We start from the raw sequence: 71,930 nt of genomic DNA on the forward strand, positions 1-71,930 counted from the left end.
AATATTTGCCAGCTACACATCAGACAAAGGACTGATAGCCAGAATATATAGGGAACTTAAAAAACTAAATTCTCCCAAAACTAATAAACCAATAAAGAAATGGGCCAGTGAACTAAACGGAACTTTCTCCAAAGAAGAAATTCAGATGGCCAAAAAACACATGAAAAAATGCTCACCATCTCTAGCAATAAAGGAAATGCAAATTAAAACCACACTAAGATTCCACCTCACCCCTGTTAGAATAGCCATCATCAGCAACACCATGAACAACAGGTGTTGGCGAAGATGCGGGGGAAAAAGGAACCCTCTTACACTGTTTTTGGGAATGTAAACTAGTACAACCACTCTGGAAAAAAATTTGGAGGTACTTAAAAAGCTAAACATTGATCTACCATTTGATCCAGCAATACCACTCTTGGGGATATACCCAAAAGACTGTGACACAGGTTACTCCAGAGGCACCTGCACATCCATGTTTATTGTGGCACTATTCACAATAGCCAAGTTATGGAAACAGCCAACATGCCCACTACCGACGAATGGATTAAGAAAATGTGGTATCTATACACAATGGAATTTTATGCAGCCATGAAGAAGAACGAAATGTTATCATTCGCTGGTAAATGGATGGAATTGGAGAACATCATTCTGAGTGAGGTTAGCCTGGCTCAAAAAACCAAAAATCGTATGTTCTCCCTCATATGTGGACATTAGATCAAGGGCAAACACAACAAGGGGATTGGACTATGAGCACAGGATAAAAGCGAGAGCACACAAGGGAGGGGTGAGGATAGGTAAGACACCTAAAAAACTAGCTAGCATTTGTTGCCCTTAATGCAGAGAAACTAAAGCAGATACCTTAAAGCAACTGAGGCCAATAGGAAAAGGGGACCAGGAACTAGAGAAAAGGTTAGATTAAAAAGAATTAACCTAGAAGGTAACACACACTCACAGGAAATTAATGTGAGTCAACTCCCTGTATAGCTATCCTTATCTCAACTAGCAAAAACCCTTGGTCCTTCCTATTATTGCTTATACTCTCTCTACAACAAAATTAGAAATAAGGGCAAAATAGTTTCTGCTGGGTATTGAGGGGGTGGGGGCGAGAGGGAGGGGGCAGAGCGGGTGGTAAGGAGGGGGTGGGGGCAGGGGGGAGAAATGACCGAAGCCTTGTATGCACATATGAATAAAAAAAAAAAAAGGTGTGCAGACCATGTAGCCAACCATGTAGCTGTTACAGTGGGGCCAAAGGAAAGAAAAGTGAAGTGATTATTGAACAGAGCTGGGGAAGTCCCAGAGTAACAAAAGATGGTGTGACTGCTGCAAAGTCAATTGATTTAAAAGATGCATGTAAAAATTTTGGAACTAAACTTGTTCAAGACACAAGTGAAGAGGCTGGGATGGTGCCACCACTGCTACTGTACTGGCTCACTCCACTGCCAAGGAAGGCTTCCAGAAAATTAGCAAAAGTGCTAATCCAGTGGGGGTTAGGAGCGGTGTGACGTTAGCTTGTTGGCACTGTAATTGCTGATTTTAAGAAGCCGTCTATCCAAACTTGTGACAACTCCTGAAGAAATGGCGCAGGTTGCTACATCACTTCTGATGCAATGAGAAAGGTTGGAAAAAAGGGTGTCATCACTGAGATGAGGGGAAAAACACTGGATGATGAATTGGGACGAAGGCATGAAGTTTGATCAAGGATATATTTCCCCATCCTTTACTATTATTATTTGCAGGACGGAGTCTTGAGCTCTTAGGCAGGTGCCCTACCAATTGAGCTGCACCCGCATCTCCTTATTTATTATATTTTGAATCTATATATTTTGGCTTCACCACAAGCCCAGGCTGCCTATGTTCTGCTGTGTGTAAAGAAAATTTCCAGGGTTGGCAAAGTGCTCAAGTGGGACCTTGAGTATCCTAGTACCATCAAAAAAAAAAAAATTGCTAGCATCCTGTCCGTTGTACCTGCTCTTGAAATTGCCCATGCTCTCTGTAAGCCTTGACCATGATCACTGAAGACACTGACGGAGAAGCTCTTAGTATACTCATTTGAATAGGCTTAAAAGTTGGTCTTCAGGTTGTAACAGTGAAAGCTCCAGGTTTTGTTAACAATATTACCAGCTTAAAAATGTGGCTATCAGGCTGGTGGAGTGGCTCAGGCGGTAGAGCCTCTGACTAGCAAGTGTGAGGCCCTGAGTTCAAACCCCAGTACCACCATAAAAAAAATGTGGCTATTGCTACTGGTGAGGCAATGTTTGGAGAAAAGGAGTTGACCCTAAATCTTGAAGATGTTCAGCCTCATGAGTTAAGAAAAAAAATGGAGCTGTCTTGTACTCGAGAATGGACACCATACTCAGATTGAAAAACCAGTTCAAGAAACCACTGGGCTGTTAGATACCACAACTAGTGAATGTGGAAAGGAAAACTGAATGAACAACTGGCAGAACTTTCAGATGGAGTAGCTGTGCTGAAGGTTGATGGGACAAGTGATGTCAAAGTGAATGAAAAAACAGTTACAGCCAAGCACCAGTGGTTCACGCCTGTAATCCTAGCTATTCAGGAGGCAGAGATCAGGAGAATCACAGTTCAAAGCCAGCCCACACCAATAGTTCATGAGACCCTATCTCACCCAGTATAAAAGGGCTGGTGGAGTGGCTCAAGTGGTAGAGCACCTGCCTAGCAAGGGTGAGGGCCTGAGTTCAAATCCCAGTGCTGCCATAGTTACAGATTCCTTCAGTGCTACCAGAGCAACTGTTGAAGAAAGCATTGCTTCAGCACATTCCTGGACCATTAATCCCTTAATGAAGATTGAAAAATTGGTGTAGAGATAGTTAGAACATTCAAAATTGCTGCCACGACCATTGCTGAGAGTTCAAGTACTGAAGGATCTGTTAGAGTTGAGTAAATTCTGTCAAGTCCCTCAGACATTGGTTATGATGCTGTGCTGGGAGATTTTGTGACTATGGTAGGAAAAGGAACCACTAGGCCAACACAGGTTGTAAGAACTGCTTTATCAATGCTGCTGGGGTGGCCTCTCCGTGAACCAAAGCAGAAGTTGTAGTCACAGAAATTCCTAGGAAAAGGGGTTGTGGTTCAAGTGGTAGAGCACTTGACTAGCAACCAGGAGGCTCTGAGTTCAAGCCCCAGCACTGCAGGAATAATTGTGTACGAAATAGAGAAATATCCATTTATGTGACAACCTTTGGGTAGTAAAAATTTGTTTAAAGTTTAGAAAAAAAATGAACTAGGGTTGTGTTCTCCTCTCCGCCTCCCACTGCCCCTTCCCTCTCTTTCGAAGCCAGCTTCCTCTTCCTCACCTGACCTGGCACGGCCTTCAGAGCTCTAATGTCCCACAACATTGCCTTTCAATTTTCACTTGACCTCCAAACTTCCAAGACAAAGATCCTAGTTGCCTCAGCAGCCTAAGAACCAGTATCCCTGGATCTATTGCCTACTCTCCATCCAGTCAGCCACAGCCTAGGCAGTGGGGTCATGTGGCACGACATGGAGCCCATGCAGTGGACTGAGACTTTTCAGAACTGAGTGTGGTGGGATAGGAATGGTGACACACCCCTATAATCCCAGCACTTTGAAGGTGGAGGCAGGAGAATTGTGAATTTGAGGCCAACCTGTGCTACACAGCAAGACCCTGTCTTAAAACACCTTTTATTGGTATTTTGAAAAAACACTGGAACAACCTCATTGCTCTCTCAGGAAGCACGAACACCAGGTAAATAGAAGACAGAGGAGGTCAGTGCTTTATTCAGCCTCTAGCCATCACAGCCTGGGGAGCAGTTTCTGGCCTCCAGTGCCTCTCTGTCTATCCTGGTAGTAAACCTGTAGGATGCTCACTGCCAGCTGGGCAGACAGGGTTCTGCCTGTCAACCTGAGAAAGCCTGGCTCATACATTCCCCTCTCCAACCAGGGATGCAGGATTCGCTGGAACCTTTTCCTCTCACTCACAGAAGCAGCAGGAGAGAGCACTTGTCACAGAGGCCGCCTAGAGTCCCAGCCTGCTGTGGCCCCTTAGTGGTTCTCATTGAGGGAGATAGAGGAAAATGAGACCAAAAGGAAGTGTAGGCTTGTGTAGTCTGATCAGAAGATTCCCAAATTCTTTGCATCCCACATGGAAGCAGTCAGGCAGGACACATGGTGTAAGTGAGGGAAATAAGGGAGTTTTATTATAGGAAAACGGGGAGAGGGTTACAGGTGTGGTCTCTGTCAGGTGGAATGGTGGCACCGTGTGCAGGAAAAAAGGGAGAGTTCTAGCTTAGGTCATTTTTATATCATTCTTATCTTGGAGGTGGGGAGAAAATCTGAGTCACTCACCATATCCAATGCTTTAGGGCCATGGACTCCTGCATATACCTGTCAATGTGGGAGGAAATTTCCACTGTAATTTAAAAGGACTTGCAGTCATTTCAACTGGGCTCTCCGGGCTCTGAGGGGATGGGTCAGGGAGAGGGAGCAGCATGCTTTAAGTCAGGCCGCATAGTTTTTGAAGTCTCAAACTTTCCCTACCTTCTAGCCTGACTCAAAAGGACTCTTTGAAACCCTCTGAATCATGGGGGAAATGAGGGTCCTTTTATTTTATTTATAGAAAGTATTATACTTTCTTATATACATATGACAACCAGTTTCTTCTGTGTCCTTCCAGAGATATTTTATATACAAGAAGCATCATATATATATGTACATCATCAGATATATTATACATATATTTCTTTTTTCCACTTTTTACATGCTATTCTGCACCTTACTTTTTCAGTTAATGTAGTTTAGAGATTGTTGTCTATGAGTTTATAGAAAGCTTTCTTATTCTTTCCCATTCTTTTTAACTGCTGCATAGTATTTCACTGAAATAATGGTATTTGACTGAATAAATAAATTATTTAGCTGGGCCTTTATTGATGGATATTTGAGTTGTTTCAGATCTTTTACTACTACAAACAATGGTGCAGTGAGTATCTTTGTAAATACGAATTTCACACATATAAGGATTTATCTGTCAGATATGTTCCTTGAAGTATCTTCAAGACTTACAGAATTATATAAATCATGCTCTATATCTCAGTCAGGATTCTGTGCAAGAAACAAAAGTTACTTTAGGTATTTCCAACAGAAAGAGATGTAAAGAGAACAGAGGGAGTTAGGTGATCATGATATTGTTGGAAGATCTAAAGGACAGGGCTTTATTCTGGGCACTCAGAACAATACAAAGCCATTCTTCTGAGGTTACCACTGAGCCTGCAGCCAGAAGTTAGGATCCAAATGTCACTGTTGACACATCTGGCTCTTGACACCCAGGAAGCAGGAGAATGGACCCATTGAACTTGCTGCAGAAAAATCTCAGTTCTCCACAACCAGCAGAAACAGTCAAAAGAGCTGGAGAGACGGCTTTTACCTTTCTACCTCATCTCTCATTAATTCACCTAACCGACAAGACTTAACTTGTATCTGGAACCCTAGCTGCAAGGGAGTCTGGGAAGTGTCAAGTTTAGCTTTCCAAAGGAAAAGTTTAGCATTTCTTCTTTCAATCAGAAGAGGGCGAATGAGCCAGACTGAGAGAGTCCACTCTCAGTACCCACTACTCCACAGAGGTGGTGCCAAGTTACACTCTCACTCACCTAGGATTGTATCAACTCTGAACGTTGACAGTCCAACACATGGACAGTAGTACCTTATTGATCTAATTGGCATTTCTCTTATAATGAGAGGTTGAGCTACCAGTCTTAACAAGCCATCAAAATGTACATCTCTGTAGCTAGAATACAATGTGAATACTGCCCCCTAGAGTTGTACAGAATAGTGACCCTGTAATATGGGTAAGTGCCAGTCACCAGTTCCTTCTGTGAATTCTTTATGTCCTTTGCCCATACTTTGGCCTTTCTTTCTTTTTAATGATGGTAGTACGAGGGTTTGAACTCAGGGCCTCACCTTGCTAGGCAGACACTCTACCACTTAAGCCACTGTGCCAACCCTAATGACATGTGTAACTGAAAACATACATGGGACTGTATAACATCGTTCGTGTCACGGTTTTCCAAACCTAGACCTCTAGTGGCCAACAACTTTTTTTGGTTGTTTCCTTCAGGTGATGATCTTAGTGAGGGGTAAGAAGGGACAGCTCTAACTGGAATGTCACAAGCATGTCAAGCTCTGGAGCTCTAGAATTATGAAATTAAGCTGCATTTATGATACTTCCCCAATGTCAGCTTACACAAAATTGTAGTTTGCCTCCTGTCTGCTGCAGATTTAATTATGGACCATGCTGGAGGGAAGGATGAGGACACAGCATGCCTAGTGAGCTGGGTGGTCATTCCTGCCTGCTAGGCTTGCATTCTTGTGGTTTATAATGTCTTCTTGAGTGAATAATAACCTCCCATTCATGCCAGGTCTCTTGGTTTGTGTTTATGACCTATGGGGACTGGAAGCCTGAGATCTCAAATTCAAGAACAGGCCTTTTAAGCCTGGTCAATCAATCAGGCCGCATAGAAAGAGCCACAGAAAGTACAAGCTGCTGATGCAGAAAGACCCAAGCACTCAGAGGAACTCACCACTTGCCCGGAAGTATGGGGGTGAGGGTTTTTTTTTTGGGGGGGAGGGAGATTCCACATATGATCCCATATGACAAGTTATCAAAATGCAGGGGCACTAAAAATATTGTACAAAGTTATCTTTAGGCTATGAATATAAGGAATATATGAAACAAGTAAATTTGTGTTTAGACTTGGGTCCTATCTCCAGAATATCTTGTTACATATATTACAAAATCTGAAAAAAAATCCCAAATCCAAAATACTTCTGGTGTCAAGCATTTCCGATAAGGAATACTCAGCCTATACCTACTTTATAAAGGTGTTGTGGACATTCAATTAAAATGTTCAGCACACAGTGAGCATCAAATAGACTTGGGTTTGTTGTTGTTTTGTGGAGCTGGGAATTAAACACAGGGCCTCACAGGCTAGGTAGGTGCTCTACCACTGAGCTACATCCCCAGCCTTAAATGCATGTTTGGTAAGTCTTCTTTCCTCTGTACCGGGGTTTTTCCCTCCCAATACCCTTTCACCCTCTTCTATAAAGGGCTGTATCATTAGCTATTACTGTATAATCAACTACTGCCAAAGCCCAATGGCTTAACACAGTTGCCTGTGAGCCTGTGGGCCAGCTGGAAGGTTCTGCAGATCTGAGCAGGTCTGGCTAATATTGCCTGGGCTCACTCACATATCAGCAGGTCTAGGACGGTCACACATCTGGCAGTTGGCAGGGGTGAACAGGCCTTGAGCAGTCAGTCCTGGGTTTGTTTTCAAGGCAGAGACAGTGTCCCAAGAGATAGAGCAGAAGCATGCCAGGTACAACATCCCTTCTGCTGCAGTCTACTGGCCAAAGCAAGGTGAGCCCAGATCCAAGGACTGAGGAAAGAGATTCTACCTTTTAGGCAAGAGGAGCAACAAGGTTGTATTATGAACTCATATTATGAAGGAAAGGGTGAACGTGGCCAGTTTTTTATATCAAACTTCCCTGATTATAGAGTAAGTGCTTAATTATAGTTCTTTAGGGAAAGGTGTGAGGAATGCAATCTGAGGAGCAGTGGGGAGGGGGCAGGGTGGAGAAAGAAGGGGAGGGAAAGGGAAGAGACAGAGGAAGGCCCAAGAGGCAAGAGCTAAGCCATTGGAAAGGAGTCTCTTCTCATCCCCTCAAAGGCTAATGACATTTTAATGTTTTGTGTCTGTGTTCACTTTATGGAGTTTGACAAATACATAGGACTTTTTCCCCGCAATCTCACCAGCCAGATACAATGGCTGATATTCACACGAGCCTCAGCGTGCTCAATATTGCCACAAATGTTTTACGCTGTGGTGTCCCTGTGAAGAGTGGTCTGGAGTAGATGTTGCTATTCTCAATGCTATCCTCACTGAGGTGAGAAAATGGGCACAGAGAGCATAAAGTACAGTTGTCACTGGACATGGTGGTAAATACCTGTAATCCCAGCACTCTGGAGGCTGAGGTAGGAAGATCACAAGTTCTAGGCAAGCCCAGACTACATAGTGAGACTCCATCTCAAAATAAACAAACAAACAAACAAATAAATAATTTAAAAAAGTAACTTGTCCAGTGTGTCACATCTATGCAGTTTTGGGGTTTTTTTGTGGTGCTGAGGTTTGAACTCAGGGCCTCTTGCTTGCTATGCAGGTGCTCTACCACTTGAGCCACTCCTCGAATCCCAGTGTGTCACATCTAAACAAGAATAGAGTTCATATTTACATCCAAATTCTGTATTGCCAGAGGCCTTGCAGTATGCCAGTAGGTCACAGAGCCAAGGGTACAGTTGACATTTGGTTTATTTCACTGCATATCTTTTTTCTCTTTCAGGAATGTATACCACTATTTTATTACTTTTTTTGTTGTTGTTGTTCTGTTTTGTTGGTGCTAGGAATTTTACTGAGAGCCTCATACATACACTACCACAAAGCTACACCCCCAGCCCTTAGTGCTTTTTAAAAGGCTGTTTGGAAATTAATACTTAACTTTCTCCAATTTTGCATTTTAGTACTAGTCCTAAAAGAGTAAGAGTTTGTGTCTGCCTTCTCTTCCCCCTCCCCTTTTTTTGTTATTTGCAATTTTGACATAAATTCAAACTTATAGAGAAGTTGCAAGAATAGGACACAAATTTGAAATTCTGGAATTTTGTGTGTGTGTGACTGAGGTTTGAACTCAGGACTTCACACTTGCAAAGTAGGCACTGCACCACTTGAGCCATACCACCCGCACATTTTGCTTTGCTTATTTTGGAGATGGGGTCAGGAGAATTTTTTGCCCAGGCTGGCCTCAAACCACGACCCCCACCCCTCATCTCAGACTCCCAAGTAGCTAGGATTGCATTCATGAGCCATAGCCCCCAGCCAAATTCGGTAATTTCTAATTCCCAGAAACTTTTGCCCATATGAACCAGTTCAGTTCACTATTTGCTTTATAATTTTCTCTCTCCATAAATATGTTTATATATGTGTATGTGTATTTTTCTGAATTATTTGATATTATATTGGAGATCTCATGCCCCTTAACTCCTAAATACAACAGTGTGACAATTAGGAAACTCAGAACATTTAACATTATCTAATCTATAGTCTGAATTTAAATCAATCACTTTGCTGTGCTTATGTATTTTTCCTGGTCCAGGACCCTACATTGCATTTAGTTGTCATATCTCTTTAGGCTTTTTTTTAAAAGAGACAGAGTCTCAGAAAAAGGAAGGGTTTCAGGCTGGCCTCAAACTTGTGATTCTTCTGCTCCAGCCTCCTAAATGCTGGGATTATAGGCACCTAGTCAGGCCCTCGTGTTCTTTGACTTTCTTGATCTTGACATTTTTAATAATATAGGTCAGTTATTCAGTTATTTGTAAAATATCCCTCAAGGTAAGTTCCTTCCATTCTTTTCTTTTTTTGGGGGGGGGGTTTGAACTCAGAACCTCACATTTGCTAGGCATGTACTCTATCACTTTAGCCACTCTGCCAGCCCCCTTCTATTCTTTTCTTCTATGCAAATCCATACATACACATTTTAAAATTAAGATAATGGTATTAATACCTATATATTTATTTTTGATTCAGTGTCTCACTATGTAGCCCAGGCTGGCCTTGAACTCCCTGTTCTTCTGCCTCAGCCTCCCGGGTGCTGGCATTACAGGCCTCTCCTCTACCATCACGCTTGGCTATTTTTAAGTTTTTCATGAAAGTATAACACAAACACAGAAAAGCAGATCGTTCATGTTCAGTGACATGATACTGAATGTGTGTTACTAAGACCCAGAATGATGGACAACACATTTGCCTCTCTGCCTCCTTGCTCCCTCCACCAGTCATAAAACCCCCACTCAAGCATGGCAACTTCCTGCCTTTTAAAAGAAAGATTAGTTTTTACCTGATTTTGTGCTTTATAAAGGGACTAGAAAAGTAAGTAGTACTATTTTATTTATTTATTTATTTATTTATTTATTTATTTTTGGTGGGCCTGGGGTTTGAACTCAGGGCCTCGTGCAGTAGTACTATTTTTTGAACCTGGCCTTTTCACCTAAAGTGTTATGACTGCATTTCCATGTCATTGATGGTTCTTGACTAGAAAATTTCATGCTTTCAGAATTTTTTGCACAAAAACTAAACCATAACTTATCTAACCCATGACCTGTTTTGGGGCATGTGGCTTTCTTTCCATTTTTCCATATCATAAACCACACTTCAGCAGACATTATCCAGATTGTGAGGCACCATTGTGTAGTGGCTTAGGCACAGGCTTCAAGGCCACTCTGCCAGACCTGAATTCTGGATCTAACACTTGGTAGCTACATGACCTAAGGAAACCCACGTAAAGGTTCCGTTGCCCGTCTGTAAACTGGTGGTGATGATATCATCAACTGCTGTAAGGATTTAAATGTGTTAATAAAATATCGGCACCAGGCATGATGGTGCACATCTATAATCCCAGCGCTTGGGAGGTTCAGGCAGGAGGATCAAGAGTTCAAGGCCAGCCTAAGCTACAAAGTGAGACCCTGTCTCAAAAAACAAAAACAAATGAAACTTAAAACAATGCTTAGCACAAAGAAAATGCTTAATAAATATTAACCACTGTCATCTGTCATTGAGAAAAGTTTTTCGAATTAAAAAGGGACCACATTAAATTGACCCTAATACTCTGGTTTCTCTTCAGATCGTATAAATCTTTCGCCTTTTAAATTGACCCTAAAGGGCCATCAATGTTTTGGGAGTTTTGGGGGGGGGGGCGGAACTGCTGATAAAGTCACTGAGTGGGACTTGTGTCACAGCATAATGATACAAGAAAGACCCTGACCAGAAGGACAAAAACCTGCATCCCAGCTTTGGCTTGGTCTAGAAGCTTCTGTGTGATCTTTGAAATGTTCCTTGATGCCTCTGTGTCTCTATTTTCTTATATAAAGGCTGGGATAAGTCCTGGACATTGTATAGACTAAGACTGGACTGGAGGTGCAGTCTGGAGGCACCTGCTTTTCTAGAGCCTGCTTTGCAAATGTGAAGCCCTGAGTTCAAACCCCAGTTCCACCACAAAAAAAACAAAACAAAACAAAACAAAAATTAACTAGGCTGCTGTTGGGATCACACAAAACTGAGTTTCAATTCTGACCCTGCCACTTACTTTCCCAAATGCCTTGGGTAAATTGTTCAACTTCTCCAAGGCAAAGTAGGACAACCAAACCCACTCAAAGTTTCTGTGAGGATCAGACAGAAAGGAGATGGTGCCTGGGAAACCCCTACCGAGGACCTAGCACTTGTAGGCTCATTATTGCTATTATTAATGTCTCAAGCCTTGCCCTGAACTAAAGTATGAAGAAATGATAAACTCTCAAGGGCTGTGTGTTTTTACTGAAGCTGCGAGTTTGACTTCTTAAATAAAGGGATCTTTGGCAAAGGATGGTAAGTCAGCACGAAACAGCAAACATAAAGAGGTTTGTGGAGATGGGTATAAATGAGAAGCAAAATGACTACTAGTTGTATCAGCTCTTCCTCAAATTTGCCTGATTACAGGACTCACCTAGAGAGGTTTGTTTTGTTTTGTTTAGGGCTTGAATCGGGGTCTTGTGCTTGCTGGGTAGATGCTCTACCATTTGAGCCACACCCCCAACCCTTTTTGCTTTAGTGATTTGTCAGGTAGGCTGTCATGTTTTTTGCCCAAGCTGACCTGGACTGTGATCCTTTTACTTAGACTTCCTTGTGTAGTGGGATGACAGGTACAGACCACCATGCCAAGCTTATTTGTTGAGATGGGATCTCGCTAACTTTTTGTCCAGGTTGCCTTTGAACCTCAATTTTCTCCATCTCTGCCTTCTAAGTAGCTGGGATTATAGCCATGAGTCATGGCACCCTGGCTTGAGAGTTATTTTTAAATATAGATTCTGATCAGTTGATCTGATCGGTGGCCTTGGAATCTGTATTGTAATAAGTGTTCTACTTAATTCTTATGACCAGGCACATTTGGGAATCAGATTCCACAGAGGGTGAAAGAGCATGGACTTGATCTCTGATGTGGTTGGGAAGGGTCAAATGACCCCATGTGGAAATAACAATCATCATTTACTAAGTGCCTGTTATGTGTCAAATACCAAGCTTGGCATATTGATACAGTATTCACTTAAATTATCACAATAATCCTCAGAGACAGGACTATTGTCTCAATTCTACAAAATTTTAAACTGAGCTCAGAGAGTTTAGTGATTTGCCCAAGGTCACAGATAGCAAGAGATCTAGGTGTCTCCGATATCCACAGCCTCAGGAATGATCCTAAACTGACAGGTCAGAACACTTAGCAGCATGGGTTACAGTTATGACCATACATTAAGTTCTTTTGACTTTTTATTTTTTTGTCTTTTATTCTTTCTTCATTTCTCTTTGAAGATCACACATTATGTCTATGAATATCACTGTGCTCATCACTTTACAATTTTCAGAGCACTTTTAAAAACACCTTTAATGAGGTATAATTTACATACATAAAATTCATCTACTTAAGCATGCAACTCAATGGTTTTTAATATATTCACATTTGTATAACCATTACCACAATCAATTTCAGAATATTTACATCACCCCAAAAGAAAGTTGGTCCTCATTTACAGTCACTCCCCCGACAGCCCTAGGCAACAAGTAATCTATTTTCTGTCCTTAGGATTTTTTTACTCTAGGTATTTCAAATAAAGAGAATCATACAACAGTGGCCTTAAAAAAGTAAGTCTTTTGTTTATTTTTTATGACCAAATAGTATTCCATTACATACACACACACATTTGACTTCTCCATTTGTCAGTCGTTGTTTCTGTTTTGGGGCTATTATGAAAAGTGCTGCCATGTGTGGGTATGTTTTCCTTCCTCCTGGGTATAAACCTAGGAGTGGAATTGCTGGATCATATGGTCTGTCTAGGTTTAACTATTTGGGAGAATTGTAGGTGGTTTTCCAAAGCTGCGATTACATTCCCAAAAGCTGTGATACGAGAGTTCCTTTTAGAACAGTTTTGTAAACATAAACTCACAACAGTAACTTAACAACAAGCCCAGAGATAGGCATCATTACTCATGTTTTCAGATGAGGACCACGAGGACAGAGATGAGAAGTGACTTCTCAGAGAACACCAGCTATGAGGGCTGGGCTCCAACCCTGAGACTGACTTCTTTCCTGTAGGAAGTCTGAATTTGAGCCAAACAGTAGGATTTATGCCAAGGGAGGTGATGGAGCAATGGGAAGGGAAGAAGAATCTGGTGTGAAGATGGAAGCTTCTAGTTTTAGGGACAGAGACATCAGAACTACTTCTGTTTTTGTTTTATTGGGTGACCGCTGACCCAGGTTCTTACTATTTAATGATGGTCAAAGTGCTCTGACAAAACAGAGTGCTCTACAAACCCCAGTCATGAATTATTCACAGCTTCCTGGGAAGCTGCCCAGGAAGACAGGGAAGCTAAACCCTCACTCACAAACCACCTTTCAGTTTACGTGAACCTAAGCAGACCTCACAAGACTCGGTTTCTCAGTCCAGAAAATGGGGCTAGACATGAGCTCTCATTCCTTTATGCTGCTAGGCAAGGACCTGGCAGAGAGGGGAGGTAACTTGTGTCCTGTCAGTATCCATCCTGGGGGCAGGACATACACAAGCTGCCCTCACCAGCTGGCGAACAAAAACCAATAATGATAGCATCAGCACCTGGTTTCTGGGATTAGTAAAGCTTTTTATAGAAGTCCAGAATATAAATATTTTAGGTTTTTCAGGCCATATGGTCTCTGCCACACAACTCAGTGCTGTCATTGTAGTGCAGAAGTATCCATCGACAATATATAAACAAATGAAGGAAATTCTGTGTACACTGAAATTGAACGCTATGCAATTTTCACGTGTTACAATACATGTTTCCTCTTTCTGTTTTTAAATGGTAGAAACCATTTTTAGCTCCTGGAATTTATAAAAGCATGTATTGCCTCAAAATGTTACGCATAATTACTGTTTGATCCAACTCCACTCCTAAGCATATACCTAAGGAAATGAAAATATGTTTACACAAAAACTTGTACATGAAAGTTTGTAGCAGCACTATGCATAACAGCCAAAAGTAGAAGAAAAACACAGATGTCCATTATCCTCTGAATGGATAAACAAATGTGGTATATCTAAATAATCGAATATTACTTCACTGTAAGGAAGAGTAAAGTTTTTTGTTGTTGTTGTTGGAGCTGGGCTTTGAACTCGGGGCTTCACACTTGCAAAGCAGGTGCTCTACTACTTGAGCCACCCCTCCAGTCTATTTTTCTCTGGTTATTTTGGAGATGGTGCCTTGCGAACTATTTGCCCAGTTTGGTCTCGAACCACTATCCTCCAGATCTCAGCCTCCCCAGTAGCTAGGATTACAAGTGTGAGCCATTGGTTCCTGGCAAGAAGTAATAAAATTTTTATACATGCTGCAGAATGGATGGACCTTAAAAACATTATATACTATGTGAAAGAAGACAGTCAAAAGAGAACATTATAAGTTTTCATTTGTATGAAATGTCCAAAATAAGAAAGCCTATAGAGACAGAACGTGGATGGATGGTGGCTTGGGGTTGAAGGAGCTGAGGGGACAGGGGTGGGGTGGACGGTGGGAGAGTGGGGGCAGGAAGGAGTGATAGCTACTGAATATGGGGTTTCCTTTGGAAATGGTGAAAATGTTCTGAAATTGCTTGTGATGATAGTTGCGCCACTCTGAATATACTAAAATCTGCTGAATTGCACACTTTAGGTGGATGAATCATGCAGTATGAGGATTATATCTTAATAAAGCTACTAAAAATAAATAAGCTGGGGCATGGTGGTGCGTGACTGCACTTGAGAATCTGAGGCAGGAGAATCATGAGTCCAAGGCTAGGCTGGGTTGCATGGTAAGACCCTGTCTCAAAACAACAACAACAAAAACAAAAGTAAAAAAAAGAGTGTGCTATAATTTGTTAATCCCTGGTCATCTGTGTGACCTTGGGCATATTGTTTCATCTCTCTGACTTTAGTTTCTTCACCTGCAAAACAGTCATACAGTACCTGCTCATGTGTGAAAACTGAACAAGTGTGTAAAGCACTAAAAACAGTGCATGGGAACCAAGCACATAAAAGATGACCAAACTCATTGGTTATCAGGGAACTGCAAAGCAAAACAAAAAGGAGACATCAAGTCACAGATTGACAAAGGTTAGGAAGTTGGGTAACACCGAGTGTTGGTAGGGTGTGGGGGAAATAGGCGCTCTCAGGCCCTGTTACTGAGTGTAGGTTAATATGAGACTCAGCAATTTCTACTCCTGGGCAAATATCCCAGGAACCTTCCACGAAGCTGACAACGTGCATTGAAGCTGTTGTTTGTGTAGCTGAGAACGAGAAATTAAACTGGATGCTCTGAGCTGGGGAACTGATATGTAAAATATAGTGAAATCACTTTATGGAATAATTATGCAGCTGCTCAAATCAGTAGATTTATCAACCACCTAAGGGATCTGGGCCAAATACGATCCATCTTCTGTTTTTGTATAACTTGGCTCATGATGAAAGAGTAACTTTTACATTTTTAAATTGTTGAGGAAAGTTATAATATGTGACACATTAAAATTATATGAAATTCAAGTTTGAGAATTTACAAATGAATCTTATTAAAATACAGCCTTGGCCTGGGCACCAGTGGCTAGCTACTCTGGAGGCAGACATCAGGAGGATTGTGGTTCAAGACCAGCCAGTCACAAAGTTAGCCAGACCCCAACCTCAACTAATAGTTGGGGATGATAGCACATGCCTTCATCCCAGCTACATGGGAGTGTAAATAGGAGTTTCACAGTCCAGGCTGGCCCAGTCATAAACTCAAGGCCCCATCCTCAAAATAACTAAAGCAATGGCCAGTGGTGTAACTCAAGTGGTAATGTGCCTGCATAGCAAGCATGAGGCCCTGAGTTCAATCCCCAGTACCACCACACACACACATAAAAAAAGGCACAAAAAACATAGCCTTAAATCTGGGTGTGATGATGCACACCTGTAATCTCAGCACTTGGGAGGCTGAAGTACAAGATTGCAAGTTTGATGCCAGCCTGGACTGCATAGTAAGACCCTGTCTCAAAACAAAGACACCCCCCAGTCTATTCTTTTATGTATGTATTGTCTGTGGCTGCGTTTGTGTTTCAGAGCAGAGCTGAGTAGCTGCAACAGAGACCATATGGCCTGCAAAGACTGAAATATTTATTACTGAGCCCTTTCCAGCTGAACTTTGTTGATTCCTGAACTAGACAAACACACAAACTTGGATAGATCTACAAGTTATACAGCTGAATGAAAACAGCAAATGCATCTGTTATCTGATGCTGTGTAACAAATTATCCCCAAGCTTAGTGACTTAAAATAACATTTATTATCTCACAAACTTTCTATGGGTCTGGAATTCAGGAGCAGCAGGACTGAGTGGTTCTGGCCTAGCATCCCTCATGAGGTTGCAGTTAAGAGCGCTCTAGTGCTGCAGAACTCACTCACATGACTGGCAAATTGGTGATATTGGCAGGAGGCCTCACTTCCTCTTAGACCTTTCCACAGGGCTGCTTGAGTGTCCTCAAGACATGGCAGGGGCTTGGGTGATCCAAGGCCCAACAGCAGTAACATATGGGTGGAGCATCCCAACATTCCAGGCTCAAGAGCTATGACATTGGCTGCTGTTGGGAACCATGAGTCCAGACACACAGGCTTGGGAGCTATGATGCTAGCTGCTGCAGCTAAGAGCCAAGGATTACACCAGTTACTGAGGGCTAGGCTACTGGCAAAGTGCAGAGAGGCAAGTCTCCAACCTGTGTGCCTGGAACCGGAAGTCTTCTATCCTCTAGAGCCTGCAGCTATGAGCCTCTGGTTCTCAGAACTATAAACCTCTGAGTTTGTCAGCCCATCTCAGAAGTGTTTGGCACTCAAGGGCAGCAACACTAGAAAAACTATTCCTTGCCAACTCATGATTTCTATCTGCGTAGAGTGAAAGGACTCCAGCCAGCTGACTGGTAAAAGCAAGATCCTTCTTTAATTAAAAAATTAAAACCACATTCAAATGAAACTCCACCACACATATTACAAAGCTACATACAAACTCAAAGATAGTCATTAAACAGAGCGGAGGAGGTGGGTAACAGGAGGGAGAGAGAGGGATACAAAGAAATGAATGAATGAGTGAATTAACGAAGGGAGGGCTTGCATAACCAATGAAAAGAGTGGGCTGTGAACTGAGACAAGTAATTCAACCCTCTGCATCAAGTCTTCCCAGACAGAGATTGAGAAAACAGGTTCCTTGTCCAAGATCACAGCCTCCTTAATCAAGCTGGGCTCTCTCTGCCTGACATACCCTAATTAAAGTATAGTTGACCTTCAGGGTCTTCAGAGAGCTGCAGTTCCTGGCTAAGTAAAGAGGATTTTGCCTGTGGGAAGGGATGTGGGGACCAGCAGAACTAGCCTGGAAAGATATGGTCAGTTACCACCCAAATAGAGGTGCTTGAGAATTGCTCGGGCCTCCTGCCAGCCTTCTTCCCTCTCTGGATACAATGGGCTCTCAGAGGCAGAGCCCTGTGAATGCCCCCAGGTTCAGCCTGTTGGTAGTGGGAGAATAGAAACTTTCACTTCTTTAAAGACGTATCCTATGACTCTAGGCCTTGTCACTTTTATCTCTTTTAATTCTGTAAGTTCTGCCAGGTAAGGACTGTTATTTCAAGATGTCTAGAGGAGAAGCAAGTTGAATGGCTTGTTTTAACTGTTTCACCTTTCTGTTGTCATTCATTTACCCAGCAAATATTTATTGAGCACCTACTGGGTGCCGATTCTGGGGATACAGCAGTAAACAAAGCAGGCAAAGTCCCTGTCCTCATAAGGGATGGCAGTAGAGGAAGACAGATATCAGACACTAAATAAACAGCAAGATAAATTAAAATGGCACGAACACAGGAAGTCATTATGTTTATAAGTGGTGGTCATGGAAGAACTGAGGTCTGAGGATGAGAAGGAGATAGCTCAGTGAAGAGCAGTTTCGGACAGGAAACAGCAAGCATAAAGGCATTGGAGAGGAAATAAACTTGGTGTGTTTAAGGATGAGGAGGGACAGTGGTAGAGTCTGCCTAGCACACACAAGGCCCTGGGTCCTATGCCCAGCTCACAAAAGTCAATGAATAAAAAGGGAGGGAGGAAGGAAGACAGAGAGGGAGGGAGAAAGGAAGGAAGGAAGGGAGGGAGGAAGAAAGGAAGGAAGGAAGGAAGGGAGGGAGGAAGGAGGGAGTGAGGGAAGGAAGGAAGGAGTGAGGAAGGGAGGAAGGAAGGAGGGAGGGAGGAAGGGAGGAAGGAAGGAAGAAGGAAGGAAGAAGGAAGGAAGGAGGGAGGAAGGAGGGAGGGAGGAGGGAGGAAGGAAGGAGGGAGGGAGGGAGGAAGGAGGAAGGAAGGAGGAAGGAGGAAGGAAGGAGGGAGGGAGGGAGGAGGAAGGAAGGAAGGGAGTGAGGAAGGAGGAAGGAAGGAGGGAGGAAGGAGGAAGGAAGGAGGGAAGAAGGAAGGAGGGAGGGAGGGAGGAAGGAGGAAGGAAGGAGGAAGGAAGGAGGGAGGGAGGGAGGAGGAAGGAAGGAGGAAGGAAGGAGGGAGGGAGGGAGGAGGAAGGAGGGAGGGAGGGAGGAAGGAGAAAGGAAGGAAGGAAGGAGGAAGGAAGGTAGTGAGGAAGGAGGGAGTGAGGAAGGAAGGAGGGAGGGAGGGAGGAAGAAGGAAGGAAGGAAGGAGGAAGGAAGGGAGTGAGGAAGGAGGAAGGAAGGAGGGAGGAAGGAGGAAGGAAGGAGGGAGGAAGGAAGGAGGGAGGGAGGGAGGAAGGAGGAAGGAAGGAGGAAGGAGGAAGGAAGGAGGGAGGGAGGGAGGAGGAAGGAAGGAGGAAGGAAGGAGGGAGGGAGGGAGGAGGAGGGAGGGAGGGAGGGAGGAAGGAGAAAGGAAGGAAGGAAGGAGGAAGGAAGGGAGTGAGGAAGGAGGGAGTGAGGAAGGAAGGAGGGAGGGAGGGAGGAAGAAGGAAGGAAGGAAGGAGGAAGGAAGGGAGTGAGGAAGGAGGGAGTGAGGAAGGAAGAAGGGAGGGAGGAAGGAGGAAGGAAGAAGGAAGGAAGGAAGATGGAACTGGCTGCATTATTATTAACAATATGACTTCAGGCAAGTTACTTCTCTTCTCTGAGCCTCAGTTTACCTACTTGTAAAGTGGGGCTCATAATAACTCATTCATTATGATAGACAGCTTCTAAACAGGGACCTAATAATTGTGTGCTTTGGTATTCACTCCCTGTGCCCTAGGCTGGACTTAGTGACTCCCTTCTGATTAATACTACACGCAGAAGTGGTGGTATACTCATTTCCTATCCCTGCTGAAACAAATCACCACAACCTTGTGGCTTAAAACAACATAAATTTAATATTCTGCTGTTCTTGGGATCAGACATCTAGATGGATCTTACAGAGCTAAAATCAATATATCAGCAGAGCTATGTCTCCTTTATCTTTCTTTTATTTTGTGGTGCTGGGGCTAAAACCCAGGACCTTGTGCCTGTGGGCACCAATCCAACTGTGGGGCTGTTCCTTCTGGAGGCTCCAGGGGAGAATCTGTTTCCTTGGATTTTCCAGCCTCTAGATGCTGCCTGCATCCTCAGCAGTGATACACAGAGGTGTATCACTTTTGTGATTAGGCAATAAAAAGATTATGACTTTTCTCCTGGGTGTTCTCGTTTCTATCCCCTGCCCTTTCACTCATTGCTTTGGGGAAAACCAGTCGCTATGACAAGAGGCAGCTTGTGGAGAGATCATGTGGCTAAGAACTGAAGCTTCCAGTCAACAGTCAGAAAGGAACTGAGGTCTGCCAACAACTCTGTGAGTGAACTTGGAAGTGGGTTCTGAGCTCTAGAGGGCCTTGAGATGATCCAGGCATGGTGGTGCATGTCTGTAATTCCAGTACTTAGGAGGCAGAGGTCAACCTGAGCTATATAGCAAGACCCTGTCTTAAAAGACTGAAGAAAAAAAAAAGAAGGGTGGGAAGCCTTGGGATTGATACAGTTCTGGCCAACAGCTGGATCACAGCCAGAACCATCCAGCTAAGCAGCCTCCAGATTCATGACCCTCAGAAACCATGCAAGAGTAAATGTGTGGCTTAAGATGCTAAATTTTGGCCTGGTGCTGGTGGCTCACGCCTGTAATCCTAGCTACTCAGGAGGCAGAGATCAGGAGGATCGCGATTCAAAGCCAGGCTGGGCAAATAGTTTATGAGACGTATCTCAAAAAACCCTTCACAAAAAAGGCCTGGTGGAGTGTCTCAAGGTGTAAGCCCTGAGTTTAAGCCCCAAAGCTAAATTTTGGGGCAATCTGTAATGCAGTAATAGACAACAAATACATTCATTCAGCAAATATGTATTATGCACCTATACCATGCGTCAAGTTTCGTTTGACATGCTGGAAATACAGCAGTGAGTAAAGCAAAGGTCCTTGAGCTTACAGAGTTTACACACTACCAGAGGGAGACAGATGCCAAACACAAGTACTTATATGATAAGTCAAAAAGTGCCAACTTTTATTGGGGGAAAAAGTGGAATATGGCAAGGAGACACGAGTAGCCAGTGACGGAAGGCTTTGCTGAAAAGGCGGTATTTGAGCAAAGACTTGAAGAGGAGGGAGGAAACCACGCACTTCGTGGGAAGATTATTCCCGGTGTAGGGAACAGCAAGTGCAAAAGCCCTGTGGGTTTTTTTTTTTTTTTTGAAAGGCAGCAGGAAGGTTAGTATGACCGTGGGCTTTTGTTGGAGAAATCGGTTCAGCCCAAATAACAACAAACCAAAAAACGTATGTGTAAATATTCTGGCAACATGCTTTGGCAACTGGTGACTCCAGATGAAAGGTATAAAAGTGTTTGTTGAGTGTATAATTTTAAAATATTTCTGTGGGTACGAAATTTTTCAAAAGTAGTTGCGAGCAAAAGCGAAGGCTTTGCCCGCGGAGCTGCTGGGAGGCTCCCGTGTCACATCAGGGGCGCGGGGATTTGCGGGTCCCCAACCTCGCTGCTGCCGCGTACCCCAGACCTCTCCTGTCAGGGCTCCGGACCCGTGGGCGGAAGCTGCCGGGCGCAGGCGTCTCATGAAGACAGAGAAGGAGGGAGGAAACCACGCACTTCATGGGAAGATTATTCACGGTGTAGGGAACAATCGTCCAAAGGAGGGAAGAAAGGAGAAAAAACCGAGAGGAAGCCGCACAAGGTTGGTGTCGGCTGGGCGCCGCTGGGAGGCTCGCAGCTCCAGCGCCCTCCGCGGCGCGCTACCGCCCCCTGGTGGTCACCGGCCACGCTCGGCGCTGCAACCCCCGCTCCCGAGGGGCTGCGCGGGGAGGAGGGGGCGGGGAGCTCTTCTTCAGGCCAGCCCCCCTTCCCCGCCCACGATTGTACCCAGTTCCCTTTGGGTCCGCACATTTTAAAAGTCCCTGTGATGAGCCGGGCACCGTGATACTACTCAGCCCTCACACGAGCCCTCAGGTGGGGCTGTGCTGGCTCCGTGTTACAAACTGAGTCTGGGAGAGAACGTGAGCAAAGATTGCACAACTAGTGAGGGTCCCGCCTTCTAATTCCAAGCCCAAGGCTGTGCACTACAGCCCATCCGCTTTTGAGACAATGACAATAATAAAATAGTAGCAAGACACATCTACCGCGGTGACTATGGACCACACGCTGGGCAAGTTAATTCAATGAATCCACACCGGCCCTATGTGGTAGATGCTATTAATGTGCCCACTTACAGTTGAGAAAATGAAGGACAGGAAACTTCAGAAATGTGCCTCAGGTCACTCAGAGAGCAGGGAGTACCGAGCAAGAACCGGTAAAGCAGCAAGGAACCTTTGGACTGTCCACCTGCTCTGTCATAAATGTTAGTAGCGCTGGACCATGGGCCTGAGTGTGCAGCTCAGCATGAGAGGGAGGCGACAAAACCATGCTACTAATGGCAGAGAGTAAACCTAGGTCTGCTCCCCAAAATAAGATCCTCCAGGAGGAGAATGGAACGAATGGTTTAAAATCAACTGAAAACAGAAGTAAATGTGAACTGACTGACCACTTCTGGGGGAAGCTTAAGTGAAAATAAACACTTTCAGTCCAACTCCTCAGAGATGTAACACATTGCTAAATCCTAATTTAGTGCTTGGCTGAATACACAGACTTCTAAGAAAAGTGAGGGAGCTGCCATTCTGAGAAATTCTGAGAAGACATAGCTGTGGGGATGCACATTTTAAATGCATTAAAATCCCTCTGCCTGAGAAGAGCAATCTGGTAAACTCCATCTGACTTTCAGAGAGTGCCAGGAAATGGCCACCTGTGACAACTCTTCCTGCACTCCTGCAGAGCAGCAGTATTCCAGGTTGAGGCAGCACAGGGTGCTCAGTTTCCTCCCAAATAAGAGAAATCCCGGCCAGTACACTGATCGAGTGCTTGTGTCCCTATGTGCAGGCCTGTTGCTACACTGACTTCTTTGGAAAGACCCCAGACTTGGGCCCTCCAGACCATTATCAGAGGCTCACCTCTTTCTTACCTGGAGAAACCAAGTCCAGGGAGAGGCCCTGTCTAGACAGGACTGTGAGGGCGCCTGCACTGTGCTGTCTGGGACTACACCAGCACCAGCACCAGCACTCAGCCCCTGCAGGGCTCTGCCCCTGCTGCTTCCCCAACACACATTCTTTCCCCCCAACCTACACAGTTGTGTCAGCCAGCTTCCCATCACTGTGACAAAACACCTGGGATAACATAAAGGGAGGAAAAGCTTATTTGGGTTACAATTTCAGAGGTTTCAGTTCATGGTTGCTTCACCCTATTATTGCACTGGGCCTGTGGCAGAACAGACATCAAGGCAGCAGTATGTGACAGAGAAAGCTTGTTCACCTAGTGGCAGCTGGGAAGCAAAAAGAGAGCCAGGAAGAAGTATGGGTCACTCTATTTCCTTCAAGGGCGTCCCTCCCCCCCATGACCTAACTTCCTTCTACCAGGCCCCGCCTCCTAATAGCACCCCAGGCTGGGAACCAAGCCTTTACCACATGGGCCTTTGTGGGACATTAAAGATCCACATGATAGCAAGTCAAGCAAGATATATGCAGAAAAAAATTGTAGAAAAATGAAGAGCATAAGGTTTTTATTTTATCATTTTCATAATTATCAACATTAATATGTTGATGTATATACTCCATATAATATTGTCTGGACCTGTTGAAGATATGGCTGGCAAAACTGGCTAAGAGTTTGAGAAAACTGGAGGGAGTGTTAGAATGAGAACAAGACAAACAGCATCCTGTGAAGGCAGTTGTATTTTTGGTGATCTAGATCTGTGGTTCTCAAAGTGTGGTCCCTGGACCAGCAGTATCAACATCATCTGAGAACTTCTTAAAACTGCAAAAGCTCAGGACCCACTGCAGATCCACTGACCAGAAAACAGCAGGCTGGGTCCAGCAATCTGTGTTTGAACCATCTCTTCATGTGACTTTAATGCACGCTCAAATTTGAGACCCACTGTACTATGTAATACATAATCCTATAAATACAGTGAAATTATATTATTTATTTATTTATTATTTTTTGGTGGCACTGGGGTTTGAACTCAGAGTCTCACACTTGCGAGGCAGATGCTCTTACTGCTTGAATCACTCTGCCAGCCTGTGAAATTTTATTTTACTTTATTAAATTTATTGTGGTGCTTGGAATTAAGGGCCTGCACTGCTAGGCCAGTACTCTACCACTGAGTCACTGATATTTTTTAAATGAATGTATATTTCTCTAACCACAACAATATTAGCTTGTGCTTCAGGAATGACAGCAAGAGGAGCCCATTTCTATGAGTGAGGAAAATGTCTGGAATGGGGATGGACTTTTCCCACCCAACATCTCTCCTTGAGGTAGCAGGTCATAGGAACCAGACCAGTAGGTAGTGTTCAGATGGGTTGGATAATGTTAGGGGAGGGACCCCTTAATCCTTCCTTACCAAAGTGTTCATGGGGTGAACTTAAAAGAGGAATAGCAAGTGGAAAAAGACCAAAACTGTTCCTCCGGACAGCTGACTTGGCCTGGTAGGAGCTGGTGAATGCAAAAGACATGGTTCTTTTTTCTTTCTTGGTGGTTCTGAGGTTTGAACTCGGCCTATATCTTAAGTCACTCCACCAGCCCTTTTTTGTGATGGATTTTTTCTAGATAGGGTCTCTCGAACTATTTGCCTGAGTTGGCTTTGAACCTCGATCCTCCTCATCTCTGCCTCCAGAGTAGCTAGGATTATAGGCATGAGCCACCAGTGTCTAGCTAAGACATGGTTCTTTAACTTGCACAGGACTCTCCTTAATATAGCACGCTTCCGCTCCTAGGAGGGTTCCCTTTGTGCATTTCTCTTTGTGGCGCTGAGGTTTGAACTCAGGCAAGTGCTCTACCACTTCAGCCAAATACCCTCTCCTTTTTTGCTTTAGTTATTTTTGACACCATCTCACATTTTTTGCTGGAGGCTGGCTGCCATGCCAGGATGGCTTGTTGAGATGGGGGTCTCATTAACTTTTTGCCTGGACTGGCCTTGAATCTCAATCTTCCCAATCTCTTCCTCTCAAGTAGCTAGGATTACAGCCATGAGCCACTGCATCTGGCCCCTTACACACTTTCCTGTCTCCCACCTATACTTCTGTCCCTTGTACACCTCTCCCCATTCCTTTCTATGTGGTCAATGAGATTTCTGCCCAATTACTTAAAAGTCTCCCAATGATTAGACCAAAGATTGCCTTAATTGAGACTGTCACCGACTCATACCTATAATTCTAGCTACTTGGGAGGCTGAGATCTGGAGAATCACAGTTCAAGGCCAGTCTGGACAAATAGTTTGAGAGACCTCATCTCCAACAATAATCAGAGTGAAATGGACCTGAAGTGTGGCTCAGGCAGTAAAGTGCCTGCTTTGCAGGAGCAAAGTCCTGAGTTCAAATCCCAGTCCCACCAAAAAAAAAAAAACAAAACCAAAAAACCAAAAAACACCAACCCGACATCCTTAACTGCTTAGAACCTTGCTACATCAAGCTTCATGTCTTGCTTACCTAGCACCTCAAGGTCAGTCAGCAGTGAGACCTTGGGAGTCTTTCTGGGTCTTTCCTGAGCATCTGCACAGCCTGGGAATGTCACACAGCCCTATGCATGTGCACAGCCGTCTTGATTCCCAGGACTGTGTTGGAGCTTTTCAAAGTTCCCTGTGGACACATCACTCCCCAGATTTACCTTTTAGCTTTTTTTGGTTAGCCAGTTGTTTGTGGTAACTGTTTCCCACTGTCTCAGGTATGTTAAACAACTGATCTGATAATTTTCAACAGACACCCTGGGGAAAGGCTATTTGCTCTGGGCTATTTGGTTTCCAGTCAGGTCAAATAAAGACAAGTCTTGTGAGTGCAGTCTTACAGGAAACTACCAAGCAGTTTTCTGGGATCAAGGTTTAGAAGAAACTCCAACCTTATTTTCCCCAATCTAGTGATTGCTAGAATATTGGTTTTCAAAGGCACTATGGAACTGGGGAGAAGGAAATGGTAGTAGAGAATGTTAAATTGTCACAAAAATCATTGATCTTACTGGAATATAGTTAGTTTTTCTTGAATAAATGTCCCCTAGACTTTAGCAAGACTTGATTTCCTGAGTTCTGAAAAAGTTGATTCTGGCAGTTGCCTGCTAGCATTTTCATTGCTTTTAGGCAGCAGAGAACTTTTGGAGATCCTTTCTCTGCTATTATTGCTGACATCACTCAGATTTGTACGCTGGTTCATCCCTACTCCTAGGTTGAAATCTTACAGTGTCCTAGCTGATAGCCTGACATGTTTATCAGAGTTGTTCCTGGGAGTGAACAAGGGTGAATCCTGACCTCTAGTTTTTGTCTCCCCAGGTCCTTGAGAGTGCTGAAAAGTCTTCTCACCTTCACTTCTTATCTGCTGACTTCTGTCAACCCTCTTAGCTATTACTTTAGGGCAGAACCATCAACTTACTTGCTCTGGGAGAGAAGGCATCCAGAATGACAGGCTCACCTCAGTGAGCTCTGTTCTTGGCATCTTGGTTTCTCAAATCCCAGTAGCTTTGGCAGCTCTCTAATGCAATACAGGCATATATTTTGTATTTTATCCAGCTATTCTTCATTCCTTTCTTCCATCTTTCCTTTCTTCTTTCTTTTCTTTTTTTTCTTTTGCAGTATTGGGGTTTGAATTCAGGGTTTTGTGTTTACTAGGTAGGTGTTCAACTGCTTGAGCCATACCTCCAGCCTTTTTGCTCTGGTTATTCTGGAGACAGGATCTCACTTTTTCCCCAGCTTGGCCTGGACTGAGATCCTCCCATTGTATGCGTCCCACTATAGCTGGAGTGACAGGTGTGGACCACCACACCTGTGACCCATTTTGTTTCCATTGGGATGGGGTCTCGCTAATTTTTTGGCCTGGCTGGCCTGTAACAGTGATCCTCCCAATCTCAGCCTCCCAAACTAGATGCACAGGTGTGAGCCACCGGTGCCCAGCTTCTAGCTATTTCAAACAGGAGTGTTACTAAAGCTACTCTGTCACAGCTAGAAATGGAAGTATCAGTGTATTGGATTTTAACTCTATTTTAAAAGAGTGGTTAATATCATTGATGCTTGACAAGTTAATCAATGCACATTTCACTACTTTCTCTGGCCTCTGTTTTATTTCTTTGACCACTGTCTGGGATCACTTTCCTTTTGTATGAAATACAGCCTTCAGAGTTTCCTTTAGTTAGGTTTTGTCCTTGATGAAATTCCTATTTTTAGTTTTATAAAAAGGGCTTGCTGTGTCTCCAATCCTAATTTTTGCTATGTATAAATTCTAGATTGGCAGGTATTTTCAAAGACAATTATTTTATTCCTCATTCACATGGCTTCCATTGCTATTGGGAAGTTAGCTGTTATTTCTTTGAAGTTAATTGACCTTTTTCTTCCTCTAATGGCTTTTAAGATTTTAGTTGCCTTTGATTTTCTATTGTTTCATGATGATGTATCTAGCTGTGGATTTATTTACTTATTTTTGATAGTTCTGTGGCTTAACCTCAGGGCCTCATGTGCTTTACAACTTAAGCCACTCCACCAGCCTTTTATTTGTGTGTTGGGTTTTTTTCCAGATTGGGTCTCATGAATTATTTGCTTGGGCTGGCTTTTAACCACAATCCTCCTGATCTCTGCCTCCTGAGTAGCAAGGATGTGAGCTACCAGTGCTTGGCTAGTTGTGATTTTTATCTTTAAGATTCATTGGACTTCTTGAATCTGTAGAGTAATGTATTTCATCAATTCTCAGCCATGAACTCTTCAAGTATTTTTTTTAAATAGCTTTTAATTTTCCTTCAGGGAATCTGCTTAAATTTATGTTGAGCCTTCTTTAATGTGTTTTGCCTTATTACTTGTTCTTTCCATTTCATTGTCTCTGTCCACTACTTTCTACAGTTTCTTCTCACATATATATTCTTCATTAATTTTCTGCTTTTGTGTTTAATTTGCTGTTACACATAGTTGTAAGCAGGTATTTTAAAAAATGTTCTATTTGGTTATTTTTCCAAATCTACTATATCACTTTTGATGCTTTCTTGTTTCTCTATATGTTTTTAAGCTTGTCTTTTATTTTTTAAATATACTAAGAACTGCCTTACACTTTATAATTCCAGTATTTGGAGTGTATCTATTGGCTGTTATTTCTCCATGTTATTGTAAGGAACTGCCAAATAAAGACCACACCACATGTGGAAAAGAAAGATTTATTGGAACCAGACCGCAGGGCTGCCCCCCTGAGATCAGGGAGCAGCAGCTTGACTGAAATGGGTAGTGTGCTTTATAGGAGGGTCCAAGCCATGGGGGGAGGGAGAGAGTCTCTAGTCTCCAATTATCTGTGATCACCAGATGGAATAGGTTGACATACCTGGCTAGTTGAGTAACTGGAAGTTCCTGAGTTGTTTTGCAAGCAGAGAAACAATCAGGGGAGAAACAAGCAGGGGCGTTTGGCAAGCAGTCATAAATCAGGGGGTCTGGTTTTGGTGCTAGACTCAGGACCTTCCACCTGCCCCAAGAATGCCAGGGACCTAACATTCCAGCCTTTTGTTGGTATTATTGGTGCCAATTGATCTAGCTGCTTCGTGCTGAGTGGGGGTGTTGTTAAGGGGGTTCAGCTGGAATTTGGAAATTTGTGAGGTCCCCAGGAGCGGAGGCTGATGGTTTTTACCAGGCTTCATCTGCAGACAAGGCCAATTGTTAGGAGAAGGTTGTAGTAGCAGCTGGTGGGAAATCTGTCTGCTGAGTTCCCTGAATGATCCTGGAGGCATCTAAGGTTAAAGAGCATTTTTTTGGTTTAAGGGTTTGTATTTCCATAGCATCATTACATGTGCAGCTGTTTTTCTTTCTATAATAGACCTAATAGATTGTATAACCAAGGGAAGGAAGCAGGGAAGTGGCATGCATGCTCCAGAATTAGGGCCACTGCCCCCACCAGTGTTGTAAATTCACCTATGGCAGAAAATTGAGAGCCAGATGAGGACTGAGAACTTAAGTAGGAGAGGAAAAGGGAGAGAGAGTGTGGGAGAGGTGTAGCCACATGGGGCCCAGCAGTACGCAAGAGTACTCATCCTTTTTTGTAGTGAAGAGTCTGAAGTTGGTGGGCAATGTTTTATCCTTGAAAGGTGCTGCTACTGGGGGATCCCATTGAGCTTGACAGCAGTGGGTGTTGTGAGGATGACCAGGTGAGGGCCGGTCCACCGAGGTCGCAACAGAGAGGGTCAAAGATCCTTTAGGAGAAATTGTTATAGGGTGGGGCAGGATCTGGTCTGCATGCTCTCTGAGAAGTTCCCGGAGGAAGTTAAGATAAGATAAATAGTCAGCCAGAGAAGCAGAGTCTGTTGGAGGCAAGTTTTCTAAGAGAAATGGGTGGCCATATATTATTTAAGACCCAAACAGGAATATTAGAATAATAAAAAGGTGTCTGCTAAAGGCTGCATATCTAGGGATCCAGATTCTGCAAAATCCTGTAACTCCCAAGAAAGCTTTATGCTGCTTTTTATGGTATGAGGGAGTGGGAAACAGAGGACTGGGTTGATTCACTCATGACTCAGGGAGTGAGTCCGTCCCTTTAAGAACACATCTAGGTAGGTGACCTGAGAGATACATAATTGAGCCTTCTCTTAGAGTCTTTGTATCCCCGGAGGCCAGAAAGGTTTAAAAAGGACTCAGTTGCCCTGCAGATGAGGGGCACTGTGGCTCTGCACAGAAGTAAGTCATCAACATATTGAAGAAGGGTGGCCTCTGGGTAGTGCCAATCTAATAAGTCTCTGGTTAGGGCCTGTCCACAAAGATGAGGGCTGTCTTTAAACTCTTGTGGCAAAACTGTTCAGGTTAGTTTCTATGAAGGGTTTGTGGAATCTTTAAAGGCAAACATGGTCTGACTGTCAGGATGCAGATTAAATGTAACATTTTTGGATAAAAGAGAGCTTTAGCTCATTATTTTATATAAATGTTTGTACCATATTTAGAGAAAGTATAGACACAACACTGTTACAAGATGGTCATTTAAGACACATGAGCAAATATGTAAATGAACTCTGATTTAGTAGTACTTAAAGCTCGACAAGATCAGCAGAAAACACAAATCATTTCTTTGATAAAATTCTTCCCTATAATAGTTTTTTGTAGATGTTACTCAGAGCAGAACAATATTAAGATAGCCTTGTTATTTTATGGACATAGAGAATTTGATTTTAGTTTGACATGACCTCAAAAATCTTTTAGGCAACTCTTAGATTATAGTCAACTTTAACTTTATCACACATTGAAATTTACCCCATAAGAATTTTAAATTTAAATAAAACTGTCTTCCTTTTTTGGCTGGTAGAGGAGACTGTCCACCCCCACCATGGAGATCTGAGAAGGATAAAGCTTACTTGAGAAGTCAGGTAGTACCAAGTAGGTGACTGAGGCCTACCTGCTACTTGGACAGTTACCCTGGGCTCCTCTGAGCTGATCTTGAAGGGGGCCGAGGTCCCAGGGCCACATCAGTCTTCTGCCGCCAGGCCCAAGAGGTCCGTGAGGCCTTCACTCTGTTGAGAGTGGGAGTGGGAGACTGGCAAAGAGGGACATTCATCCTCCAGTGTCCACTCTGGCCACATTGTGGACAGGGTCCTGGTGGCGGGCAAGGTAAAGGGCAGATTTTTTGCCCAATGTCTTGTCTGGTTGCCCTTGAAGCAGGCCCTGGAGGCCTGTGTTGTTGTCCGGCCTGTCTTGAAGTTGGAGGAGGTAACCTCAGGGCAGCCGTCAAGAGCTGGGCCTTTTGTTGGTCTCAAGCCTCATGTCACTTATTAAATACCTTAAATGCCATTTTCACAAGATCTCCTTGGGGAGTTTGAAGGCCACCCTCCACCTGTTTAAGTTTTCTTAGACTATCAGAGAAGGACTGGAAAATATAATGAGAGTTGAGAATAATTATTCCATCCTTGGAAGATGGGTCTAGCTTAGTATAGTGGGTTAAGTCTTCAGTAAGTCACCCTAGGAAGTCAGCGGGGTTTTCAGTTGGGCATTGGATAATTTCTCTAAGTTTGTCAAAATTGACTGCCCTATAGGAAGCAGTCCGTAGCCCCTCAAGGAGGCAGGTGAGCATATAATTTCGGGTGGCTAACATGGCGGGGTCCTGATAGTCCCAATGTGGATCAGCACATGGCACAGCCATAGATCCCACTGGAAGAGTAAGACCTGTGTGGTGGACATCATCGGCATGTGCCTGGGCTGCCAACCAGACTCTTTCCTTTTCATCTGAAGTTAAAGTGGAGGAAAGAATAACATATATATCATGCCAAGTCATGTCATATGCTCAGGTTAGGTATTTAAATTCTTTAATACAGGAGGCTGAGTCATTAGAGAAGGAGACAAGTCTCTTTTCAATTTGAGAGAAGTCAGTCATGGAAAAGGGCACATAAACTCTGATAATGCCATCAGCTCCTGCCACCTCCCGGAGCAGGTAGAGATGGGCTGGGCATAATTGGGAGGAGGTATGGGAGCGGGTATGGGACCCAGGTGGGGAGAAGAAGGGTAAGGGTGTAGCAGGGGCTGAGGGCAAGGTTGGCGGTGTTGGTTCCTGAGGAGCCAATGGCTGAGGGTCAATTGTGACTACTATAGAAAGGGAATAGGGTGGCAGATGTTTGGGAGAGCCAGCAGGGGTGGAAGAAAGGAGGTCTGAGTCATGGGAGGATAAGGTGGAAGAAGAAATTGATGTAGAGGACTGGCAGGAGGAGTTGGGAGGTTGGTAGACAGAGCCCGTGAGGTCACAAGTAAGAGAAGAGTCTTCAGGAGAGGGTTCAGTGGGAGGGAGAGACACAGACTTTGCAGGGGGCTGTCGCTGGCAAGGAGGATTTCAACATCGTTAAAAGATTGGAGCAGGGAGGGCTGAGAATGGAGAGAAAGAAAAGCTTGGACGAATGGAATTTCAGATCACTTGCCATGTGATGGCAGAAATTATCAAGAACCAGAAGTGTGTGAAAATCACTTAGGTTTTATATCGTGTTAGAGACCAAGGGGGAGGGTGCAGAGAAGGCATCCCAGTGGACGCGTCTAATGTAGAGTGGGAGGTCCCCATAATGTAGAAGAAAAAAAGGAGAGAGAAAGTGAGAGAGAGAGAGAGAGGTGCCTTGAGTTTACCCTTCAGGCCAATATAGATCTAGGTTAAGATCTAGCCTCCCTTACGTGACTCAGGCAAGGACAGCAGAATCATCTGGTTGCTGTTTGGTCATAGTAAGCTGGAGGGGCTGTTGAGCTCTCACCCTAGGCTGAGGAAAGGAAAACAGGGAGGTAGAGCAAGAGAGAAAGAGAGTGAGAGGGAGGGGGAAGTGTCACCCGAACGGGTTCGCAAGGGCGGGCGTCCAACAGAGAATGCCCAACCAGTTAGCCAGGTGTCCCCGTGCTAAGCGGAGGGGCACCCCAAGCAGGGGTAGGAGGCATGCCTGGCATGGCGCCTGTGACTTCCGAGACCAGAGAGAGAGAGAGAGAGCAGGCAGCCCCAAGGAGGGTGACACTTACCAAGTCGGAGGGGAGGAGTAGGTCAGGTGGAGAGCAGTGGAAGAAAGAGGCTAATGATAGATAGGAAAGCTGGCAAGGCAGTAAGGTCCGAAATCCACAGTCCAGAGGCACGTGGGGTCAATTCAGCATTTCTGGGTTCAGGAGAGGGCAGGACACAAAAGCCAAGGGAGCAGCCCTGGGCCAGCGTGTCCTGTTAACCTCTCCCGGGTTTCGGCACCAGATGTAAGGAACTGCAGAATAAAGACCACACCACTCGTGGAAAAGATTTATTGGAACCATACTGCAGGGCTGCCCCCCTGAGATCAGGGAGCAGTGGCTTGACTGAAATCGGTAGTGTGCTTTATAGGAGGGGCCAAGCCAGGGGGAGAGAGAGAGTCTCTGGTCTCTGATTATCTGCGATCACCAGATCGAACAGGTCGGCATGCCTGGCTAGTTGAGTAACTGGAAGTTCCTGAGTTGTTTTGCAAGCAGAGAAACAATCAGGGGAGAAACAAGCAGGGGGTTTGGCAAGCGGTCATAAATCAGGGGGTCTGGTTTTGGTGCTAGCCTTGGGACCTTCCACCCGCCCCAAGAATGCCACAGACCTAACAGTTATTTTTCCTGATAATATGTTTCCTTGTATATTTGGTTATCTCCAAGAGTGACTGGAAGTTTCCTTTATAAAAAGGGGACTACTTAGCCAGGCGCTGGTAGCTCATACCTGTAATCATAGCTACTAAGGAGGCAGAGAGCAGGAGGATCCCAGTTCAAAGTCAGCCCTGGGCAAATAGTTGGTGAGATCCTATCTTGAAAAAATCAATACAAAACAGGGCTAGTGGAGTGGCTCAAGTGGTAGGGCGTATGCCCTGGTGCCCCCCAAAAAAGTGGGGAATACTTTGATATACTTTGATGTCTGATAATACCTTTCTCTAAGAATCATTTATAACTTGCTTCTGCCATGAACCTGATGCACCACTGGTCTGGTCAGTGCTAACAGAGTTCAAGGTTGAAGTTCCCTTCATCTCCAAGGTGACTTCAATTTGAAAGTCTGTCTATGTCAGGGCTTATTTTTCTCTAACTCAACATATTCCTGAGAGCTTTTTCATCTGGGGGACACCAAGTCAAATAAGAGGTGACTGCTGGTTTCACAGGTGTTTCTTTCATCAGCAAAACACCTTTAGGCAAAAGCAGCTTTGAGAACTGGGAGTAGGAATTGTTTGTTGTTTCTCCCAGAGTCTGATCCTTAATTCTTCACTCTAGTTAGCTCAGTGATGTCTTCATTAGGAATACTTTTTTGGGGGGATTGGAACTGGAGTTTGAACTCAGGGGCCTTGCTTGCTAGGCAGGTACCACTTGAGCCACGCCCCCTAGGCCAGAAACACTTTTCTTTTTCAGTGGTTCACCCATTTAAATTATTTTTTGTGGAAAATTTAGTTTTATTTACCACCACTACAGGGAGCATAACCCCTCACTTAAAGCTTCTTAATATTCCCTGCAGCCTCCCTGCACAGGACCCTTTGCAAGTCTCAAGGAAGAGGGAGGCAGGAGAAGGAAATGGCGTGTTTCAAGGGCCTTAAGACTTTTACAGAAAAAGCCACACGTTTACATAGAGGAGACATGGTGACCTACAGTTTCTCCACTTACCTAATTAATTTCATTAGGTTCAATTATCCGCATTTGGGCCAGCATGCCACGTGACAGTCCAGTAGGTCACATATCAGGTACTGGCGTCTGGCCACTGCTCAAAGCAAGGGAGATCAGGGTAGACACCTGGCCCAGAGGCACGGGTAACTCGATGCAGACACGGAAGGAGGTGACCTTCTCCTAGGACTGGGAACTGGCCGAAGATCGCGCGACCTACCTCATGCCTACTTTCTCCCGCCCAAGGGAGCTAACACAGTGAGGTACACACACCTGGAAAGGACCACAACTCAGCGCTGGGTGGACTACATCAGGCCCGGAAACGGAAGTGTGCCACCGCCGAGACTTTCGGGAAATGTAGTCTCCAGTAGGACCGCGGGTTCAAGGACAACGGAGACCACCGTCTTAGTGCGCATCCCAAACGCACCTGGCAGAACTGCAGGCTCGCTTGTAAAATGCTTCCTTTAGACACCTGTTTAAAGGGTCCATCCATATATTCCTATTTAATTTAATCCTAAATTGATGGTATAAACTTTTCTAACCTTTTCTCACCCCGCCAGGCTGTCAAATCCCCAGTTAGGACGCCTCAACCTGAGCCAAATCAATTTTGTGCTTATTTTCGGATATTAAAATTTATTCCAGCCATTTAAAAGCACCAAACTCCTACTTTACTCTTAAATCCGTACACAGTGTCCCTCTACCCGCGTAGGTTGGACTAGCCAGCAGACAGAAGAGGAAAGGCCGGTTGTTAATTGCGCAGTGCACAGCGCTCTAGTGCCATCTGTTCCGCCTGAGGGGCCTTAGCCTGCTCCAAAGGTTCAGCCTCACCCCAGCCCCCTGTGTTGATTCACAGCAGGCAACCTAGTTAGGAAACTTAATGGCTGAGAACCATGGCTTGGATGATGATAAGAAATCACATCTTGGATTGTTGATACAGAATAACTTGTGACATACAGCAGGATCTTGCTGACCCATAGCCTCAGTCTAATCATCCAAGACCATCCTGCCTGACATGTGGGAGGAGTTAATGACACATTACCCAGTCGCCAGAAATAAATGACACATCACCCAGCTTTCTAGGGCTGACCACCCCCCAGGTCCACAGACCCCAATAAAAGCTTGAGGTCTTGGGACCCTCAGTTCAGTGCTCCCTCTTGAGCCTGCTGAAGAGTGCATTTTTGCTTTGCTCTTGTTCTACTTTGCTTTAATAAATTTGCTTCTGCTTAAGTCTCCTGTTGAACCTTGAATTCTTTCTCTGATGAAAACAGGATCTTTTTGCCCCCACTAAACTCAATGACCTGAATCCAGTGACATATTTTTGTGAGCTAAGCCAGGAGACCCGAGGAAACCCCTACTCAGGATCAGGTGACTTAATTTTTCTCTAATTCTGGTAAGCCTACTGATTCCTGATCAACAAGGGGGAGGGGAATACTTTTTCAGTTTTACTCTCTCATTCTGGACAATTTTCTCCAATAACTTGCACAACAGGGAAGTTTATTCCTCCCCTCTCCTGTGTCTGAGAAACTAAATAATTACCCATCAATTTGCCTTTTGTATCCTAAACTACAACTACAGGGTTAACATGTAAAGGTTTGGGTTTCTGTATGTATTTTCTCCCCCTTCTACCTTCTTCTTGCTTATACTAAGATAGTTTTGCTATTCCAAGTCATTTGGAAGTTTTGTTATCTTAACCAGACTTAACTGGAATGTAACATTCTGTAACTCTTAGACTCATTGAAGACCAACAGAGGAAAAAATATGTAAAAGCACCCTTTTACAAACCCAAGGAGCAACAAAGTTTGCATAATATCTGCTGTCATTACAAATGACAAGGTAAAAAAAGAAACCTGTAAGTGAGAGATGAGTAGCTTTTTAAAAAGGTTATAAAGAAAAAGAGCATTTTTCAATATAAAAGGATTTTAAATCTAATTAAGGTTTTGTCTTAAAGTAAAAGATTGTTCCAAAATGAAAACAAGCAGGTAAGGGCAAAACCAGAAGGCTAAATATATGTTGCAAAAGGATTATGTTAGAGGTTATGCTGAGATATAATTGATGGAATATGGTAGGGTGTGAGGAGGCATAAGAAAGTTATAAGAGGACATTTTCTTTTCTTTCTTTATTTTTTATTTTTCGTGTGCCTTTTTTTTTTTGAGGACATTTTCTTGATAAAAAGATTTTTGAATAGTAAAGAAGGTTTTGTCTTAAAGGATTGTTCCAAAATGGGAAAAATAAGATAAAAACCAAGAGGGTAAAAGCATGTCACAGAAGGACTGTAGTAGGGCCTTTCAATGAGATATAATTGATTATAAAGTTAATGCGATCCTCATAAATTCATGAAAGGCTCTCTAAAAACTCTCTCTTAAGCCCTAATAAAACAGGGAAAGAAAAAGTATATCATTAATCTCCTCTCTGAGATACCTACTCTCCTTTCTGGGGGAGGGGTGTACTTTCTTCTTTTAGTAAACTTCACTTTTTTTTTTTGGTGGTACTGGAATTTGAACTCAGGGCTTCTTGCATGCTAGTCCAACACTTGAGCCACGCCCCCAGCCCTAAACTTTACTTTTTTTTTTTTTTTTGTCTATTTTGCTCTTGTGATTTTTGAGGTGGGGTTTCATGAACTATTTGCCCGGGCTGGCCTTGAATCTCAATCCTTCTCATCTCAGCCTCCCAAGGAGCTAGAATTACAGGCATGAGCCATTAATTGCAAGCTAACTTTACTATTTTTAATAAATTTTGTTATTACTTTCACTATGTTTGGCATCTTTTTTTTTTTTTCAGTACTGGGGTTTGAACTCAGGGCCTACACCTTGAGCCACTCCACAAGCTCTTTTTTTGTGATATATTTTTTGTTTTGAAATAGGGTCTCGTGAACTATTTGCTGGAGCTGGCTTTGAGTTGTGACCCTCCTGACTTCTGCCTCCTGAGTAGCTAGCTAGGATTACAGACATGAGCCACTGGCACCTGTCTTTATGTATAGCATCTTGCTAGAAATCACAGGAATGTAAGAACCGAGGACTCCAACCAAAACTCCCAGTAACAAAGGATAGTCATGATGACTTGGGCTGTGGTGGTAGCATCACAGGCAGTGATAAAGCCTTTCTTCCAAATCCTGCAAGTTAGCAGACAGGACTTACTGAGACTTGGATATGATGTGCAAAAGAAAGCAATCAAGAATTGTTTCTTGGTTTGGGTCTGAGTAACCAAAAAGATGGGGTTGCTTTTTACCTAATGGGAAGACTGAGGGAGGAACATATTTATGGGTATTGGGAGAGGATGACTGAGTACCTCTTTGGATATATCAGATTTGAGGCATCAGTTAAGACAGCCAAGTGGAAATGCGGAAAAACAGTTGTTTATATGAGTATGGAATCTTAAGCTAGAGATATAAATTGTGAAGTTGTCAACAAACAAATATTTAAGGCTATGAAACAGGATGTTCCAATGGAGTGACTTTATAAAAAGAGGTGCATAGACTGTCCTAGAAGAATTCCCTTGTCAAGAGCAAGTAAAGATAACTCAAGAGAATTAGCTGTCAACAAAGTATAAAGAAACATAGTTATGTATAATCTGGAAGCCAAGTGAAAAACATGTCAAAAGTGAGGCAAGTAACTGCAAAGTCAAATGAGAGGACTAAAAAAAATACTACTGGATTTAGACATGTGGGAGTGCACCAGTGGCCTTTGATAAGAACAGAAACAAAGACCTGATTGGAGTGGGTACAAGAAAGAATGGAAGAGGAATCAGGAACAAGGAGTACTCCACACCTCTACTGAGGAATCTTGCTATTATGTGAAACAAGAAATGGATGGAGTGTAGGTAGGTAGAGGGGGTTGCAGAATATCCTGTGTATACTTGAGGAAAATTACATGTTATTATGCTGATAGGAAAGATTCAGTAGACAAGAAAAAAGGTAGTGGAAAAGCACAATTGTATGTATGATGTTCTAGTGTAAAGGCAGGATCTAATACATCAGAGGAGTTAGTTTTCAATAAGAGAACAAAGTCAACCAGAATAGCAGGAAAGAAGAGAAGACTGCAAGTTCTCTTCTGATTGCTTTTATTTTGCCCAGTTAAGTAGTAAACAAAGTCACCAGCTGAGTGGTGAGTGGGGCAAAGTACCAGTTTGAGTAGAGAGAAGGTATAAAATGGCCCCAGAGAGTGGGATGATGACTGGTCTAGGGAAACAAATGCTGGAGATTAGCAGACAGAAAATTAAAGTGGGAGTAATCATCACTGAGGTTTTGTTTTTTTCTCCAGCCACATTTAATTGCATGGAATAAGCAGAGCTAATTTTTTTTTTGCCAGATGCTTTGGTCCCTTCATTTAAATACTATATTGAATTATAAGAATATGCCACAATTTATGAGCCATTCAGTTACTGTTATTTCTGTCGTGCTTGTATTTTTACTCTTTCAAACACGGCTGCAGTGAACATCCTGTGTGTGTCTCTTTGTGTTCACACGGGAGAGTTTCTAGTTTAGAGTATACTTGCAAGTGGAATTGCTGGGTCGTGAGGTATTCGTAGCTTCAATTTTACTGGATATTGCTAAATTACTCCTCTAAATGAATATACCAACTTATCCTCTCACCAGTAGTGTATGAAAGGTCTCAAAATCTCCCTGCCAGATTACTAAATTTTTGTCAGCCTGTTATGAAATAGTATCACATTTTTTTGCAACACTCTAATTCCAAGATTGTGCACCTTTAATTCATGAACCAGTCTTGTGTATCCTCAATCAACTGCTCACTTAAAATAAAGACTATATTAAGTTCCTACTACATGTCTGACATTGTGATAAGAATGGGAACAGAAAAAGGTAGCAAAATAGACATGGACCCTGCCCTTCTGGTTCACAATCTGGCAGGAGAAAAAGAAAACAAAACAATTACAAACTGTGGTAACATAAAGGACAGTAACAGTAATCTATAAAAATTTAAGAGGAAAAACTAATCTAGTTGAAGTAGGAAAACTAGCAGAAACTTTCCAGAAGTGACATTTGAGATTTTTTTTTTTGAGTCAAGTTCTTACTATGTAGCCCAAGCTGGCCTCAAACTTATGATCCTCATGCCTGAGCCCCTGAATACTGGAATTACAGCTATATGTCACCACACCTGGGAGTGACATTTGCATTTTAACAGATAAGTAGGAACTAACCAGCTTTCCAAAAGCCCATTACCACTGTAAAGAACCAAGCATCATGACCATGTGTGCCTAATGAGTGAAATATTTTCTTCTTTCTTAGAGGTGTGCTAGATACTTTGGTGGACATGCTTGCCCTGGGTCCTTCCCCAAACATGCAGGAATGAGACACTGGTTTCCTCCTGGCTCCCTTTTATAATTTTGAAACTACAAATCATGCACTGGATACTGTTGCATCAAGCATGTTCCTATATGAGCCTCATACCAGTTGGCTGTACTACCCTATGTACACAGATACCATAATCTCACTTTGGTATCTTATTCTGGATATTGAAAGAAAAAAAATCAACATAAAAAAAGTGGGAGTGTTTAAAACGATAAAAATATTCAATGTCATTATTATCAAAACCAATCAAAATAAGGGACTTACAGATATCAAGAGACTGTTTAGCAATATGGAAAACATTTATGGTAAAACTTTTTGAAGTATAATACAAGATTTTATCTTGTAAAATGTAAATGATAATTACAGTGTGAAGGCTGTGAGTGAAGTTAGGATATTTAATCAAACAGGAAAAACATTCCAAGGCCTTTTACCATTTTGTCTCTTCTTAGCCTCGAATCATTGTATACTTTAATCTAAATGATAGACTTACATATAACAACTCAAGCATAACAGCTCTGGAGATGTCAGAGATAGAAGTTAAAATCTACACCTTTGGAGCAAAATAATCTCAGTTTTAAAGTCTGAATCTTCCATGGGCAGACTGACTGCAGGCAAGTTATTTACCCTTAATATGGCCATAATAGATATACTAGGTCTTATTTAATGCAAACAACAGTAACATAAAGAATTAGCTTAGGCATAAAGGAGAAATTGTTGGACCAATAGCGGGGAGCTCACTGAATCCCAGAGAACTTCAGAAATTAAACCAAGTCCAAGGCAAGGAATAGAAATAACACCTTCATGTCAGTGTAATCTTCTATAATTGACTTCCTATTATCTCTGGTAAGAAATCAGGCTCTAGGCCTTCACCTTTCCAGCCTAGCAACCCAACAATATGTTTCCCCTGACAGCTATACTTTGAAAAAAATTCTAGTAAAGGACTCTGATTGGATGAGGTAGGTCACATGCCTACCCTCAGAAATACCACTGATCCCTGGGGATACCCCTGTGTTCCTGTGGTTCATACAACAGGGATTGTTATAAGAGGAAGAGGGAGGCCAAGTGCAGTGGCTCATCTATAACCCTAGCTATTTGGGAGGTGGAAATCTGGAGGATTGTGGTTTGAGGTCAGCATGAAACAGCATATCAAAAAAACTGGGCAGATCTGGCAGAGTGGCTCAAGTGGTAGAGTGCCAGTCTAGCATGTGTGAAGCCCTGAATTCAAACCCCAGGAAGGCCAAAACCCTATAAGCTAAAAAAAAAAAAAAAAAAGCCTGTGCATGGTGGCATGCATCTGTGGCCCCAGCTACCTGGGAAGCAGAGGTAGGACTGTGATCCAAGCAGGTCTAGACAAAAATGTGAGACCCTACCTGAAAAACAATTAAAGCGAAAAGGGATGGGGGTGTGGCTCAAGTGGTAGAGGGCAAGGCCTTAAGTTCAGACTCCAGGCAAAACCAAGAGGTACTACAGCATCTCTAACTAGAAATTGTAAGGAGTAAATGAAATAATGGAAGTGAAACAAAGTACAGTATCTTTCACACAGTAAGTATAAATAAATAGGAGCTATTGCTAATGTATTTGGCTATGAAGAATTTAGCAATTAATTCCTCCTTTTTGAGGTGCCATCGTTTAATTATAGTCAAGTTCTGAAAACTGAAAAAGACAAACTGACTCCCATTCAATTCAGAAAGCTCTTTATTGAAAGAATACAATGTTAAGAAGGATGCATTTCTGTAGCTCTAAAAACGGCTGAGAATTCATCAGTGCACAGTGCATGACTGTTGGTACTAGGAAAACCCTCTGCTCAACCAGCCACACATTTTTCCTAGGCTCTCTGCTTGGAGTAGTGTCTGAATCTAGGCTAGGTCCACACACAAACCAGTGATCTCTTTTGGGTTTTCTGGAAGTAAGTCTTTACTAATGTCAGTAATAGCAGGGCAGTGCTCAGTTGGCTACAATTCATGACATTCCCTTCAAATAGTTCCCCAACAATCTGCAGCAAGTTCCTGACAGGTATCCTAGCTACTCAGTAGGGATGGATCTGTACAGAAGTACCCATTATCAAATTATGTATCAGATAATGGTCTTGACATTTTGTGTCCTAAGTGTGGAGTGTCATAAACAAGGTATCTTTGAATGCCTAATATCTTGGAAGGGCAGATCTGCTATGGAATGCCCCATCCACTATGATTCACAGGTGACAGACTCATAGGGATACAAATACTACATTTCAGAGCCTGAGTATATTTAGTCATGCCCCCTTCCTGCCCCCCACCCCCCCAAAAAAGATGAAGAATGCTTGAGAACTTCCTCATGTCATCCAGGAGAGAAGGGCAATACATCTTGCTGCTAGCATTTAGAGAAGTCAGTAGAAAAGGATCATCATCATTCATTATCCCTCCCTGAATATCACTGAGGATGGAAAAATCTGCCTATCTTAGGGAGGAATGGCTCTTGTGTGAAAGGGGCCAATGTCCATAGTTGCTTCCAGATTTGTCTGCACTGTGTCAACAAGCCAATAAAGGTTCTAGAAATTCCTCTAAGATAGCCCATGGGAGACACTCAGGGATGTTAAGGAGTGGGGCACTGATGCTTTGCTCATGCTTTACTGATACAAAAGTCCATACAGCTAAAATGAGTTGATTTTTTAAAATGCAAAATATTTCCTTTGCGTACAAAATGAGCCAAAACATGCTCTTTCACTAAATTGAGTATAAGACATAATTTCTGACAATGGATAATTGGATTTATACTTCTCTATAACAAAATCTGGGAAAAATTCATTGTGTCATTTTCCCATTGATTCGATATAGGAAGTCTGGGGCAATGGCCATAGTTATTCATGGGAGTGTTATAAAAAGCACAATGCAATGGTTTAATAGTTCTGTAAAACTCATGTTAGCTGAAAATAAAATTACAACTGGGAAAAGGGAAAAAGTCATGAGTACTTCAACAATCTACAGTTTCTGTTAACATTTTGGCTTGTTAAGTTTCTAATAAGTTGCCTTCAGTAAGTCTGTGACAACTTTGCATACATTTTGCTGCCTCTTAAGCTTTCTTGCATGCTTTCAGGCATTCCAAAGTGTCCAACCTATGGGTGCTCATTAAATGTTTGGGTATCTGATTTAAAATTTATTTTAAAGCCCCCTGAATTCCAAAACACCTTTTCAGTAGCAATGGTATGCAGGAAACCTGCATTCTCCACCCAGTCTTGCCATTATAGGCTGAGACATACTGTGCAAACCACTTCAAATCTTTGGCTTTCAGTCCTCTTCATCTGTACAATGAAGCAAGTTGGGCTAGTTGATCTAAATCTTTGAAAGGTGAATTCCTGGAGGTGCAATTGGTTTTCATGGCAAATTTCATGTAAGAGTTGCAGTTAAGTGCAAGTGTCAAGCAATTTAAAATGAGTTTTGGTTATTACTGTAGGAGTTTTATTTTTTAAAAAGGCTGTAAACAGTAAGAGTTACATGTCAAGCTGTCGAAAGTTGGTGATCTCCTGTATACCCATATTCAAAAGCATTATAAAGTCCAATATATAGACATGTCACTTCCAAATGGCTACATATGTTGCTTGTAGTTTTTACAAAAGCCTGTAATCAGATATGAGAATGTGACTTTTATTAAGAAAACATTCTGTCTAGTGACACAGTTTTCTCCACCCACAACATACACACGGATAACATTCTCAAACTTTCTCTCCAGTAAGAATCCTGATACTGAAGTGGAACAGTATTTGAGCTAAAGTTTTCTATATAAACATTAATTTTGGGGTTCCTAGAGTTTATTTCGTGTATGAATTCTCTGGTGTTTAGTAAGAGCTGAGCTTCTACTGAAGTTTTTCCCACATTCCTTACAAGCATAAGGCTTTTCTCCAGTATGAATTCTCTGATGATCATGCAGGTTAGTTTTCTTTCGGAAGGCACGCCCACACTCGTTACATTCATATGGTTTTTCTCCAGTATGAGTTCTCTCATGCTGAATGAGAGATGAACTTTGACTGAAGGCTTTTCCACAGTCAATACATTCATAGGGTTTCTCTCCAGTGTGGGTTCTCTCATGTTGGGTAAGCGATGAGCGTCGACTGAAGGCTTCTCCACATTCATTACATTCATAGGGCTTCTCTCCAGTATGAATTCTGTGATGCTCTATGAAACTTGTACTCCTTTTGAAAGCTTTCCCACATACATTACAGTGGTAGGGTTTCTCTCCAGGATGAGAAATAGATTGCTGACTAAAGGTTTGCTCACAGTCATAGGGGTTCTCTCCAGTATGGATCCTCTGATGGTCAGTAAAGTCTGTGATGTAACTGAAGTCTTCCCCACAGTCATTACAATGGTAGGATTTCACTTCAGTCAGTGTACTTTCATTTTGAGTAAGAGATGAGCTGTGCTTGAAATCTATGCTAAAGTTACTGCTTTGGTAAGGTTTGCCTCTCTTATGAATTCTCATATGCTTATAAAGGGATGGACTCTGACCAAAAGCCCTCCCACATATGCTACATTCAAAAGGTTTCTCTCCAGTATGAGTCCTCTCATGTTGAATAAGGGAAGAACATCGACTAAAGGCTTTCCCACATTCCTTACACTGGAAAGGTTTCTCTCCACTATGTGTGACCTCATGTTGAGTGAGGGATGTGCCATGCCTAAAGGACCTCCCACATAAATTACACCGATAGGGTTTTTCTCCAGTGTGAATTCTCTGGTGTTGGACAAGGGAGGAGCTGCGTTGGAAGGCTTTCCCACACAGACTACACTGGTAGGGTTTCTCTCCAGTATGAGCATTCTCATGCTGACCTAGGGAAGAGCTATGCCTGAAGGCCTTTCCACACACATTGCACTCAAAGGGTTTCTCACCAGTGTGAATTCTCTGATGCTCGGTAAGCTGTGTCTTCCAGAGGAAAGTCTTCCCACAGTCAGTACATTCATGGTGCTTCTTTCCATGGTAAATTCCCTGGTCTGTACCATTGGGGAAAGCATCTTCTCCTTTATGAGTTTTCTCATGTTTAGTAAGTGATGATCTGTGAATAAAGGCTTTTCTACATTTATTACATTTATAGGGTTTCTTTTTTGCAAGGATATTATTCTGATTAAGTAAGTCTGAATTATGTCCCAAATTACTTCCAAGTGTTTCACATTCACTGGGCCTTATTCTTGAAGGAATGTTCAATTGTGGAGCCAGATTTGTGTTCAATCTAGAGTTTTCACCAAATTTATTTTGCTCAAAACTTTCCACTTGTATGATTATTCTCTTCTGGGTAGATGCCTCTGGTACCACATGTCTCCTCCAGTTTTCCTGGTGCCTCTCTAACTGGCTACTAGCATCCCAGGCATCTTCTAATGCAGCATGTGAGAGATCATCCGTGCTATGGAATACTTCAGAGACACTCTGCTGCAGATTTGATGATTTGGCTTCAGGCCTGGTCTTCCAGTCTGAAAGAAATGCAAAGTGTATATTCCTTCCTGTTGAAACAAACTGCTACAGTAGGAATGAAGAAATGAAAAAGACACAAATTATACATGACTATGTTTTGAAATTAGTGCTGTTGGCTATGCAGAAGATCTAAACTGCAGGAAGGGCATAGTGAAGAGAGGTGATAGTGAAGACTGCAGATCTAGAATGCATGGTAAGTCCACAGAATGAGGAAAACTTATGTAGATGTTTGTTCCTATGTTTGTTAGGAAGCAAAGGAGTAAGTGAGCATAAGAACAGCAAGAAGATACAACTGGAATAGGCCATATTGCATCTTGCAGGATCTCACCTACTCTCCATGCCTCCTGTCCACTTTATGAACCACCACAAAATCTACCTTTCTAGAATCTGCATCCAATGATCTAACTGAAAAGATTCTTTGACAAGTATGTCAAAGAACCAACAGCTATACTTTAGAGATTGAGGAAAACTAGTATTTCAGGAGGTAAATCATCTTTGCCCTTACATCTGGGGATGTGGTTTTAGTCTGAGCTCTGATTCTACACTAATAGCTCTCTTCATCAAGAAGGATTTATTTCAATCTGCTTAATAAATGGATCACTAAGTCTGTTTTTACCTTAGAATACCAAAACCAGAAAATTAACTCATTTCTAAGTTCTAAGAATAGTAACTTTTAAAAAGTAAGGACAGGTAGTTTTCTGTAGTAATGAAAGTATTCCATAGTGATATAAGTTGGGCTTAAAAGGGTGAATGCCCTCATCAAAACCTTCTCGATGATACCTATAAGAGATGCACATTTCACCATATATAATATTTTATTTTAAAAAATTCTACAGGGCTGGGGGAGTGGTTCAAGTGGTAAAGCATCTGTCTAGCAAGCAGGAGGCCCTGACTTCAAACCCCAGTACCACCCCCTGACCAGAAAAAAGAGAAAATAAACTATAAAAATATTAAACTCTAGCCAGGCACTGGTGGCTCACACCTGTAATTCTAGCTATTCAGGAGGCAGAGATCAGGAGGATTGTGGTTTGAAGCCAGTCTGGGTGAATAGTTCATAATACCCTATCTTGAAAACACCCATCACAAAAAAGAGCTGGTGGAGTGGTTCAAGGTATAGGCCCTGAGTTCAAACCCCAGTACCACACACACACACATAATGAACTCTGGCCTGGGGATGTAGATCAGTGGCAGAGCGCTTGCTCAGTATGTACAAGGCCTTGGGTTCAATGTCCAGCATTGAAAAAAAATGAGCTCCCATTAATGATATGCATGCAGAAGTGTGTGGAGGTGAAATGTTCTCATGTTTCCAACTTCCCTGGAGATGCATCAGAAAGTAAGATGGATACATGAAGAGATATGTGATAAAACAAATACAACAAATTGTTAACAAATGTGATAAATCTTAGTGAAAGATATATATGATCATTGTATGATTTTTCAAATTTTCCACATATTTGAAACTTTTCCTAATAAAATGTTGGAAAGGGAAGAAACAATAGTTCCTTAACACCAAAATTCCTCACCCTGTAATAGAATCAACTCTAAATGCCTAACAGTTGTTGCACATGGTAGCACACACCTGTAACCCCAGCATTCAGGAGGCTGAGGCAGGACCACGAGTTTGAGGCTAGCTTAGGCTGCATAGCAAGTTTGAGGACAGCCTGGGCTATGTAATGAGATGCTGTCTCAAAAGCAAAACAAGGGCTGGCAGAGTGGCTCAAGTGGTAAAGCACCTGCTAGCAAGCCCAAAGCCCTGAATTCAATTCCCAGTATCTCTCACACACACAAAACAAACAAACAAATGAACAACAAAAAAAAAGCAAAACCCCTAAGGGCAGGGAATGCTTTGTATTATTATTATTATTATTATTATTAATATTTTTAAGAATCCTTCTTAGTGGGACCTTCAAGAAGCCTGTTGAAATGAAGCTCTTTTCCAGCCAGGTTCCCTAAGAACCAATCATGTAATTCCTGCCTGTTTCTATGTGTTCTGTGACACAAACAGAATACAGAAATAGAATTAAACCTGAGTTTGTATAGTAGAGATGATATGACTATATTTTTGATAAGGGAAGAGATAAACATATTAATTATATTAGGTAGATTTTGGACTCAAAGCACAGGTGGTTTTGAGCATGCAGAATGCGTTGCCTAGTGAGAGAAGGTATATGCTAGTTTCAGAGAACAGTAAAACAACCTAAGAGTAATCTGTTTTAGCAGGATCAGAAAGGTAATTCTTGGAGACATTACAGGGGACCTTTAAATCAAAAGAGTTTCTATTTCTTATAATGATGTGCAGGAACTAACTAGAAGGTTTCTGTCAGAGATGGGTGATTTTTGAAGATATGGTATTCATTAACTGATGAACGTCTATGCAAACTATGGCACAAGCATACAGTGGAATATAATCAGCAGCAAAAGGAACGAAGTGTGGGGACACACCACAACATGAGTCAGCCGGAAAACACTGTAGCAAGTGATTCAACTCATACAAAGTGTCTAGAATAGGCAAATCCAGAGAGACAGGAAAGAAGATCCACAGCCACTAGGGACTGGGAGGATGGGGGATGGGACATGACTACCAATGGGTTTCGAGGTTTTGGTGGGGGAAGTGACGAAAACGTTCTATTTTGCAGAACATAGTGCACCACATAGCGATGAAGACTGCACAACTCTGTGAACACACACACAAAGCACTGCCCATATACTTTCAAAGGGTGATTCTTACAGTATGTGAATTACATCTTGATAAAAAAAAAGTCTACACTGATTATGGTATTCGGGCTAAGGGACGAGAAATCCACTATTTTCTAATAGGCAAAGATAGAAATGAGTAATGGGCAAGATAGCGAACTGCAGGCTGGGGACGAGAGATGATGAATTTAGACTTCACAAATTCAGTGTGGCCATGAGAAGTAACACAGTATGAGTAAGGAAGATTTCCGAATCCCAGCTTAGAATAAAATGCTGCAACTACCACAAGGCAAGCACCCTCGCAGGGAGGGCCTAGAGAGGAGACAGAACAGTCTGGAGTGCAGATTCCTTAAGGTATCTTCACTTAGGGGGAAAAGCAAGAAAAGTAAAAGACTTTGCTAGAGCTTCTGTGTTTTAATCTACCCCCAAAGGGCCATGTGTTAAAGGACTGGCCCCTAGGGTAGTATTATTGGGAGGTGATGGAACCTTTAGGAGGTAGAAGCCTGGTGAGAGGTCTTTAGGTCACTGGGCACATGCCCTTGGAGGGGATCATGAAACTGGAGCCTCTTTCTCTTTCCCTTTTGCTTTTGGCTGATGAAATAAGTGGTATGCTCCACCATGTACTCCTGTTATCATGTGCTGCCTCATCACAAGCCCAAAGCAACAGGATCCACAGATCATGGCTTGGAACCTCTACAAATCATGACTCAAAATAACCTTTTTTTCTTTATTAGTTAATTATCTCAGGCATTTCATTATAGTGATGGTAAGTTGACTACACAGACCTAAAGCTCAGAAGCCTTTCATAAGCTGGGAGAATGGGAGAGGATGACACTACAAGGACAGAAAGGGAGGCAATGAATCAAACCAGCATAAATGTGGGATGCAAAGAAGATCGTGTTGCTCCCCAGACAGGTGTTTCAGGAGTATGTCCAGGGAATAGAGTCTGAAGGCAAATTATAAATGAGGGGTAGGAAGGTAGTCAAGGCTGGACCCTGTCCTACAAGTCCAGGGCATTAGACAGTGAAAGAAAGAAAAAACAAGGAGACATGGGAGTTCAATTCATGTCTGAATGAGTAAGAAAAGAGCTCTAAACAGTAAAGGGAGGCCAAAGGCTAAAAGGCATACCTTTTTCTCCAAGACCTACTGTCGGCAGGATCAACATACTGGATCAGAGAAACATGCAGACGTGTCACCCAGAAGATAGATTCAGTTTCCTGTGTAAGCCTAGGAGCTCCTAAGTCAGCTGATCAAAGATACTCCCTCTATAAGCTGTGCCATTGTCTACACTGACTCCTTCAGGCAGGATTTTTGCTCATTTACCTGGATAGAAAGGTCTTTGGATTTCTCTCTCCGATATCCATGGCTCTTCTCCTTGCTCCAATTTGAAGATCACTTCTGGCTTGGAAACTTGATATCCTGCTCATAGGTAAACACCAAGATTTGGGTATTTGAGAAAGTAAATAAAGAAACCTCCTATCTGTCAGTACTAATGCTTGATCCTCAGGAATTCTGAAGGGACAAAAAGGGTGCATCTTAAGGGGTCATGCAATCAAAATGCGTATTTCCAATTCTGCAAAATAAAAACATTTCACCAAAAGGGTAGGTTCAAAAACCCCAGAAATCTGGGTCCCAAAGACATGCACCATCTTTGACTCCTGGACAGTTACCTAGGCTATAAGCACCACCACAACCTTAGCAACTGAGAAAGAAAAGACCTACCATCAGGTGAGACACTGAGGAAGGTGGTCCTTACCAAGAGAAACCAGGTGGCTGTAGTTCTCCAGCATCACATCTCTGTATAAGCTCCTCTGAGCAGGGTCCACATGGTACCATTCTTCCTCGGTGAAGTCCACAGCCACATCTTTGAATGTCACTGATTCCTGTGGGACCACATTCCTGTTCAACTAGGGATCAACCCCACAAATGTTCCCATGGCAACACTGGGACCATACGGTGGGATCTTTCAGAAGCAGTGGTCACCCAACTTGCTATCTTGAGGGGGCAATGTTGGATTATATATGCTAGTGATTTATATAACATAGTAAAGGATCTAATATGTCTGTTAAGAAATTTCATAAGGAGCAATTTATCCTACAAACCTGCATCCTCATTTAGCTATCTTCCTATTTTCATTCTAAACAAACACTTTTTATACAATCGCCAATTCCTCACTGCCTATCACTTCCTTTGTCACAAAATCCAAATACAATGGAGAAAAAAGTGTAACAGCCTTCCTTCATTCCCATAACTAATCAATCCCACTTTACTCTCCAGAAATAATCACTCTCCACAGCTTGGTGTATGCCCTTAAGAGTCCCTTGTCCATGTTTTACACACACACACACACACACACACACACACACACACACACACACACAAATACAGAATCTTGAATTTTGTTTCATGAGACACTGCACATACTGTTCTATAATCTGCTTTTTACATTTGACCAAGTATCTTTCCATAGAAATTTTTATATTTTTAAGATCTTATATTTTTTACCATTTTGCTTTCAAATGTTTCAGTACCCCATAATACAGTTGTATCACAAGACGCCCACTTCCGAAAATCAACAGTATCTCACTGTACTAGAAAAAAAAATTCAAGTTCCCCTATCACTCACTAGGCTGTAGCCATGCTGATCTTGCTGTTCCTTGATGACATCAAGCTTGTGTGATTGAATGTGATCTACACATATTTCAAAGACTAGTACAAAAAAAGTTAAGGCCACACATGGTGGTGCATACCTTCAATCCCAGCTACTTAGGAGGCAGCGATCAGGAGGACAGCAGTTCAAGGCCAACCCAGGCAAAAAGTTATTGAGACCCCATCTCAACATACAAGCTGGGCTTGGTAACATGTGTCTGTCCCAGCTACATGGAAGGCACAGTAGGGGACTGCAGTCTGAGGCTGGCCTGGACAAAAAGTTCAAAATGCTATCTGAGAAAAAGCTAAAAGCAAAAAGGGCCTGAGGTGTGGCTCGAGTAGTACAGCACTTGCATAGCAAGTGCAAGACTCTGAGTTTAAACCCTAGTACCACCAAAAAAAAAAGTTAAATATCTCATTAGTCATTTAAAAATATTGATTATACATAGAAATGATGATATGCTGGATATATTGGGTTGAATAATATATATTTCTAATATTAATTTCACCTGTTATTTTTAAAAACATTTTTATTAGCATATGCTTCTACCTCAAGAATTTTCAAACTCCTTTTCATTTCAGAATCACCATACCAGGCATGTTGAGGATGTCCAGAATTACCTGGGCAAATTTTCTAAATTGCCCATGAGTGGAGAGCCCTAACAAGCAGTTTTTGAAAACTCGGGCAGTTCATAATAAAAGACCAAGACCAACAGTGAAGCCAGACATGGTGGGCATGTCTATAATTCCAGCACTTGGGAGGCTGAGGCACAAAGATCTTGATTTCAAGGTCAGACTGTGCCACACAGTGAGATACTATGTCAAAAAACAAACAAATAAAACAACAGTGATGGTTTCCTGAATACTCACCACACTGAATTCATTCATTTTGAGCTCCCTCTCACTATTTTTCCTCACTAGAGCCTTATTGCCACCCCAGAGAAGGTACTACTTCCTCGTTGGTTCTGAAGCATGACCCAGTTAAGAACCACCATGTGGGCTGGGAATGTAAACTCAGTGGTAGGCTGCCTAGCATGCACAATTTCCTGAGTTCAACCACAAGAATATAAAATTAAATGATATGGGGGAAAAAAAAAAGAACCACTGTCTGGCACAAAGTAAGCACTCTAAAAATACCTGCTAAGTAAATGCAGAGTCTGGATAGTTTTAACTGAAGGGAAATACTTAAAAAAATTAGGGCTTAGTGAATTAAATTCTTAGATTATAAAAATCAATGGCAAACAGAAAATGATGGCAAACCATCCTGTTAAAATTCTAGGTCTCCAGAGTCTTTGCTGCCATTTCCTGCATGAGGACAGGAGATGTTTCTCACTACCCCCTTCCCCTGTCTATATTTTATCTTATTATACCAAAATAAATTCTTGCTAAAACTTCAAAAAAATTCTAGGTCTCAAAGTATTATAGGTAAATTATAAAGGGCTGGGGTTGTGGGTGAAGTGATAAGAGTGCTTGCCTAGCAAGCACAAGGTCCTGAGTTCAAACCCCAGTACCACTTAAAAAAAAAACAAAACTATACCTCAAAGGCCAGAAAAAAAAAAATGAAAAGCAATCTGAATGTTTTACAAATGAAGGCTAGGCACTGTACCAAGTCCTGGCAGAGATCTCTTTTTCTTTCTTGGAGGGTTATTTCACTGAGGAATACGGATATAAAACACGTTTTCAATTGTATTTTGAAAGAATTATCTACTATAACCAAATGGGATTTTTATCCCAGTATTATTTATAATAGTAAGCAATTCAGAAGCAACTTAAACGTCCTATGAGAAATGGTTAAATAATTTTTAGTATATTCATGCAAAGCAATATAATACAGTCATTTAAATTGATTAAAAAAGACTAGAGATGTGGCTCAGGCAGTAAAGTGCCTGCTTTGTAAGTGTAAAGTGCAAAGTGAGAATCAATCCCTAAGTTCAAACCCTAGTCCCACCAAAAAAAAAAAAAAAAAAAAAGATAAATCCTAGCCAGGCCTGGTGGTGCATGACTGTATGTAATCACAGGACTTAGGAGGTAGAGGAGGAGGATCTTAGGTTCAAGGCCAACCTGGGCTAGATAGTGAGACCCTGTCCCCAAAACCAAAGGGCTGGAGATTCAGCTCATAGGTAGAGCACCTGGCTAGCATAAGTGAAGATTGAGAAACTGGAACCTTTGTGCGCTGCTGATGGAAATGTAAAATGGTGCAGCTGCTATCAGTAGAAAACAATAGGGTACTCCTCAAAAAATTAAAAATAAAACAACCATATGACCCACTAATTTCACTTCTGGGTATATACCCAAAAGATTTGAAAAAGTCTCAAAGAGATCTCTGTATATTCATTCATAGCAGCGTTATGCACAATAGGTGAAATGCGGAAACAATCCAAATGTCCACCAATAGAAGAATCTGGTATATTCAGCCTTAGAAAGAAGGGACAAGGCTGGGGAGCATGGCTCAAGTGGTAAAGTGCCTGCCTAGAAAGCACAAGGCCCTGAGTGCAAGTCCCAGTACTGCTATGACTTGGGATGAACCCTAAGAATATTGTAAGTGAAGTTAACCAGTAACAAAAGGACAGATACTGTCTGATTTCACTTATATGAGATACTTACAGTAGCTAAAATCATAAGAGACAGGAATGGTGGTTGTCAGGAACTAAGAGGAGGAGGAGGGAAGAATGGGGAGTTTTGTTTAGTAGGTCATAGAATTTCAGCATGGCAAATGAAAAGAAGTTTGAAGACAGTGGCTGTCCTGGCATATTGGTACACACCTGTAATCCCAGCACTCAGGAGGCAAGAGGCAGGAGGATCTTGAGCTCCAGGCCAGCCTGCGCTACACAGTGAGATACTATCTCAAAAAAACAAAAAAAGGAAAACAAAAAGATGGATGGTGGTAATGGTTGTACAGCATTATGAATGTATTTAATTTCACTGAACAATTTTAAAATAGTTAAAATGGTAAACTTTATGTGTATTTTACCATAATTTTTAAAATTAAAAATGTCCATTTTGCTGGGCTCCAATGGCTCACGCCTGTAATCCTAGTAGGCAGAGATCAGGAAGATCACAGTTTGAAGCCAGCCCAGGCAAACAGTTCGAGAGACCCTATCTTGAAAAAAATCCATCACGAGAGAGGGCTGGTGGAGTGTCTCAATGTGTAGGCCCTGAGTTGCGGTACCCTAGTACTCCATGTCTATTATATATGTGCTCACCTAAGATATTTTAATAAAATAAAAGCAATATAAGACACAGAACATTCAAGAAAATAATCTTATTTTAAAATCAGTCTCAAAACAGGTTTTGATAATCCTAACACTACCTTAGAGACATATATTTTTGGCAGCCCTGGGGTTTGAATGTAACTTCAGCTACATTAGGAGCAGAAAATGTAGAAAGTTTAAGTTGCGCTGGATAAGCGGTTCTGAATGTTCATTCACATTATGCCTACTTACCTCATGTGTACTCTGCAGCAAGAAAAAAAGCTGCTGGACCTGCCCTAGAGGGGCTCACAGCCTGTTCCAGAGACAAATGGGTAGGCACACCACTCCACATGACAACATATGAACAGTACTGTCACAGGTGTGCATTGGGTGCTCTGGGAATCCACAGGAAGAGCATCAAACCTTATCGTAGGCTTCAGTTGTAAGAATGGAAAGCACTTTTCGCCCCCTAACTCAAGATGCAGTACACGTGCAATGAAGAAAAAGTGAACAGGATGCAGTGTTTCCGCAGATACAGCTTTGCATTTCTATAGATGCGAATGACTCTTAGGGGGGGATTCCCACCTCTTTCATCCCTGCTCCCCTTCTTTCCCATCTCAGGTCTTTGTTAATTACATTCAGGAGGAAGGTCCCACCCATCACAACACCTCTCCAAAGCAGCTCCCACTTTCAAACTCTCTCCTATGATTCATCATGACAATCTCTGTATCTAACAAGAAGTCACACCAGTTTCTTGACCCAAATCATCAGCTTGAGCTACACTGGCCTCCTTGCTTCCCCTTGAAAATAGCAGACACATAGCAGCTGTTAAGGTGTTCCCTCTACCCACTGCATTCTTCACCAGACACCTGCGTCCTTAACTCCCTCACTACCTTCAAGTCTGCTCCGGGGGCAACATCTCAAAAAAGACAAGGCTCCCTTGACACACTATTCAAAACTGCATCCCACCACAATGCCCCACCCCTGCCACTCAATCCCCCTTAGCTTCCATTTTTTCTCTTGAAACTATTACCTTCTAGTACATCGTATGTTTTTATTTACTGAATTATCTGCCTCTCCTCCCTTTCTAGAATATAAGCTCCATGGAGAGCAGAGTTCTTTATAAATTGTTCACTAAAGTATCCCAACTGCATAGACAAGTGCCTGGTACATCATAGAGGCTCAATGACTGATCTACTGAATGAATATATGAAAGAATGAATGAATGGGTTACAAGGCCCAAAAGAAAAAACCTCTTGCCAGAAGCCCATACCTGCTGTCACAGACAATGGTTTCCTGAATGGTCTCCTCATCTTCTGCCTCCCAACTTCCCAGTCAGCAATACCACAACCCCCTTCATTTTCACCTGCCTAGTCTCTGCTCCTGTTTAAAGGTGACCTTTTCACTGACTCCTTCCCGGAGGCAGAATTTGTGCCCTGTCTGAACTCATAGCAACCTCTGGACTTCTGCAGTAACATGGGACACCATCTATCTTGTGCAATAATACTTCTGCCAGAGGCTGTCTGCTCCACTAAGTGAACTGTCTGGCAAAGTCACATGACTTCATTACGCATCTTTGCATTCCCCTGAGGGCCATGCTCAAAGAAGGGGAACCACTGGCAAGGGAAATTTCTGCTTAAAAAGCCCTACCATAGGGCCAATGTTCTGTTCTATCCTCCTTACCACCTGCAGCCTGAATGAGACAACTCAAGACGACCATCAGACCATGCCAGGACAATGAAAGTGAGCCAGAGTGCTTGGGGAGACACAGCTCTAAAAGTGAAGTTTAAAGTGGTCTCTAAAATTCACTGCTCAGAACACATATTCACTTTCACCATAAAAAGAACCACCTTTCCTGTAATCCCAGCTACTGGGGAGGCAGAGATTGGGAGGATTGAGGTTTGAGGCCAGTAAATCTGGCAAAAAGACAGCATGACCCCATCTCAACCAACAAGCCAGGCATGGTGGTATTTGCCTGTGATCCCAGCTACTTGGGAGGGGGTGGAAGTAGGAGGATGGTTGTCTGAGTCAGGCCCTGGGCAAAAAGCACAAGACTTTATTAGAAAAATGATTACAATAACAGGGTTTGAGGGGTGGTTCAAGTGGTAGAGTGATTACCTAGCAAGTACAAGGCCCTGAGTTCAAACCTCAATACCACCACTACCATCAAAAAAAAAAAGACACTCCAACACGAGGTATGAAGTATCTTAATCCTCACAGCCTACTGAGGAAATACTTTTGTCTGAAAGGTGGTAATGAAAGTTATTTGCTCCTGCCCTCCTCAAAGTAACTGTCTTGTTATAGTACTTCACTTGTCTTACTCCTTAAGGTTCACACCTTTAAAAAAGAAACATTAACAAGCAATAAAAATTATATAAAGGCATTACAAATTGTGTATCCTTAACTCACTAACCTGATTTTAAAGGACATTACTAGTTAGTATTTTTATCTGGATTCATCTTGATGGTCATATACACCTAGCAATTTCAACCTGTGATTTATCCTCAGTGCTGCCTGGACTTTGTATTTTCACCGAAAAACTCTACGTAAATCAATGGATAACCTCAGAGTTGTGATGTTTCTAAAAATGTCCCTTCTGTGTCATAGTAAGTAGAAGGCTGGACTTCTGAGGGTGTGCACTATTACACCTTTGCTAAGGCAGAAAACGACAGGAAAAGTGTGGCCAAGTCTGCCCTGATTTGTGGTTGCTCTTTGTGATCTCCTTGCCCAAGAAAGCCCATCACAGCCTTTTCCCAGGCACATTCTGACCAGGCTTCTTCCGCCCCTTACAGGCCCCTGGATCAGAAGCTGGAGCTCAATTCTGCACACTCCTTAACAGTCACCTCTTCATTCCAGCTCTCCATTCCTCACTGACAAGAGTTCAAAGGCAGGCACAGCACTCAGGACGCAGCCCTGACATTCCCAACACCTCCAACCTTAACTCCTCTCACAAGATCATCCCTCTTGGGACCCTACAGTGCCGCCCCCTTTTGGGATTTCCCGCACCGCCCAGCTCTGGACATTCAGGGGTTTCACATGGTTAGGAGGTTTGGAGGCGAACAATGACCGTCCCAAATGCGCCCCGAGGGCCTCGCGGGATGGGATGCTCTAGGGGGTTCCGAACGCGCGGCTCACCTGGGGCGCGGCAGTGGGAGGCCTCGGGGCCATTCCTGCCTGGGTGTGCCGGCTCCGGGTCAGGACTGCGTAGAGAAGAGGGGGCGCGCTCACTCGGCTGCCCGCCGGCCCCGCCCCGCCGACCCCGCCCCCGCCCCGCAGCTTCTTCTGCAGAGAGGGTGCGGAGGAGCGCGGACCCCGCCCCGACCTGCCACTTCCCCTCGGCCAAATTAACGGCTAGTGGACCTCCCGGTCAACCCCCTCTGGCTACGCCCAGTCCCACTCGCAGGATGGTGGGCGAGGCCGGGCTGACACCCCTTAAGCCCGCAAAATGTGCCGCACCGACCCGCACACTCGAAATCACCGCCTCCTCGGAGCTCCGGATTCACGAACTCTGGCCCACCCAGGGCCTCGGGTCGGCCCCTCCCGCACCCGCTGTAGTCTCTGTTTTGTCCGATTCTTTTCTGCGCAAAGGATGACTGCCCAAACCGGCCTCCGCCGCAATGGGGCCGGACAATGGCCGCAGCGGCTGGGCAGAGCCAGAAGTGCGCCTGCGCAGGCGGAGCCTCTCTCTCCCTCTCTCTCCCCCACCCTCCCGGGCCGCAGCGCGCGCTAGAACTACATTTCCCAGGAGTACTCGCGCGGGCCGCCCGCAGAGGCCGTCTCAGAAGGTGCCGCGCCCACTAGTGGGGATCCTGTGAAGGCCGAGTAAAGCGACCAAGTACAACAAGATGAGTGTTTGTGCTGGCATAGCTGTGATAGAGCGTTTCTGTGCTAGGAGCAGGCAAGTAGTGGCGGGACACAGCTGCGTGTTGGCGTAGGCGCTTGTGGACAGACAACAAAACGTAAACATAGCAAAAAGATAATTCCGGGTCTTGACTTCAGCTATAAGTATGAGACAGTAAGGGAAGCCACTTTAGGACATGGGAAACATTGCTTCTTCTATGCCATCCTCATCCCTGGGTCACTCTCAGAGGTTTGGATCCACTGCGACTCCCGGGACTACACCTACTATAACTTCATGAAATATTTAATAATATTAAAGAAGAGAAAAAGGAAACTTCAGATAACTCTGTGACCTCCTGAATAGTGACAGCAGCAAAGTGCTACTGCTGTGTTATTTCGTTGCTTGTTATCTCATTACTCAGACTTTTGTGCTTGGGACGAGCCATAAATCATGGAAAATTTTGACACAAACATAGGTGGACTTTTAGATATGGCTATTAGATTTATGTAATTGTGTCTTATATATTAACAAAAAGTCGAACTAAAAATTTCGTAGGCTTAGACAACTTTTTTTTAAAGGTATGGTTTTATTATTATTTATTTATTTGTTATTATTGTTGTGCTGGGTGGGGGTACTTTGGAGTATTTACAAAGGTTCTTACAGTGTATCAAATATATCTTACTTGAATTCACCTCAGACTTTTCTTTTTCTTTTTTTGAGACAAGGTTTCAATATTTAGTCCTGGTTGATCTCAAATATCCTTCAGTACCTCCCGAGGGCTGGAGTTACAGTCATGCACCACTATGCCCAGCTAGACTTAAGAACTTTTGGGGTGGGGGAAAGGATGTACCAGAGTTTGAACTCAGGGCCTTTTCTTCCTAGGGGGCACTCTATCACTTAAAACCCCCACCTCCCACCCAGGCTGAGAGTGCGGTTTTATAAACCACCCCAGTACTTTCCTGAGCAAGGAAAAGGGGAATTAGAGGACAACTCTGAGAATCAGGAGGGCAAGTGTGAATTTCTATTGTTTGGGAATAAGTAGATACTTTGGGAAATAATTGGGGCTTTAGCTCCCAGGGAATTGGGATGGGGGCACAGCCCACAATAGTAAACTTGTGTGAGAATTAACTTGTGTGAGAAGATGCTGGGGAGACTGGAAGAGGTGGAAACAGAGCCAGAATCTGGAACCCGGACTCCCAAGGCAGGAATTCATGGGTTTCCTTTAAGGAACACTCATATGCACTCTGCTTCTGGCCGTATGGCTCAGTAAATTTATGGGTAAAAATTTTTGGGTAAAATCATCTTAAAATCTTTTAATATGCATGAATGAGCTGGAAAATTAATAAGGAATTCACAGAGGCCAAAAACAAAACAAAAGTGAAAACTTAGATTGGGAGGCAGAACACCAAAAGTCAGCTTTCACCTGACATCTTTTGCCAAATGAGGCCAACTCAGGCTTTGTTTTTTACACTCTTGTAAGCATAGGGGCCAGATTGAAAAAAAAAAAAAAACTCAGGTCCCATCAAAATAGGATGACTAATAGATCTTCCCCTCTACCAATAAAAAATTGGGACTTCAAGGATGAACCCCTCCTAGTGGGGAGTCCAAGGTAAACTGGCTGTATTAAACCTTGGCAATAAGTGGGAAAAGGGGGGAAGATCTTCCCTGAGAGTGTGTAATCACTAGCAGGTCTCTGTGGATTTGCAGAACTTTGAGCCCAGGCTACAAGGACTTCTCCAGTGATGATGCCAAGAAATACAGGCTGATAGTTGTGAATCAGAAAACACAGATAGAAAATGAGGCACCACAATGACAGACAGTAGGAAAACTAGCATAATCCAATTCATGAACTATTCAAAAATTATTTTAATAAACTAAAGTTGGGGTTGAACAGTTGAGTAAAAAAAAAAAGAACCTAAAATATTATCAATCAGAATTTGATATGAACCAAATAGAACTTTTACAAATGAAAAACTATAATGTTAAATAAAAACCTTAATACATCAGGCTAACAGCAGATTAGACATAACTAAAGAGAAAATCAGTGACCAGAAGGTAAATTTGAGGAAATTCACAAATGGACAAATAGATAGTGATAAAGAAACCCAGGGGAAAGATCTGAAGGCAAGCTCCCTCCCCTGGCTGGGCCCTGGTATCACAGATGTGCTAGTGTGGTATGCTGTAACCTTGTGCAAATATGATATGTTGTAACCTCCCAGTGAGAGGCTAACTGCCATGTCTGCTTTTATCCTTCCTGCTTGCTTGCTTCCACATGCTGAGGCATAAAACCCTGCAGCCCTGAGCTACAGGGCTGGTGCCATTTTTGGAGCGATCCAGGTGCTGGCCCGCTAGCGTAATAAATCTTCCTTTCCTCCAACCACCTGTGTTTGAGTCTTGTTCTCGCTGGTCCAACATTCTTCCTGCAACATTTGTGGAGGCCACAGTGAGATCAGACCACCGAGCCCTGTTGGGTAATGGGTCCCCGCTCCCTGGCTCTGCAGCCTGAGGGGGTCCCTGGAACCAGGAAGTGTGCACCCCGGATATGATTCCGGGGTCTCCTTCCAGACCACTGAAGGAGGCTGCGGAGCTGCAGACCGGGCCCTCGGACTGGTGGAGTGAAACAGATATCCGTGCTGGATGTCTGGACCAGGTAGGAAGCCCCAGGATAGTCAGTGTAAGAGGCCAGCGCAGACTGATCCTCCACAGGGGACTGGCCGATCCCTGAAGACTATCCAGGGTAACGCATCCTCTTCCTCTGTGATTAATGTGATTCCAGTCAACTGGGACTAGGACAGGCCAGGATTTTAGGGGAAAATAAATAGGAACTGATTGTTTTAAACTCTGAGTGAATGGTGTGTGAGTGAGCAGCTTGACTCGCTTGCGCTTGAAACTCGAATTTGTGGCTCCACAGCTGGGCACCTCTAAGATCCCCTAAAGGCTACGGAGTCCAAGTAGGCTCAATCTGCAACTTCATGGTGATTGGCATATGGTCTATGGTGGGATCGGACTAGTGTCTGATGGTAAGTCACCCTGTCAGGCTAAACCCACTATAGCCAAGCCACACCCGACCCCATCGCCTGGGGTTGCGGCCAGATGAGCACCTGTGTGGCCTCTCACTGAGAGGCACCCCCTTCCCTTTGTCTGTCCTGCAGCACCTATAACCACCAGGCACATACAAAATAGTTCCTCTGGGTCAAAGCACCTGACAGTGCTCCAGACCATGCTTGCTAACTTTAGAGACGGCTTCTCCAGTGACTATGGAGTCCAGATGAAGCCAGCAAAGCTCTGAACCTTTTGTATAGTAGAATGGCCCACCTTCAATGGAATGGCCCGCAGAGGGCACACTGGATCCAGCCACTATCACCCGTGTGAGAGATATAGTCCTTGGGGATCCGGGTCATCCAGACCAGTTTCCTTACATTGACTCCTGGTACATCCTTGCCACCTGCCCACCTGACTGGCTACTTTTTCATGCACCCTGGAGACACACAGCCATTCTGGTTAACGGAAAAGTAAAAGAAAAGAAATTTGAGGTCCACCACACCTCAGAACCTGAGCCACCAGGCCCTCCACCATATGTTCCTCCAGTTCACCCCTCCACCGCAGCCTCCCCGAGACCTAAGTCTGACTCAGAGGACCCCAACAGAAAGGAGGAGGCATTGGAGCCAAACCCCCACCCATGTCATCCAATGGCTCCCTCGTTATACCCCCCCCATATACCCATGTAACACGTGTACCAGCCTTTCGCTACCACCAACTTCCTGAACTGGCAGCAGCACACTCCAGCATACTCAGAGGAACCACAGGCTGTAATAGAGCTCTTGACCAACATCATACACAGCCACCAACCCAACTGGGATGATTGCCATCAGCTCCTGTCTACCCACTTTACTTCTGATGAGTGCCAGTGAGTACACCAAGCAGCCAGAGCATGGCTAGTTACCCAAGCTCTATTGCAGACTGCAAATGTGGAGTGATGGGCAGATGAGAGGATCCCAGACACCAGACCTGACTGGGATCCAAACACTCCCGCCGGGTTCCAATCCATCCAGCTTACAAGACAAGCCATCCTGGAGGGAGCCCACCAGGGAGCACAAGAAGCACCCAACCTCTCCAGGGTCAGTGAAGTCACACAGAAGCCTGATGAGCTGCCTAGACAGTTCTATGACTGGTTATGTGATGCTTATCATTGGAATACTCCATTTGACACTGAAGCCCCCGAGAACCAGTCTATGATCAACACTGCCTTCATCTAACAATATGCCTCTGATGTTTGCCAAAAGCTACAAAAGATGGAGGGCTTCACAGGTGCCAATATTGACCAACTCATTAGTATAGTGGCCAAGGTAGTAGCAAACTGAGAGGAGATGGCCAAAAGAGAGAAAGAAAAATATCTGGAAAAAAAGGCAAAGATCCTGGCTATGGCCCTCAAGGAGGGAGACAGGAAGACCAGAGGCTGAAAGGGAGGCCCCAACAGGAGAGAATGGAGAAACCCTTATTTATGGGAAAAAAACCAGTGCGCCTACTGTAAGGAGGAACATTGGAAAAAATGAGTGCCCTAACAAGAAAAAAAAGGAAAAAGAAAGAGTGACAGTGGCTGCCACCAAATCCAAGGAAGCCTGCAACCTAGAGACAAACACAGCCTGGGAAGGCAAGTCTGACTGAGGGTGACTGGGCTCCCTTTTGATTGGCTTTCAGGAGCCCATGGTCAAGACTGACATTGAGGGCTGCCAAATAGACTTTATTCTGGACACTGGGGCAGCCATTTCTACCATGACCACACTAACTGTTAGTCTCACCAAGGACTCAATCTCCATTATAGGGGCGACCAGAAACGCTAAGAAGTACGGTTCTGCAAACCCTGAGAATGCATGGTTGGTGGACACCAGGTCAGGCATTGGTTTCTATATGTGCCAGAAGCTCCAAGTCCCCTTCTGGGAATAGACTTACTTTCTAAACTAGCCACCCCAGTATTTATGGATCTGGGACTGCCTGACATGAGCACCTTGCCAGTGCTAACCTTGGAGGTCAGTCTTGAAGAAGTGTGGCGCATACATCCCCCCAGGGAAAATAAACCTTTCAGTCCTCAACCATTCCTACATCACCTTATCAAGTGGTTCTCCGGTATTTGGGACCAGGACGAGCGAATGGGGCTGGCAACAGGACATCCCCCAATATTGATCACCATCAAACCAGGAGCTAACCTGGTATATCAAAGACAATATCCAATACCTCTAGAGGCCTGGAAGGGAATCGCGCCACACATTCAATGCTTATGGGACCCCTTTACTCCCTGTCAAAAAGCCAGGGTCCAATCATTATCGAACAGTTCAAGACCTGCACCAGGTGAACGAAGCAACAGAGACTATTCATGCTGTCATCCCTAACCCATACACTCTGCTGAGTTTGATTCCTCCCACCACTAGGGCATTCACATGTCTGGACCTTAAGGATGCCTTCTTCTGCCTGTGACTGGTGGAAGCTAGCCAGCCCCTGTTTGCATTTGAATGGGAGGACCCTCACACTAGAGCAAAAGGACAACTAACCTGGGCTAGTCTTCCACAGGGCTTCAAAAACTTCCCCTCTATCTTTGGAGAGGCCTTGGCCATAGACCTTGAAAACTGCCAACTGAAAGACTGCACCATCCTGCACTATGTAGATGACATACTTTTAGCAGCCCCCACCCTGCAGGCCAGCAAAAATGGAACAGAAGAACTACTCCAATTCTTATAGAAAGCAGGATATAAAGTCTCACAAAAGAAAGGACAAATCTGTCTAGAGGAGGTCATATACTTGGGATATCACTTGAGTCAAGGGAAAAGAAGGCTGGGAACTGGGAGAAAAGAACTGATCCTCTGGTACCTGTGCCCAGAGTCCCAGAGACAGCTCCAGGAGTTTCTGGGTGTCACGGGCTTCTGCTGCCTATGGATCCCTGGATTCTCAGTCACTGCTGGGCCACTCTATGCAGCACTAAAGGGGAACCCCATAGGACCATTCCACTGGGGCCCTGACCAAGAGGACACATTCCAAAAACTTAAACAACTCCTCGTTGAGGCACTGGCTCTCACATCTCCTGGACGTCACTTGCCCTTTCCATCTCTACGTCCATGAGAAGGGAGGCGTAGGATTAGGTGTCCTGACCCAGCCACTGGGGCCATGGAACCAGCCAGCAGCCTACCTGTCCAAGAAATTAGACCCATGGCCTCAGGTTGGTCCATGCCACCGGGCATTGGCAGCGGTGGTCCTCTTAATGCAAGAAGCAGATAAACTGACTCTGGGACAACACATCACGCTTCGGGTCCCCCACCAAGTAACTTCTCTGCTCAACAGCACTGCTAGTCGGTGGATGACCGGGAAACGAGTGGCCAGATATCAGGCTTTATTGGGTGACAACCCCCGTGTGCGAGTCAAAGCAGTGAGGACTCTCAATCCTGCCACGTATTTGCCAGAAGAGGAAGGAGACATCTCCACTCCTGTGAGAAGATTCTAGAAGAAGTCTTTTCTTCCCGGCCCAACCTCACAGACACCACCATTCCCAACGCCACCTGGAGTTCTTTACTGATGGAAGCCGGAGCCTAAAAGTGGGAGGATACTGGACCAGGTATGCAGTGACTACTGTCACACAGTAGTGGAACATGGACAGCTGCCAGACCATTGGTCAGCCCAACGGGCACAGTTATACGCCCTCACCAGGGCCCTCACCCTAGCGGATGGAAAGAAAGGCAACATTTACACGACTCAAGTTATGCCTTTGCCACCTTACATATCCATGGGGCCATTTAAAAGAGAGAGGCCTGTTCATATCTGGAGATGAAAGACAGTCAACAAATCTTACAATAGTTAGAGGCAGTCTGGAAGCCCCGAGCCATTACCATTATCCACTGTCCGGCCCACACCAACCAACCAGGTAAGATCAGCCAAGGAAACGGATTGGCAGACAGGATAGCAAAAGAAGCGGCTCTCTCAGAAGAAGTACAAAAGGAAGACGCTACTCCAGCCAAAGTATGCTTCACCCTCCCTGTCCTCCCAGACTGACCAGAGTACAGCCCACGAGAGAACCGGCCCATGAAACCAGGGCTAAAGAGAACTCAGAAGGCTGGTTCATAACCCCAGAGGGAAGGATCCTAACACCAGAAGAGACAGCCCCCGCCCTGGTAAGGCCACCCATTTGGGCAAAACCTCCTTACAAAGACTGTTACACAAATACCTGGTCATTTCCCTACTGGTGACTTTAACTCAGTCGGCCAGCAAGGCTTGCCTGCGCTGCGCCCAACATAACCCAGGACAGGGACCCAAGCCCCCACTACTCTCTCAGAAGAAGGGGGTTGACCCATTCCAACACTTAGAGATGGACTTCACTGAGAGCCAACTGAGTAAAACTTAACAGTACCTCCGGTGGTGTGCACTTTCACAGGCTGGGTAGAGGCATATCCCACTCACATGGAAAAAGCCACGGAAGTGTCAAGACTGCTAGCCAAGGAAATTATTCCTCAGTTCAGGGTACCTGGCAGCATCAGGTCAGACAATGGGCCTGCCTTTGTCAGCCAGGTGATCAAAGGCATATCTCATGCAGTCGGGCTGACCTGGGATTTGCACACCCGGTATCACCTCCAATCATCAGGCTGAATGGAAAGGATGAACAGAACTATCAAGATAGTACTAACAAAACAATGTCAAGAGACAGGGCTACCCTGGCCAGATGTATTAGCCCTGGCACTGTTCAAAATTAGGTGTACACCTAGAAAATGCAGTCTCTCTCCCTTTGAAGTCCTATATGGACGGCTGCCACCACTAATACCTGGACAGGCTGGAGACCTTCGGGAGTATGGACAGATCAGCCTCCACAAGTTCCTAAAAGGCTTGGTGCATGCTTCCAGGGAGATTGCCTGACACCTAGGACACCTGGAGCTGGCCCCTGTGACCCTCGGGCCTTTGCACCCATGGAACCCCGGGGACTGGGTTGGGTCAAAACCCCAATTAGAGGGAGTCTAGACCCCCAATGGGAGGGAGCTTACCAAGTTATTCTAACCACTCCTTCAGCCCTTAAGGTTGCAGGACTGAAACCATGGATTCACCACACACACGCCAAGCTAGCAGAGGATCCAGGCCAGGAGTGGAAATCCCTAGTCAACCCGGACCAGCCGTTGAAACTGACCTTGACCTGAGGGAGTGCCAATGAGGCCCCAGACAGACCTGATTCTACTAATGGTTGTAATAATAATGACTCACAAACAAACCCTCCAGACCCAGCTGGGGGCTCTCATAAACTGATATGGGAGGTCAAACTCTCAGAAGGACAAGAGGTAACTATATGAATTAACCTCACCATCTGTCCTTTGTCAGGCCCTTGTCTTGTCTCTTTTAGGTATTGCCCAGGCCTGAAGGCCAGCAGATGGGTCCAACTGGGGCCCTCTACCCTGACTTACTCTGGCCCATCCAGAGATCACCTATCCAATGTGTATGGCTGAGTACCACGGAACTGGGACGACTGTAGGGGGCCTTCATGGTCCTTTCTACGGCACTGGTTATATGTCGATTTTGCCTCTCCAGGGGCTTGGAAAGGGTTTCCCCAAAAGGCCGGGGTATCAGTATTCAGAGGCTTTCTTCAAACCTCTTCAACATGAATGAGCGGTCTAAGGCACAGGGAGCAGGAAAGGGAGACCCCTTCCAATTAACAATAGATGAACCACAATGATGAGGAACTAGGGTCTTCAGGCTGGAAGGATTCCTCGAAAATCATTGGGGAGACCCTGCAGTCTTAAAGATCCTTAGGCTTGAGATTAAAGCAGCAAACATCTCTCTCCTGGTTAGTAAAGTTAACTCCTTGGACCCCTGGGCACAGGAGCAAGTCTTCCCTCCCCCCTCGGATGGGACTGATCAGCCCCCGTTACCCCAACACCCCTCTCATTAAAATGATAGCTTTGACAAACAGCAGCCACCAGCTAGTACACCTGAACTAGGCAGAGACTGTTGGATTTGACTGAGGGCTGGCCAAGCGTCATATGCTGGGGTGGTCCTGACTAACATATCGGAGATGCATGAGCTGGGCCTGGACAACTCAACCCAAAATGACAATACCTGTCTCATAGGCCCAGCTATCCAAAAAATTGGAGAAACTAAATGCTTTGGTAACAAAAAGAATTGTACCAATCTGGTAAAAGGAGCCAAAGCACCTGATGGAATTTACTTTGCCTGTCAGGCCCGGATTCACACCTGTTACCCCAGGGGGCGGTGGGGGGTGGGAGGAAGGGGGGCTTGTGCCCTGGTTTTCTTAGTCACAGACCTGGACATACTTCCTGGGACTGAAGTTGCTCGATACCTAAACCAATAAGCTGACGGCCAGACCCGTTTCCAGTGGGACCCCCTCCTCCTCCCGGTACTTCTGGGAGTTGCCCTGGCAGGAGCATCGGCCACGGGAGCTACTGCTATTGGCCTCCAACAAGTCCAACACAGCCAGCTGTCTGAACAAATCCGTGAGGATTCAGGATTAGTACAACAGAGCATTGTCACCCTACAGAATCAGGGGGACTCACTGGCGGCCGTAGTCTTGCAGAACTGCAGAGGCTTAGACCTCATTACTGCAGAAAAAGGAGGAATTTGCATGTTTTTAGGGGAAGAATGTTGCTTCTATGCAAAACAGTCAGGGCTAGTGAGAGAAAATGCATGCCAATTCCTAGAGAGAATTCAGACAAGGGAAAGAAACAAGGAAACATTTTGGAATACAGGACGGAAGAGCTGGGCCCCATGGGTAGCCCCCCTGGCGGGCCCACTTGTGCTCCTTACACTATTGCTCTTAGGGCCTTGTGTGATAAACTCCTCACCAGGTTCATTTGAACGCCATTATGTTGCAATTAGTGAGACAATATCAAAGACTGCCCCTAGATGACTCCCCCGAAATGGTCATAAGGGATTATGAAGGGTAAGAGGAAGGAATGATAAAGAAACCCAGGGGAAAGATCTGAAGGCAAGGTCCCTTCCCCGGCTGTGCCCCGGTTTGACAGATGTGCTAGGGTGATAAGCTGTAACCTTGTGCTAGTATGATATGTTGTAACCTCCCAGCGAGAGGCTAACTGCCATGTCTGCTTTTGTTCTTCCCACTTGCTTGCTTCCACATTCTGAAGCATAAAAACCCTGCAGCCTTGAGCTACCGGGCCGTTGCCAGTTTTGGAGAGATCCAGGTGCTGGCCTCTAACCACAATCCTCTCAATTTCGCAAATGAAGTCTTTTGGGGAGGAAAAACAAAAACAATGTCATCAACAGAGATTCACTAAAGTTGGATGACCTTCAAACAGAAGGAAAATTATTCCACGTGGAAGGTCATATATGGATAAAGAAACAGTGAACAAGCTAGGCGCTAAAAAAAAGCAAAAGGACTGGAGGTGTGACTAAGTGGTAGAGTGACTGCTTTGCAAGCACAAAGCCCTGAGCTCAAACCCCAGACTCACCAAAAAAAGAAACTGAGACTAAGAAAAAATGGTAAGTATACATGTAAATCTAAATTAAAATTGACAGTATAAAACAATCAATTATATCTTTTGGGTAAAAAAAAAAAGAGATAAAACTAACAAAATATAACTAAGCATAAAACAAATCTCAAGCTGGTTGCCAGTGGCTCACATCTGTAATCCTAGCTACGCAGGAGGCAGAGACCAGGAGGATCGAGGTTTGAAGCCAGCCCAGGCAAGTAGTTCATGAGACCCTATCTCAAAAAACCCATCACAAAGAAGGGCTGGTGGAGTGGCTCAAGGTGTTACCCTGAGTTCAAACACCTATACCACACACACACACACACAAAAAAAAAACTCCAGAAACCCTCAACTGTCAGCAGAAGAAAAAATCAGGGTGTAGCTGACCAGAGAGGTTCAATGTTCTAAGATAATGGAGGATAAAGATAGGGACTTCAGCAGGCTGCCCATACATCACAAAGATGCCCATGGCCCTTTGGTCTCTCACTTTCTAAGCCAGTCAGCATTTCTTGCTTTCTCTTCCCTGTTTATAGAAGGAAGCCACTCTTCTTGATTCTTTGATCCACACCCTTTTGCTGAAATTGACCTGCAAAATCTATTACCTTATTAGAGGAAAATTGCTGGAAAAAAGAGCCCATTGGCAATTTTTATACCTCCAAACCTGCTTCTCCAATCCACCTCTATGGAGATGTTCTTTTGCTGGACTGGCGTATGGCTTAAGTGACCTCACACTTCTGGCAAGTACAAGGTCCTGTGTTCAATCTCCAGTAACCTGCACCCAATGGTCTTTTGCTGATTTGGAGCAAAGTTCTCCTTCTGGGGACCCTTGTCCCCTACTTCTTCTTATCTATCTCCCCACCCTTCTGCATCTTCCAGTTTGTCTCTTCTGCCTTTTCCAGTCTGATTTTTGTTTTGTTTTGTTTTTTGCATTTTTTTTTAACAACAGGGTATCATTATATAGCCCAAGCTGGCCTCAAGCAGGATTGTCTTGCCTTTGCCTCCTGAGTGCTGGGATTACAGGAGTGAGCATCATATCCAGTTTCCCATTTGATTTATAATTGTGCTCACATCTCTACATTAGGAAGGAAAGAATAAAAGGAGGGAGGCAGGGAGGGAGAGAGGCAGAGGGAGGGAGGGAGGAAGGAAGGAAGCAAGGAAGGAAGGAAGGAAGGAAGGAAAGAAGGAAATTCCTTGCTTCCATATGTCTCTTAGCTACCACTCTTCCTTACCCCTACCTTTCTCATCTGAGCTTCTAGAAAAAGTATACTATCTTGTCAAGTCTAAATCCTCATTTCCCATCACTCCTGTTTGACTATAATTTGGCTTCAACCTTGACCTTCCTTTGATACTGATTTTGCAGTGATGACCAGTGATCAGCCAGTCAATGAATAAAATGGACATTTGTCAGGTTTTATCTTACTTTATCTACCTGAGACCAATCTCCTTGAAACTCTTTCCTTGGTTCCCAATACAGTAATTTCCTCTTATCTGTGATTTCGTTTTCCATAATTTTGGTTATCCAAGGTCAACTGAAGTCTGAAAATATTAAATGGCAAGTTCCAGAAACAAACAATTTATAAGTTTGTATCATTTTATCCAACTGTCCTGAGTACCATGACAAAAGTCTTGTGGCAACTCACTCTTAATATGAATCCTCCCTTTGCTCAGCATATCCACATTCATATACTATCCTCTTTGTAATCTCTTTGCTATCTCAGATCACACTGTCCTGGTTTCATAGTCCTTGTGTTCAAGAATAACAAGATACTTTGAGAGACACACACACACAGAGACAGAGAAAGACAATTGATGCATGTTCACGTGCCTTTTATATTGTTATAATTGAACCATTATATTATTTCTGTTAATCTCTTATTGTGCTTCATTTATGTAAGTTAAACCTTCCCATAGAGGTGTATGTATAGGAGGAGACACAGTATTTGCAGGGTTTGGCACTATGTGTGGTTTCAGTCGTTCACTGAGTCTTGGAACATATCCTTGGATAAGGGAGGATGACTGTACTATCTTTTTTGGAGCCCTTAGAGCTTTACTACTTCTCACCTTTCTCCCAGGTCCCCGTCACATTTTTTTCTTTTTAAGTGAGTTCACATAGAACTGAACTCTATTTAAAGTGTGCAATACAGTGGTTTTAATATATGTAGAGTTGCACAACTATTTTTATAATCTAATTTGGAACCTTTTCACATCCCAAAAAGAAAGCTTGTTCTCATTAATAGCCATTCCCTACTCCTACCTGTGCCACCGCTTAGTCCCAGGCAACTACTGATCTTCATTTTGTCTATGTAGACTTGCCTATTTTGAATGTTTTGTTGCGGGCCGGTATCAAGAGTTCTTGCCTTCACAGGCCAGAGAATTGGCTCATGAGGCAGTGGATTGACTCATGAGAAAACAAGGTCAGCACACAAGGTAGGATTCATTAGAGAAGGAAAAGGTTGCAGCTAGAGCAGTGCAGCGGAGCCCAGAAACTGGTGGCTGCCTGCTCAGGTGAAGGCTGGGGCTTTTTATGGATGCTTTAACTCTGGGTTGGGGTAAGGGTTAGGTGGGTTTTTTCCATTGCTGTGGATTTGCCTGCATAGGCTCTCTTAAATGAGCTGCTCTGTTTGTCCCTTATCAGGGAAACAACCTTGAGAGCATTCTGTTTATCAGCCCTGTGTCAGATTTATGAGGCCATGTACCTCCTTCGCAGGGTGCAGGGCTCATGGTGCTCTCCATGGGGGATGGGATACTGACTCATCCATCTGTCCCTTAGGTTCCCAGACCCAACAGTTCATATTAATAGGGTCATGTAACATGATCTTTTGTGATTATCTTCCTTCATGTTACAGCACCTATCAGCACCTCATTACTTTTTATTACTGAGTAGTATTTGATCCTGTGACTATACAGGTATGTGGGCTGTTTATACTTTTGGCTTTTATGTATTCATAATAGTGTTGCTATGAATATTTGTGTACACATCTTTATGGGACATCTGTTTTCATTGCTCTTGGGTAGGTACTGAGAAGTGGAATGGATGGATATTTGGTAACTATTTAACATCTTTTTTTTTTGTGGTACTGGATCTTGAACTCAGGCCCTTCACCTTGAGCCACTCCACTAGCCCTATTTTTTGGGAAGGGTTTTTCTTTTTTTTTTTTTTTTTCTCCCTAAGGTTTTATTTTGACAAATTTTGAACCAACAGAAAAGTGAAAAGGATAGTACCATGAATGCCTGTCTACCATTCCCCTAGATTACCAACTGCTAACATTGCACTTTCTCTGCTTTTATTTATTTATTTTTTTTAATTTTTTTTTCATTTTTCTTTTATTATTCATATGTGCATATGAGGCTTGGTTCATTTCTCCCCCCTGCCCCCACCCCCTCCCTTACCACCCACTCCACCCCCTCCCGCTCCCCCCCTCAATACCCCGCAGAAACTATTTTGCCCTTATCTCTCATTTTGTTGAAGAGAGAGTATAAGCAATAATAGGAAGGAACAAGGGGTTTTGCTGGTTGAGATAAGGATAGCTATACAGGGCATTGACTCACATTGATTTCCTATGCATGTGTGTTACCTTCTAGGTTAATTCTTTTTGATCTAACCTTTTCTCTAGTTCCTGGTCCCCTTTTCCTATTGGCCTCAGTTGCTTTAAGGTATCTGCTTTAGTTTCTCTGCATTAAGGGCAACAAATGCTAGCTAGTTTTTTAGGTGTCTTACCTATCCTCACCCCTCCCTTGTGTGCTCTCACTTTTATCCTGTGCTCATAGTCCAATCCCCTTGTTGTGTTTGCCCTTGATCTAATGTCCACATATGAGGGAGAACATACGATTTTTGGTCTTTTGAGCCAGGCTAACCTCACTCAGAATGATGTTCTCCAATTCCATCCATTTACCAGCAAATGATAACATTTCGTTCTTCTTCATGGCTGCATAAAATTCCATTGTGTATAGATACCACATTTTCTTAATCCATTCGTCAGTGCTGGGGCATCTTGGCTGTTTCCATAACTTGGCTATTGTGAATAGTGCCGCAATAAACATGGATGTGCAGGTGCCTCTGGAGTAACAGTCTTTTGGGTATATCCCCAAGAGTGGTATTGCTGGATCAAATGGTAGATCGATGTCCAGCTTTTTAAGTAGCCTCCAAATTTTTTTCCAGAGTGGTTGTACTAGTCTACATTCCCACCAACAGTGTAAGAGGGTTCCTTTTTCCCCGCATCCTCGCCAACACCTGTTGTTGGTGGTGTTGCTGATGATGGCTATTCTAACAGGGGTGAGGTGGAATCAGTGTGGTTTTAATTTGCATTTCCTTTATTGCTAGAGATGGTGAGCATTTTTTCATGTGTTTTCTGGCCATTTGAATTTCTTCTTTTGAGAAAGTTCTGTTTAGTTCACATGCCCATTTCTTTATTGGTTCATTAGTTTTGGGAGAATTTAGTTTTTTAAGTTCCCTGTATATTCTGGTTATCAGTCCTTTGTCTGATGTATAATTGGCAAATATTTTCTCCCACTCTGTGGGTGTTCTCTTCAGTTTAGAGACCATTTCTTTTGATGAACAGAAGCTTTTTAGTTTTATGAGGTCCCATTTATCTGTGCTATCTCTTAGTTGCTGT

General features: G+C 43.7%; 1 protein-coding gene and 2 pseudogenes across 5 annotated transcripts; 2 read left to right on the top strand and 1 right to left on the bottom strand.

Annotated features, from left to right (window-relative positions):
- The first annotated feature begins 1,158 nt into the window (after window positions 1-1,158).
- On the top strand, window positions 1,159-1,749 carry LOC109697463 (60 kDa heat shock protein, mitochondrial pseudogene; annotated as a pseudogene).
- Window positions 1,750-1,851: 102 nt separating this feature from the next.
- LOC141417593 (60 kDa heat shock protein, mitochondrial-like) lies at window positions 1,852-4,030 on the top strand (annotated as a pseudogene).
- A 23,851-nt stretch (window positions 4,031-27,881) lies between these two features.
- Zfp90 (ZFP90 zinc finger protein) lies at window positions 27,882-56,688 on the bottom strand. 5 transcript variants are annotated; one of them, XM_074055768.1, is made up of 5 exons: window positions 56,471-56,603; window positions 56,146-56,210; window positions 48,927-49,053; window positions 48,494-48,589; window positions 27,882-28,385 (listed from the first exon to the last, which is right to left on the bottom strand). In XM_074055768.1, the coding sequence occupies exons 2-5, from the start codon at window positions 56,176-56,178 to the stop codon at window positions 28,315-28,317; spliced, it is 327 nt and encodes a 108-aa protein (XP_073911869.1). In that variant the 5' UTR covers window positions 56,179-56,210; window positions 56,471-56,603; the 3' UTR covers window positions 27,882-28,314. The 5 variants fall into 5 exon arrangements, with proteins under 5 accessions (XP_073911869.1, XP_073911868.1, XP_073911867.1 ...); XM_074055767.1 differs by lacking the exon at window positions 27,882-28,385 and adding an exon at window positions 40,721-44,475 and having other exon boundaries at window positions 56,471-56,687; XM_074055766.1 differs by lacking the exon at window positions 27,882-28,385 and adding an exon at window positions 40,721-44,475 and having other exon boundaries at window positions 56,467-56,604.
- Between the last annotated feature and the right edge of the window lie 15,242 nt (window positions 56,689-71,930).

This window comes from Castor canadensis, chromosome 15 (assembly GCF_047511655.1).
Source record: "Castor canadensis chromosome 15, mCasCan1.hap1v2, whole genome shotgun sequence".
NCBI lineage: Eukaryota > Metazoa > Chordata > Mammalia > Rodentia > Castoridae > Castor > Castor canadensis.

Excerpts from the sequence above, each read along its gene's own strand:
- Zfp90 (XM_074055767.1), bottom strand. The coding sequence starts at position 56,178 with ATGGCCCCGAGGCCTCCCACTGCCGCGCCCCAG. Across the intron at positions 48,590-48,926 it reads CAGCCACCTGGTTTCTCTTG|GATATCAAGTTTCCAAGCCA; the intron begins GTAAGGACCACC and ends ACCTATGAGCAG. Across the intron at positions 44,476-48,493 it reads CCAAAGACCTTTCTATCCAG|ACTGGAAGACCAGGCCTGAA; the intron begins GTAAATGAGCAA and ends CATTTCTTTCAG.